The sequence below is a fragment of the Cornus florida genome, unplaced genomic scaffold (assembly GCF_030987335.1).
Source record: "Cornus florida cultivar Cherokee Brave unplaced genomic scaffold, ASM3098733v1 CherokeeBrave_3.0.0_Hap2_Chr05, whole genome shotgun sequence".
Classification (NCBI taxonomy): Eukaryota; Viridiplantae; Streptophyta; class Magnoliopsida; order Cornales; family Cornaceae; genus Cornus; species Cornus florida.
In genome coordinates this window covers 48,767,622-48,839,710 of record NW_026775575.1, presented here as the reverse complement: position 1 = coordinate 48,839,710, position 72,089 = coordinate 48,767,622, and the positions used below count along the sequence as shown (strand labels likewise).

Here is a 72,089-nt window from a genome sequence, read left to right as displayed (position 1 = left end):
AACTCCTACTCCTCGGCTCAAGACTCCTCTTGAGACTTCCCAATCCACTATGGCACCTCCTTACGGGTGGAGAACAAACCTTTACATGAAGCAACACCTTGCTTCACTTTGTTAAGAGACAACCTCTTTTAGTCTTCCTTTGGGTCACACCAACCCTTACAAATTGAAGCTAACTTGCTTCTTCTTTCTTGGGCTACACTAGCCCTTACAAATGAAGATTAGATTTATTGCATACAAATATATCTCTCAAAGATTGATATGCAAATATTAGCTCACAACTTTCAGCTCACTCTAGAGTATATATATGAATAGATTGAAGCTCAATACTCTATAAATGATATGGGATGAGAGAGTATGATATAAATAAAGAACAACAGCTCTTTGGATGCTATATAATATTTCTCAATGGTAGCAACATTAAATCCCGAAGTCCTCAGCTCTAGAGATTTGATGCAGCTAATTCAAAAATATAGCTGTTGTGCACACTGCTCGAATCTGGGCAGGTTTGGTCGACCGAACTGAAATACCATTGTGTTTCGGTCGTTTGAAATGGTTTAAGGTTGGCTTTCATACTTGTTTCGGTAGACCAAAGAATTCTTTCTTCAGTTTCGGTCAACCGAAAGTCCTTCATCCTTTGTGCCAAAACGTTCTGTGAGAATTGGACGAGCTGATTCATTTGGTCCTTTATTTCGGTTGACCGAAATAACTTGCCTATGCATTTCGGTCTGCCGAAATGAAACTGCAGCTCCAAGAATTTTGTTCTAAGTTAACAAATGAAACAGTCTGTGCATAGGACATCTGCACATACCTTATTTCCATTGAAAACTTAAAAACATTTAAGTAAATGTCTTTACAGTATTTATATGTCTAATGTAAATAAGGAAGTATCCTCCATTTGGATTCAATTAAAAATATTAGAAAATTGAAATCCAACTAAATCAAAATGTAGAAATTCAGTTTTAGTACAAATTTGAATTTTTGACAGTTTTGGTAAAAATGAATCCTTATGTAGACCAATGTAGACTTGGTCAAAAATTATGATAAAATTAATTTAAGCTAGTTGAAGTATAAAGAGTTATTACCGGGAAAAATTATTTTGAAATAATCATTATTTCAAAAATCCATTTTTCACACTTAGCCAAAAACACAGTTTTTCATGACGCGCATTCTGGGGTCCTAATGTCCGTTACCAACTTATGGTAATGAAGGCTTCTCATGCCTTAATTGTTGACCAATATGAATTATATGATTGATGAGCATGGTCTTAGCATTTCTAGCACAAATGATGAGTTCTTTCAAAGCTTATGCAAGCTTGAACTAACTCATTCTTTAGGAATGACTTCATGTGCAATTATATATGAATGAAGTGCACAGTCTATTGCTAATGGATATAGGAGCATATGATGATATGATATACATGGTCCTATAGAGATGAGCTTCAAATGGATTCATAAATACTTTGACATTGAATCATAAACACTTACCATCCTATCTACCCTTTTCTTCACGCTTTGTCCATGATCGTGTAGGCTTTTAGGTAGACCTCCTTTCTTCCTTTCTTTGAGTTGCTTTCTTGCTCGTTGTAGTCCAAGCTACCTTTGGATGGACTTTGCATTTGTTTCTTTACAACTTCTTGTCTTCTCTGTATCCATTGCTTTCCTGGATGTGATCTTGAATAATGAAATACTTGGAATGATCTTTATAGCTTTATTGAGGTCATTATATGAATGTTAATAATCTATATAACACTCAATGTAAACATTAGTCCTTAAATATTATTAATGGTTTGTTATCATTGAAACCTCTAGATTGTCCTTGAATGGAGTCCTTTATTAGCATTCAATCTATATTTCGAATGAATAATTGATAGAGTCTTGTCAACCAGGGTGACCCTTTCATTTCATGGAATTGGATAGTGTATTTGACTGTGAGCCTACGCCAGGGAAACTTCATGCATGACACAAGGATCAAGAATAGAAAAAGAATAGCTGGGGCAAGGATTGGTTTGGCGTTAAGGTTGTGATGACGAAGCTGTCTAATACCAATCAAAAGGAAAAGGGATATATGCCTATCATTGTGTATTGCCATTTAGGGCGGGACCGATACCTAAGGCAAGCATGAATTGCCTAAGCCAAGGGCTAAAAGTAGGAATGGAGTAATAAGGAACACCCTTATTTTCTTTCTTTTTCTTGTTAATGAGTGAAGGTCCCGACCCAAATGAATCTACAGCGAGAAGGAGATCACCGAGAACTCTTGGTTGTGAAGAAATTGGTCAGCTAATGAGGGCTTACCTATGTGTTAGTCTCACATCCGTGGAATATGTCTACCCTCATAAAGGATTCCCAATAGGTTGATAGGCTCATCCCTAACATCTTGGTGAGGTATTTTTGCTAAAGAAAACAAAGCTGATTTATCCAAATGAATGGTTTGCCCAGATGCTTTTTCATACTCCTGCAAAATGCTAATAAGAACTTGGACTTCATCCTTATTAGCCCTACAAAAAAAGAAAACGATCATAAAAAAATAGGTGAGACACCCTTGGAACTCTCCTGTGGATTTTGACTTCGGAAATACGTCCAAATTCAATAGTAAAAGACATTGTACAAGACACAACCCCTCGGCATAAAGGAGTTAAAGCAAGCGAAGCGTATCAATATAAGTGAATAAGAGGGCTCTTAACATGATTAGATAGGTAGAAAGAGGATTCAACTTCAACATCTGACTGATCTTTTCTAGCTTTATCTATACTCGCTTCTCCACTTTGACGAAGCCCTTGAGTAGCTTCTTTCTATTGACTTCGAGTACAAGATCTATGCTTTGGTTCATCCTCTTGCTCTCCCTCTCCAACCAGCATTATTGCGATGAGATGGCCTCTACTAAAACATCAAAACCTCATATTGACTCTTCTTTGGGTGATTCCCCACAAGATGTCTTTCCTTTGGTTTGTTACTAAGCCACCCTATCCATAGAAGTAATGTTTTCTTTTAGGTTCTTCGAGAAGAGGCCGTGCGAGTCAAATAACTAATGTGAGTTAGGTTAGCCTTTGGCTTCCTTCACTCAATCAGCGTTTAGAAATAAGTTCATCGACAAAGGAACTTGCTTTCCCGCCTAAGGGATTGGTTAGTCTACTAAATAGCAAGTGAAGATCCGGGCAAGGTAAATGGGATGAAAGGAAAGAGACCGTGAGAACCAGTCTACAAAAGGGCCCTAGACTGACTGCTGTGAGTCTTTTTTTGACATCAGTTTAGTTACAGAAGTGAGAAAAGATTGAAAAGATGCTTGTTCGTTCCCGCCCAAACTCCTACATATGGCCCCCTAATGCTTCCCTTTCCCTTGGGGTTGATCTAAACGAAAAGTGCACAACCACTGGGAAGTCCATGTATTAGAGCAGAGTGTGATCTATCTTTACTTCAATCTGCTATTTTTCTTTCCTTCTTTCAAGCATCCCACGACAAATCCTAACCCAGTCATGTTCCACTTCTCTCTGCAGTCAGTTACTCATCCAATAGTGCATCCGTATCAAAATCAGTAACGAGCTAGCGTGTCGCTTCGCTTCAAGCATTGCTGACTGATCCTACTCTGTTTCCACTTGAGCTACTTTCCCCCAATAAGGGTCTTACAATGGTGAAGTCTTTTCTTTTAGAAAACGGGAAAAGAAAAGCTTGCTAATTTCAGCTTTCTTTTTCAATGGATTTGAAAAATGGATGGATTATACTAATTCATTTAGAAGATCACGTTGCCAATTAGCCGAAGAAAACAGCAGCTAGCTATTGGTTAACTGATGAACAACTACCCGGCAAGGGTTTTAGGACTTCTCTCTTCTATGAATCACTCCATCAAACAGCGAAAAAAAAATGAGGAAGTGGCCTGGCCTTAGTCAATGCCTGAGAGAGAAGACTAAAAATACTCCTACCATTCAAAATGAAAGGGAGACAGAGGCAAACCAGCTAGATCATCCTTATATACGCAATAAGGCAGGTAAGAGCAAATGAGTGAAGGGGTAATCATGAAAGAAGGAAGACCCCTTCAATAAGTCCTTTGGGTCCAGAGTGACAACCACAAACAAATCGCTTTCACACTGAAAACTACGAAGGGCATTGTGGGGTAAGCTAAACTTGCAGTGCAGATGTTTGTTAGCCTTGTTTGTTGTAGTTGTATGAGTGGCTACTCTTTCTTTTGATACAGGTTTTCATGGATCGGTTTATCTTAATCTATTGGAGAATCTTCCTAAATCTTGGTAGAATCTGACTACTGACTAGCTTCCTTACTTGTTCGCATCACTTCTTCCTCAGCTGCTGAGATAGATTAGGAGTTGTTAGCATCCCTTTACGAGGATGTTATGTTGACACCACACGGTTAACTGGACTTCGCAAGATGAGAGAATGATCCACATACGAGATTCTTGAAAGGAGTTCGTAATCATAGCCTAACGCCACCCTTTATCAGTGGTTCAAGTGCTTTCTTGAGCAGAGTCGGGAGGGAAATCCTCTTTCTTTTCTGCAAGTGGGTGACAAGGTTCAAGGATTCCTCTTCGCTTTTGTCTTTGGCCAAAATTCTGACTAATAATCAAGTTAGCAAGATCTCTCTCGCGTAAGTAGTGATTCTATATAGGGTTAAGCTTTATTCATTGAGGGCATGAGCGGATTCACTTCATTTTAGCAGTCAATCTTTGGTTTTGCAGCCTCATTCTCCTTAGTTCGAACCAAAAGAAAAGAATAGGCTAGTGGGGCTTTGCATAAGATACAGTGGCTTGGGAGAAAACAGAAACATTCTGCCTTAGAGCGAGCAAACACTCTTGATTGATTGATGCTGGGATGAGGTAACGACCAAACTATAAGGGACTTCTTCTTCCATATGGCTTTCTTGAAGTAAAAGCCTACTCTTTTTAGGAGGTTGATCCGGGCGCAGAAGTCAGTCTAGCTAAGGTTTCTCAGGCGGGTCTAGGTAAGCACGACGAAAGGAATGATTGAGTAGGATAGACTCATTCTTCCACTTTCCATGGCGACTTCTTAAGGGCCCTTCGGCTTTAGTAGCGACCCTCTTCCCGGCGCTTCGTGTTCATAAGTCCCGCCCCGGCTTTCTCCGTCGAAGTCTCCTTTGCTGCTTCTGGGGTGAATTACTTGTTAGTTGAGTCAATTGATCCGAGAAAGCAAGTCAGGCAGCTAGCGTTATTAATAGAAATGCATGTCGGTACGTGCCTGTTCTCCATCGCTAAGGAATCGGTCTATCTGAGATCACGAACTCCTCCACTTGTTTTTTAGCTTATTTGGATCGCTCCCCTTAGGACAATGAAACATAGTCTCCTAAGCCTGAAACAGGATCTCCACCCACCTCTGAAACTATTACATTTTGCCATGGAGAACAGGCTGATGAACAAGAGGAAGGCACTTACGGGGACCGTACCTATCCTACTTACTGTACGCGATCTGAGGATGATGATTTACTAAGGGACTCAGGCTATGAACCACGTGCACTAAAAGAAAAAGAGCAAAGAACCAATTCATGAAGCCTTTACTCAGTTGGGGTGAATATTTGAAAAGTTTTGATTATTTTAAAACATATCTGTATCTTTTCTAACTTTACTTATTTTAGTAATTAAACAATTAATTACATGCAAATAAACTAAAGCAAAGTAAAAAGTTAGAGATGACACCAGGATTTTTAGCGAGGAAACCCCAGTTGATAAAATAGGTCAATTGTTTGCGTGAAAAAAGCCTCGTGGATTGTGCATTCCAAAGTAAACCGATCCACTATGTTTGAAATAAAGTACACTGAACTTTGACTCTTGCTCACACCCTATCGTTCTACTAAACACTAATTGTTGACAATTCTCCGCCTTTATGATGTCCAGTCCAACAACAACTTGACCTCAAGCTTATGCTTGATATCTATAGAAGAGTAGCAGGTAATTCAGATGACACTCTTGGAATGCTCCAACCCTTTCAAAGTGTGATCGGTTTTACTTATGTTCCTCAATATCTGAATTCGATGTAGAAGCAGATCTGTTTTTCTTTACTCGTTGTAGATGTAATTGTATAATCACGATCAAGATTTGAACACCATAAGTCTAAACTTACTATGTGTTTATGTTTACGTGTTCTAGAAAGTTGACAGATAAATCTCTTGGATTTTCTGCAAAGATAATCTTTCTAAGGCTTTTACAAATAATAAAGTTGTAGTACTAAAGCCATGAATAAACCTAGATGTGTATCAGGGTTTATATAGAGCTTTCAAAGTTCTATTTTTCTGAAAATAAAGGAAATTTCGTGCATAGGACTTTTGGTAAACTTCTAAACCAGCTGGAAAGTCTAAAATTGACCAGGACAAAGTTTCCTTAAAATGAAACAACAGTGGTACCGGTAGGAGGATCTTGGTACCAGTTCCCAAAGGGCAGAATGGAATGCTTCGAATCTCAGCTTGTTAAATTGGTTCCCAAATTTAGGTACCAGTTCCCACTTGACAGAATCCAACTACAAGTTGGATTTTCTATTTTTGGTAACTTTGAAAAATATACCTTATAAGTATTTGTGTCCTAAGTGGGAAACGTCTTCCTAATTTGTTGTTCTTTCCTTTTCGATGATCAATAGTATTTTCTTCTTCTAAACAACCTTCCATATTCTGCAGTCGATATCGATCCTGATATGGTAACTGAAATTACAACTCGACTAGAACTTATTTTGTTACCGAAATTTGCCAATTACAAAAATATATCTCACAAATATCGCTGGAGAAGACGTTGTAAAAGGTCCATTCCAACACAAATATTTTTTCATATTTTCTTACAATGTAGCCTTTACATATAGTCTTTTTCTTGCATTGTACTTCTTTTCCCTTAGAAGTAGTGCTATTAGAATCGAATTATTGTACTTGTATCACTTGTGTAAGAATTTCACTTATGAAATAAGATTGATACTAGTAATTAAGTGTTCTCTCCATTATTATTTTATAAGTTTTTTTGGAATTGATGAACGCTTGTTAAGTTAGTGTTGTTCATTTATTTTGTTTATCAAAAGTCTTTTTAATTGAAACGCTGAAGAACCTGAAAGAAGGGATCATCATTGCCTTCCAACAATCGCCTGATTCCATCTATAATTTTACTTAGGATGTTTTTGTAATTCTAAAATAATAATTATAGCTTTTTACTTGTGGCCCAATGGTATCTCCTCTACCTCCCGAAGTGGATTGTGAGAATTCGAATCTCCAAAGGAGCATAGTGGGTGTGTGAGTGTGGTGTGTGCGAGTTTTTTGCCAATATATATATATAGTAAGGTCAAATTTGACATTTTACAACCCATTTAATCGGTCGATTTTTTATTTTTTTATTTTACTACGTAGTTAAAGAGTTACATATGATTATGTATATTTTTTAATTCAAAATATTGAAATTATACAGAAGAATTCATTCTTATAAAAAGTTATGCATAAACACACTTTAATTTTTTTAAGAAAAGAAATGACATAATTTTTTCAAGGAAAATAAAATTTCTTTGTTACTTTCTCTCAAATTTTATTGTATTAATATAATGAATCCAAACTCTTAAAATATTAAAAACAATTCCATTCTGGCCTCTCCTACTATTTCTCATGTAACAAGACGGAGCCTTGATGAAGCTTTTGTGTGTCAATTGACAAGCCTTTGTGTTAGTCAACACCATGCCTATTTCCTTTTGACTTCCGAGTTTCGGCCATGTTTCGCAATTATAAAATTGAATTTTAGAGTTAAAATCAGTGGAATTGAAAGAAAAAACAATTCAGAAGATTGAACAATTTTTTTTTTTCTTTTCAATTCTATCAATTTCAATTCTATGCCGCTAAACACAGCCTTTTGGCTTTTCAATTCTTTTGCCTTCTTGTTTCACAGTGTATTATATTAGCTTCTTACCAAATAATAATTTTAAAGATATTAAAGTTTGAAGAGTAATTAATTACTAATAATTTTATCCATAACTTCCTTCAACAGTATTAATTTTCCAAATAATAATTAATAATAATAAAATCATATATTATGTAATACCCCGAAATTTTAAAGAATGTATTTAAATTAATTTTGTGTTAGGTTAATTAATTTTATTTATTTGTGCATACTACATTATTATATTAGGTTCATTTAATTGTGCATGTAAATTAATTGTGTATGTTAAAATAGTAAATTTGTTCATGTAAATATGCATATATTATTATCACTAATTTTATTTGTTGGTTATGCTTATATTAATCATTATTAGTTAAGTAAAGTATTATATTTGTGTTATATAGTATTATGATGATATAATGTATTATTTTGTAATAATAATAATTATATTAGTTTAATAATAATAATAATAATAATAATATTAATAATAATATAATAATAATAATTATAAAAGTTTTATTAATAATAATATTAGTAATAATAATATTAGTATTAAATCAAGGTAATGATGAAAAATTAAATACTAGGATAGAATTTCATTTACTATGGTAGAATGGTGAATCAAATATCTTGATTAAAGATAGCATTGTCTTAAAGCCATATAGGTAGGAGTATGAGAAATGGGTGAGAAGTTATTATAAATTAGATATTTGTATTATATATATTATATAAGTTTGCATATATATATTAGTAGTCAACTTACTCTAAAGGCAACTTACTTAAGTTAGAAAGCTTAAACATTCTAGTGAGCTATTTTATAAGAGTGAAAGGAAAAGAGAAAGAGAAAGAAGCTTGGACCGGTGTAGGCGATTTTACCCGACTACGCGCAGACCGGCGGATTTATTTTAAATCCAAAAAGGCAAGTTATTATCTACTTTTCCCCTTTGAATTAATAAATTAATTGTTTAGCTTATTTTTATGCATAGAGCCAAGGTTTGGAGGTTAATAAATTATTAATTTTATTTTATTAAATTAATGGAATTTTAATTATATAGGATGGTATATATTTATTTAATGTCCTATGAAATTAATAATGGCTAAAAATAATTAAATAAGACTTTAGGGATTTTTCTAGAATTTTCTAGATTTTTCTGGGCATTTTCTGCAATTTCCGGCGACCTTCCGGCGAGTTTTCCGGTCGCCGGCAGTGGGGGAGACGACCGGAGTGATCCGGTGCAACGCGGCGCACCATAGGAGGGTGTACGCGCGCATCCTGGCCATTAGTGGAGTCTGATTGATCCGGTGCATCGCGGTCCATGATACCGCGGTACACCCAGATCTGTGGGCGTTGGATGGAGGGAAGATAGGGTGAGATGATCCGGTGTGGCGCGCATGTAGGAAAGATGATGCAGCCAACCAACCGGAGAACGCCACGTCAGCAGGAAGCCATCAACGCGCGCGTGGGACTCTCCAGACGCGCGTGGGAGCGCGTGGCTAATGCCAGACGCGCGTGGAGGCGCGTGGGAGAGTGGGGAAGGTTGGGCTGCGCGTGGGGAGGCTCTGGGAGGCGCGTGAGGGCGTGTGTGGGGTCCCTACAGCTGCTGGAAATTACTAGAATACCCCTAGGGCCTGTTTTGTAAATTCCAGAACCTTAAACTTGGATTTTAGGTACTGTGTTGGTAATTACGGGTTTAACGGGCCACGAAATTATTATTTTAACACCCGTTACTTATTCTTATGACCGATTAATCTTTTCTAAGCATTTATTGGCTCGTTCACAGTACAGATACTAATGTGATTTATTTAACGACATTGTTAAATATAAATAGTGTTACTATCTTATTAAATGGTATCAACCATTACTGATAAATTAAATAAGGCCATGGTTGTAGTCAGATAAATTATCCATGATATCTTATGGGATGTTTATACTGTTAATCGTATATAAACCATGATTATTATGCTGTGTGCATTTCAGGAAATAAATGGACTGTTTATTATGTCGCATTTATATTATATGGATGTGTTGCCATATAGAACCATGTGAGCTGACTAATAAGTTTAGACTCATTTATACCTTATGCATTCGTTGCGATAGACAGATGTGTGGCTGTCGGGGTATGTGGTTTAATATTATTGGCATGTGTTGCCTAATTGACATACTCGGTATATTTATTAATATTATTGGCATGTGTTGCCTAATTGACATACTCGGTATATTTCTTAATATTGTTGGCATGTGTTGCCTAATTTATATGCTCAGTATATTCATCAGTACTTTGCGAGGTGTTATCACTGTGTAGTTCGTTATAGTCTGTGTTGTCAGTACCGTGCACCATGTATAATAGCTGATTTCCCGGGTACGGAAAGGCGACACTTAACCACCTAGTGTGAGTCTAAGTGATCACTGTCTATTCTGGTTGAGGTCATGTTATACATCGGATAGTTCCCATAGGATGTATACAGATATAGTACTCATCCGATTCATAATGATTAATTTATTTGATTCTCTGATTTGGGTCATAGTAGAGAGGACTTGCTCGTGGGGTTGACCCATCATTGTTGTTATTTCAGGATACGGTCAGTATCCGTTTCAAGGCTGAGGTTAGCAGTGTGGGACCATCATCCGAACTCATCTACTCTTACGATCCAGTGCAGGGTAGAAGTTTTATGTAATACTTCAGTTTCAGTTTTTAATTACTTTTGACGTTGAACTCTCAGGGTTATATTTAGGGATCCCTGACGTAGGATTTCCAAGTTGTAATGAAGTACTGTATGAAATAAAGGATGGATGGATGTTGTATTATTTAATGTTCCTTTCCTGTCTAAATTCTTTTATTTCCATCATTTTGTATTCCATGCTTGTATATTGCCAATTGTTTTTGATATCCCTCGTTTTTCGTGTATAAGCCTGATCAACTTATGCGGGGAAAATGTGGGGGTGTTACATATTACTTGGCCTATTTGTGCATTTATGGAGTTCTGCTTTCTAAATATTTACATGTAACCCTTTTGCGATTCATTTTTTTAATGGAAAATGATACATCCTGGGAGGATGTCGATTGATTGTTGTGTGAAGGGTAGGGGATACACCCCATTCACATATCAAATTTAGAAAATATATCATATACGCATGTTGTATACGTTTCCCAATAATTTCCCATACAATCACAATACCTTTCTAATTAATCTTTGATAATACCTTTCCAATTAATCTTTGATAATACCTTTCCAATTACCCTTTGAATTTCTTTAGAGCTAGTAATTGCCAAATTAGTTCACACTAGAATAACATGTGCAGTTACTACGAGAAATTGATTTCACAATATCTACCACATTTTTTTCTTTTTCTTTTTTTTTTTTTTTTTTTTTTTTTTTTTTTTTTTTTTTTTCTTTTCATAAATGGTGTTGTATTGAGCTCAAAAAATCAGCATGAATATAGGAGCACAGAGGCATACCCTCAGAAAAAGAAAGAAAAAAGAAAAAGCAATACTAAACGGTAAGTCCTAATGAAAAAGCCCATTTCCAGTACAAAAACAAAAAATCAAACTCAACTCGAAGTAATAACATCAATAAGAGTAATCTTTTGAACATCACAAACTTCCATTAGGGTAGAGTGAGCCACTGCTTCCTGAGATAAACTATTAGAACCATAGAGCCTATTATTCCTCTCTCTCCAAATAAACTATACCCCTGCAGCAAAAAGACTTTGAAGTGTTTTGGAAATCCGATTATCCATCCAAGTCAACAAATCCCACACTGAAATAAGCTCTTGCAACTATTGCATCTCCCACCCTAAGACACCCCCTAGCCATCTCCAAACCCCCTGTGAAAATGGACAGGAGACAAAGACATGGTCAGTAGTATCAATATTCTGTTGACACAATGTGCACCTTGCTGCTAGAACAACCTTTCTTCTCTGCAAATTTGCCATGGAAGGCAATCGATCAAGTAGAACCAACACTGCTGTGATAGACCATCTAGGACGAGCCTTACCCCAACATACTTTGTGCCAAGAAACTTCAGTAGTAGCTGTTCTAATACCATTCCAAGCTGTTTTGAAAGAGAACCGACCCTCATCCCACAATAGCTTATCCTCCCTTCCATTAATCACTACATTCTGCAGAAACAATCTAACTGGAGTCAAAAACTCACTTTGTAAAGTGTAGGTGTCCTAAACCCCATTCTGAATCAAATAACTAACAGCAGCCTCTCTGTGTAGCTATAGGTTCCGGACAACTCTATGACCAAACATAGCACTAAATAGTTGGCCATGACACCAAGGATCCTTAAATAACATAGTATGACGTCCATCCCCAATCTGGAATTGAACATGTTGTTGCATCACATCTCTCACTGCCACTAAAGATTTCCAAATAGGAGAACTGGTTTGCTTTACTACCACATTCCAATAATTAGAGTGCTGAGTGTACTTGAACTTATACCATGAAATCCACAATCTATCCTTGGTTGTTAAAAAATTCCAAGCTAACACACATTGAGATGCTAATTGAAGATCAGAGAGCTTTCTAATCCCCAACCCCCCTTCGGATTTTGGTTGGGTCACTCTGTCCCAGTTCAATAAATGCAACTTCTTTGTATCTTCTTTATTTCCCCAAAGAAAATCTCTGCACTTCTTTTGAATTTGATTGATGACTGCCACAGGGATATCATATATGCTACACCAGTATTGAAAAATAGGCATAACCACAGCTCTTATTAATTCCAACCTACCTGCTAAAGACAGCAACTTTGTATTCCAGCACATTATCTTATTAACAACTTTGTCTAGCAGCTCCGTACAATGAAATTTCTTTAGCCCAGTTGGACAAAAAGGCAACCCCAGGTATTTAATTGGAAAAGCATCTTCTGTACACTTCAGCACTTGCAGTAGAGCATGTTTCCTTCTCACTGCTCTTGAGAACAGAACTTTACTTTTTTGTTGATTGATTTGTAAACCTGTAATCTCTTCAAGTCGACTGAAAATATCAGCAATAACACCTGCATTATGAACAGAAGCCTCACAGACCTACATTAAATCGTCTGCAAAAAATATGTGAGTTAGAGGTTCGTGAAACTTTTCCACAGATTTCAACACTGTTAATTCCTTCCTCTGCACAGCATCAACAACTAAGGTAGAGAAAAGTTCAGTAATCAAAGTAAACAAGAGAGGAGATAAAGGGCAGCTTTGTCTCAACCCTCTCTCTGGATGGAAGAAGCCAGCAGGTGACCCATTTAACAGAATTGATGTACACACAAATTTTGTAAGTCTGCAATAGAAACAAAATATGGAGCAAAATAGAATTTTATTAATTTATGAATGTGGAGTACAGTCCTTTGTAATATCTTTTACAAAAAAAAGAATGGTCCTCTGATTCGATCTCCTTGTTTTTGGTTGGTTGGATCCAAGGGCTGCACGAGCTTGTTCTTGAATCACTGTGGAATTTGATGAAGAACGGCACGTTGTTGGATGTGCTTGATGTTCTTCGCTTTTGGGTTTCGATTCTGAATTTGTGTCTGAATTCTGAGTCTCTGGATTTCTGAGTCTCTGAACTTCTGAATTCTGAATTTGTAGACTTCTGAATTCTGAATCCTCTCATTTTTCTTCCTCCAGGCCTCTATTTATAGGCTTCTTGGATTAATAGGATGATGACACGTGTCATTACCTGATAAGGATAAAACTATAACTGGGCGGGGCCGGTTATATTGTGATAATTATCCTTAAAGATAATTATTCAAAATATATTTTATTAGGAATAATTATCGTTTCATTTAATTATCTGGGCTGGGCTAATTAAAAAATTTAAGTGCACCAAGCCTGGTAAATTAAATAATTTATTTAAACATTAGGCCTATATTTAATGGGTCCATTCGTTAGAACCAAAGCCCACTAAATTTTAGTGTCTACAAATTGCCCCCACTTCAAGTCCCAATTTTGACAAGACTTGTCTCTTTTTCCAAGTGGGACATGAAGTTTCTTTTTTTTTTTTTTTTTTTTTTTTTTTTTTTTTTTTTTTTTTTATCTTAATTGTACTTTCCTATTTAAATTGAATTGTCCAAATCCCAATACAACTTGGAGGTATCTTGTTGCCTATATATACCCTCAATATTGTAGGGTTTAATATCAATTCAAAAAAAAATCTCTGAAGACTTGTCAGATCACAAATAATTGGTACGTGTGCTTCTTCTTCTTCTTTTTTTTTTTTTTTTTTTTCTCTCACCACGCATCTAGGAGAATTTTTTTTTTTTTTTTTTTTCTCTCTCTCTCTCCACGCATGTAGGAATTTTTTTTTTTTTTTTTTCTCTCTCCATGCATGTAGGAATTTTTTTTTTTTTTTTCTCTCTCCACGAATGTAGGAGATTTTTTTTTTTTTTTTTTTTTTTTTTTTTTTTTTCACTCATGTAGGAAAATTTTATTTTATTTTATTTTTTTCTCCACGCATGTAGGAAATTTTATTTTTATTTTTATTTTTATTTTTCTCTCTCCACGTATGTAGGAGAACAAATTTTTTTTTTTTTTTTTTTTTTTTTTTTTCTAACCCCTTTTTTTTTCTTTGCAGGGCTTGATTGGGTATAACAACTTGATTTGTGTCAACCGTAGCAGAAATTGAGTCTTCCTTCTAGACAACACCGATTTGAGCTTTGTTATCCATCATGGTGGTGTTCAAGTGTTTCGCAAAACAAAAGCTGACTATCTTAGAGAGCGAAAATAGTCAACGAGTCTAAGGAACGACATTAAGTGTATATGACTCACTTTTTGGTTGCAATGCTATTCAAGTGCCTGATTCTAACAATAAACATTGTTCATCTCATTGGATATGCACGGCCACATGCGAACTCACCGACTTTGGTCTTGATCAGATTAATGAAGAATTTATTGTCTCTAAAGCCTTGATACTAAATTCTTCTCTTCATGAGAGAGTTGTTGAAGAAAACCAGTTTTCACTATTGGGTCTTAATGTTCAGGCGAAGGAAATATCATGGAGTATTCCCTATAAACTTCCTGCTGAATTGCTATACACCGAACTATATTGGGAGTGGTTAGAAGATGTCTTGGCACGTTTCCATGACTTTCTATCAAAACAACAACTATATGGTGCTTTATTCGCCTCCCTATTTTCCTATGATCGTCATGAAGATGTATTCAAAGCATTCCTTGAATGTTGGTGCCCAGCCACTAATACACTTCATTGTTCTATTGGCGAGCTATCAATTTCTCTTCGAGATCTATATATGCTAGGTGGTCTCCCTCACCAAGGAACAATTTATGATGAAGTTATTCCTTGTGTAGATGAACTATCAAGAGCTGGCAACAACAAAAATTCTATCCCTTTGAGTTGTCAACACCTATTTTTGGCCTTCCACAGACTTTCCAAGAAGTATAAAGGAGATCAGAATGTGAAGAAATCTGACTGGATTAATTTCTGGTTTAAAGGTGCATCAAGACATGCCAAACCTTCAAAGAAATCAACAAAAAATAAAGTTCACCGCCCTATGAGGACTCAAAATCCATCTGGTGTGATCCCTCTTGTCCGGTCAATGTCCACCAAAGAGAAAGAAGTATTTATCAACCTTGGTGTAGATGAAACATCGAGAGACACCACTTATCTAGCTGCTTTTTTAGCCTGTTGGCTCTGCAAATTTGCCTTACCTGCACACCCTGGCAACATAATTCGTCCTGGGACTTTCAAGGTCGCAAGCATGTTAGCAGATGGCTGCAACATTTGTCTTTCCATCTCGGTTCTGGCCAGTATTTACAGAGGCTTGGACGAGATTGTTTCCTCACCAGATCCTGGAAGTTGCTCTGCGATATTTCCTATTCACTATGTATTCGGATGGTTAAGTGAATATTTCAGAACTAATTTCACCATTCCTAATACCAACTATTGGCCTAGAATGACATTATATGCAGGCGAAGGAGGAGCAAGATACTTTGACCATTTTGAAGCCCAAAATTTATTCAGATCATGTAAAGGAATAAACTTAACTCGAATGGCTAAAAGATCTTCAAAAGAGCGACTTATTGTAAATAATGGCGAGATGAAAAAGGCTGACTTTGACACCCTAATCAATCTTCGATCATGTTATTTGACATTGCGCCAAAATGACCGTCTTATCATTGAGCCGTATAGTCCACACAGATTTAGCCGACAATTTGGGTACCATCAAGATATTCCTGGAAAATTAAAAAATGACTTTCGTACTTGCACCTTAGAGGAATTTTTAAAGCATTGGAACTCATCCGTTCATTATTCTTCTGGTTGTGATGCGTTGCTTCCTTCAACCTTCAGCCACCAAAAATCCTCAGTTACCAGAGCATATGCCAAATGGTGGTCCAGCGTATATATTGATCCATCTACACAGAAAGAAACTACCTCAAAGCAATCTAAACGCACGATTTCCCCACCAGAGAAACCAACTAAAATTAGGAAGGTTTTAATTAAGGGGCTGAAGTCAAATCTCCCATCTAAGCCAATGCCAAAGTTAACCATCAAATCTCATAATGATTGTGACGTTGTTGGAGGATCTAGTAGCCATCACCAAATAGCAGAAGATGTCCCACCACTAATCAATAACCGTCGCCGTTGTCAGTTGTCAATGGAGTTAGATGAGGATGTGAAAGCTTATGATGAGGATCGTAACTGGAAGCATGTCACCGACAAAGTGAGACTTGATTCAGTACAGGAATGTGTTACCACTTCTCTTGATCAATTTTTTACTGGGGTACCTAGCAGTTCACAACCTATACAGGTAACTGTTATTTTTTATATATTTATATATATATATATATATATATATATTTTTTTTTTTTGTACTGCAAATTACCATTATTTATTATTATTTTTTTAATAGATAAAAGACTGCAAGGGATTTCTTGGGGAAGATATCGTCATTGTTGCTAACCCAACATGTAGTGAAGAATCTATTTATGGACCGTCTGCCTTAGAGTTGGCCACTGCGATAGGAAAAGGTACAGAGATTTCACTACAAAGAAGCAGAGTTAGTCAACACTCGGATGTTTTGGGGGTTGCTGAAGTGACTAGTCAACCTATGGAGGTGGTTGAAAATATTAGTAAAGTTCATATAGTTATCCCTTCTTTGATTTTAAGAGAACAGGGTCCACCCTTGCATCGTGTTGCCCCTTCTGAAATGTCAATTTTCAATGCGGAAGAGATCGTTCTTGATGTTCATCGTCGAGCTGCTTTATTCTTTATTGATTTCATAAAGAATATCATATGCGATACTCCTACCGATAAAATACCATCTCGAACACCTAAACTTCAAACACTTTATGAAGGACTCGCAAAACTCCCTGGAGATCATTCAGCTTTGAAGAGGCGAATTGACTCATATACCAATAATGCGGCCAATTATATTGCTACATCTTCTTCATATGCCTGTATGGTGACTTTAGACTCTCAATCCCAACGATTGGCCAGTATTGATGCACAGCTCACCAACGCTAGGTCTATAGAAGATGATGGTGCTAAGCGTATAGAATCACTTCAATCTAGTTTGAGTGAAGCTGAATTTAAAGAAGCTAGATTAGTGAAAGAATTGCAAGAAGCCAGGGAAGAGACTCAAGGGCTTAAAGTCCTTATATCGACAACGGATGCACAGTTATCTCAAAAGAAGGAAGCCATCACCAAACTTTGGGAAGATCGAAAATCAATAGAAGAAGCTAATGTCATCTCGAATCGCGATCTTGAAGTAGTGAAGCAACTGGAAGAGATATTATGGCAAGAACGTGACGAAATTATCGCTATGGAATTTTAGTATTGATCATCATTGTTTTCCAAAAAAAGTTACAACTTTGAATTTTAGCAATAAAACAAATGATTTATTATCTCCATTTTATTTACAAAGATGTTATCATTATTTATTTGTTTCACCGTTCACAGTTTATACTATTGTGGGCCAGGTGTTTATAAAGAATTTTTTTTTTTTTTTGGACGCACTGAACTTAGAATAAAAGTCTAAGCTGCCTACGTACCCTGAAAAGAGGGATCAAGTCATCACGTAGTTCAAATAGAGATAAGGTTTTTATTTTCTTTTTTTTTTGCAATCACAGTTTTAACTCATGTAGGCCAGGAGCATAGTGCAGTTTAAGCTCGTACGATCAGGAGCATTGCCTTCATGGGTAGTAGCGCTTCAGGAATTTGCCATTAATGGGCCCCACTCTTACTCTGTCTTCATCAATAATGAGATATGCGCCGTTAGTATAAACTTCGCGAACAACATACGGTCCATCCCATTTGGATACAAATTTATTTCCCTTGCGATTTATGACAATCGGTCTACGAACAGCTAATACTAAGTCTCGAACTTGAAATGACCGAGGTTAAACTCTCTTATTGAACGCTTTAGAAAGTCGAGCTTGATAACACTCTAGCTGTTGTTGAGCTTCTAATCTCTTTCCATCCAATGCTTCCAGTTCTTGAAGACATAAGATGGCATTTTCTTCACTTGTAAGACTTTTTTGTATGGCTATCCTTAATGAAGGGATTTGTTGTTCCAATGGAAGAACTGTTTCTACGCCATAGACCAAAGAATATGGAGTTGCTTGAGTAGGTGTCCGATGCGTAGTGCGGTATGTCCATAATGCTTCTTCCATTCGCTCATGCCAATCTCGCTTTGTTTGGTTGACTACTTTCTTCAATAGCTTACATAGAGTCTTATTGAATGCTTCTGCGAAACCATTTGCAGGGGCATTGTACATAGAGGATTTACGTTGTTTGAATCCAAATTTCTCACAAAGGTCAGTTACCCAACTGTTTTTAAAATTCGTCCCGTTATCAGTGATGATGTATCGATGGACACCATATCGATAAATAATGTTGGACTTGATGAAGTCAACCACTGTTTCCTTTTTCACATGTTTATAGGGTGCAGCTTCCGCCCATTTTGAAAAATAATCAGTTGCAGCCAAGATATACAAGTGGCCTTTTGAAGACTTTTCTAAAGGACCAACTACATCTAATCCCCATGCATCGAATGGCCATGACGTCACAGTAGGGTGTAATGGTTCCGGTGGTTGGTGTATGAAGTTGGCATAGAATTGACAAGCTTGACACCTTTTTGCATACTCCAAGCAATCTTTGACCATGGTGGGCCAATAATAACCCATTATTTTGACGCGAAAGTGCAGCTTTGGACCAGATTGATAAGTTCCACAAATCCCAGAATGTGCCTCCTTCATTGCATGCGTTGCTTCATCATTTCCAAGGTAGCGAAGGAAAAGGCCCTCATAGGAACGCCTATACAATGTATCGTTGTAATAGATGAAACGAGGTGCTCGCCTTCGTATTTCAGTCTTATGGCGTAGGTCTTCGGGAAGCTTTCCATGTTCCAGATAATCAATGATAGGGATTCTCCAATCTTCTTCCTCTTGTGTCCAACAAGAAACCACATTACTTTCTTCAAATTTATCCTCCAAGCTTGTGGCAAGACCCATCTTTGACATACAGGAACATCAACCAGGTCTTCATCAGTTAACGCCAATGTTGTAGCCAAATTTGCCAAAGCATCAGCTATCCGATTTTCTTTTCTTGGAATGTGCTCTAGTATGACCCTATCAAACCGTTCCAACAAATGAGAAGCGTAACGATGGTATGGTACTAGATCATCTTTCTTAACCTCATACTCTTTAAGAAGTTGGTTGATCACCAACTTAGAGTCTCCATATATTTCGAGGTCCGTGATGTTCATCTCATTCGCCATTTGAAGGCCGATAATCAAGGCTTGATACTCAGCTACATTATTTGAGTAGTTTTCAGCAAGTGCAAAAGAGTATGGAATGACATGTCTCTTTGGAGAAACAAAAACTACACCTGCTCCAGCCCCATCTGATCGTGCTGCCCCATCGAAAAACATCATCCATGGAGGGAGGATGTCCACAAGGAAGACTTCTTCATCAGGAAAATCTTCAAAAATTTCCCAATCGGCTGGAATAGGATGGTCAGCTAAGAAATCAGCTAAGACTTGTCCTTTTACTGCTTTTCGTGGCACATAAATAATTTCAAATTCGTTGAACAAAATTGACCACCTCGCCAATCGTCCGGAAAGGACCGGCTTAGACATGACATATTTGAGAGGATCTACCCTTGCAACAAGATGTATCGTATGAGCCAAGAAATAATGCCTCAATTTCTTAGAAGCGAAGACAAGTGCGAGGCATGTTTTTTCAATTGGAGGATAATTTCGCTCCGTCGGGGTGAGTCTACGACTTAAATAATTCAATGCCTTCTCTTTATGTTCTTCAGAGCAAGTAAGGCACCCAGCGATTCTTCTTGCGCAGCAATGTAAAGTATAAGTGGCTTTCCAGGTACCGGTGCTCCCAATACCGGAGAATTGAGAAGGTACTTTTTGATGCTATCAAAAGCATTTTGGCATGATTGGTCCTAATTAAATGGAACATCTTTTTTTAGGAGTCGGTTAAAAGGCTGACAACGACCCACTAAATTTGAGATGAACCAACGAATGAACGCAAGTTGACCTTGTAAACTTCTAAGTTCAAGTAAATTCTTTGGTGGCGGCATCTTTTGAATGGCCTCAATTTTATTAGGATCAATCTCAATACCACAATGACGTACGACGGATCCCAGGAATTTCCTTGAAGTCACAACAAATGCACATTTAAGGGGATTCATCTTAAGTTGATATTTTCGAAGGCGATTAAAGACAGTACGTAAATCCTGTAAATGATTTCTTCGTTCTTTTGTCTTAACCACTAAGTCAACAACATAACATTCAACAATCTTGTGGAGTATGTCATCGAAGATCCTTTGCATAGCGCGCTGGTATGTTGCTCCCGCATTTTTTAGTCCAAAGGGCATAACTTTGTAACAACATATGCCTTTAGGAGTGCGAAAGGCAGTTAATTCCTCGTCCCTCGGAGTCATTCTTATCTGATTGTACCCAGAGTAACAATCCATAAAAGAGAGAGCTTCATGTCCAGTGGTTGCATCTACAGTGAGCTTAGGGATGGGAAGAGGAAAATCATCTTTTGGGCATGCCTCATTCAAATCACGAAAGTCCACACAGATTCGAATCTGTCCATTTTTCTTCTTCACTGGAACAATGCTCATGTTGGATATTTGACCTCACGGACAAACCCTACTTCAATCAATTTGTTGAGTTCTTCCTCTATCCTTGGAACTAGCTCTGGACGGAAGAAACGTTGAGACTGCTTAATCGGACGTGTCCCACGTTTGACAGCGAAATTGTGCACTGCAATTTTAGGATCAAGACCGGGCATCTCTTTGTATGTCCAAGCAAAGACATCCTTGTACTCAGACAATAATTGAAAGTACTCATTTTCTTCTGAGGGGTTTAGGAATGCACTAACAAAAACTGGTTTGGGTTGATCGTCAGTTCCTAAGTTGATTTCTTTGAGTTGATCAACAGTAGCCTGCCCCCCGTCTTCTAGCGTTGGTGGAGCTTTCTCGATATCATCTGGTTGTTCACAGTCAGGTTCCTCTTCAACAGTGATGTGGTATGAAGTAACACAAGACGATTCGCCAGTGCCTTCTATTCTATCCACTTCTGCTGATTGATTAGTAAATACAATGGTTCGCCTTCGAGCTTTCAATGTAACATCATTGGTGACATCTATCTCTGTCTTACGTTTCATTCTCGAAGGCACTAGGCTCTGAACCTCACTATTATTCACCACGTCGATGTTAGCTTCTTCTGACTTCACAATCTTGCTGTTTTTTATTCGAGAAAATACTGACTTTCGAGATTGAGGTTGTGCAGATTTTCTTCCTTGGTCATTAAAGCTCATTCTGTTAAAAACAGAGTTACGAGGCAAATTGCTGATATGAGAACTTAAAACATTTGATTCTCGGCTTGACAACCTGTTGAATACAGATGTTCGATCGCATGGAGCTCTTATATGGTCAAAGACTGATTTTTGATGCCCAGTCTGCTGATCTTGTTCATCCTCAACTTCTTCAAACCCAATGTATGAGGTGCTTGACTTCTTATCCCTCTTTGTGATTTGAATTCAAAGTGGCTCAGAAGCTACGAAACCGAGACCAGACTTAGGTGAAATGATTTTATGCCCTTGATCTTTCAACTTCTTTTGTGTCTCATTGAGGCCGTGCACCTTCTCACAGGTGACCTCAGCATTAAGTTTTCCAAGGCTTGCAGGATTTGTAAAATCATACCCCAACTTAGCCAAGAGTTGGTATGCTTTAGGATCGAATCCTTCGTCGGTCCTTTGTTTTGGAAGTAATAAATGATCAACCATAGATTGAGAAGGCCGCACGAACCCTTTTAACGGAGACTTGGAAGGCAAAGACTTCTGAATCTTAGGGAGAGGAAGAGTTAACTCTCCTTTAAGCTTTTGCATATCTTCTTTTTCCTTGGTTTGTGACATCTTTAATTTAAATTCCTTAGTTTCAATTATCTCGATAACAGGTGCCTGCCCTTCTTGTCGCTGAGATTTGGGAACATACTTTAAAATAGGTTTCGTTCGATGTGCTTTATCGAGACCCCTCGCGTTTTAGTTACCTTTACAATGTCTGTCATTGAAACGTCTAGTGGATCACTTAATGCTTCTTTTGCTTTTGTAGATTGAATCTCTTATGTAGACGGAAGGCTTGGGATGGGCTCTTCCGAAGGTGTATCATGATCGATATAGAACTTGGCATCGGCAAAATGAGATTCTGCCTCTGTAAATGGCTTATGATCCGCCACAACCGTTTGTACGCTATTTTTGTAGAATTTGAAGCACTGATGAAGAGTCGATGGAATGACGCCATTACTATGTATCCAAGGCCTTCCCAACAACAAATTGTAGGACGTTTTTGCGTCAATCACATGGAATAAGGTTTTTGCTTGGAGCTCGCCAATAGTTAGCTTTGCCCGAATCATGCCGATAGCTCTCTGTCCTCCCTGGTTAAAACCTTGAATAATAAGACGGCTACGCGATAACTCGTCAATTGTGATGCCAAGATTTTTCATCATAAATTTTGGCATTAGATTCACCGCCGAGCCACCATCAACAAGAATACGAGTAACTCTTCGTTCTTTTATGTAACCGGAGACGAAGAGAGGACAATTGTGCGGCTTCGAACCCAACTGAAGATCCTCGTCCGTGAAAATAATTGGTGCACAACATGACTCAAACGTACCTCTGACCACTTCATCGTCATCAGATTTTTCAATGATGGCTGTATTATGGTTCTCTACAGTCTGGACTTCATCTTGATCCTTGTTCTTCTCCTCATTAAGGCTTGTTTTCTTAGTTGAAACCATGTAAGTTGTTACAACTTCGTCATTTAGGTATCCTTTTGGAAAGAACTCTTGCAAAGTAATAGGCTTCTGACTCTTTTTGCTTATAGAGGTGTGTTTAGTTGACTATGTCTTCTTGACCCATTTTCTGTTATGGCCAGACTGTTTATGGTGATATTGGAGTTTCTTCTTCCTTTGCCCTTTGTCAGAATAATAAGTCTGAAAAATATCAGCTTGTTGCTTCCGTGGCTTCTTTCTTGTCACCAGAGTCCATCCTTCTTCATCATCCTGAGGAAAAACCCTTCCAAATGTTGAAATGTCACGTACACTCCCTTGGCCAATATAGATTGGGATTGGTTCCAATGAACCAAACTGGATAGTTGTGCAAGATACCTCCGAAGTTAAAGGTTGAGAACAAGCACTCCCCATAACAGAAGTTGTCAAAGTAGCAGTAGTATGATTCGAAGTTACAACTTCATCTGTATCTAACAAGATTTTTCCTTATTTTGCCAGATTCATCACCACCTCCTTGAAGATAAAACACTTCTCAATTGGATGACTGATAAAGCGATGATATTTGCAGTATTTTGGATCGTTGATACGTCCCATCTCTGGAGTACGTTTGCATTTAGGGAGTTCTATAACTTTACTTTCAAGTAAACACACTACAAGAAATTACGTTTTTAGTGACGGCCAAATCTGTCCCTAAAAACCCTAAGACCGTCCCTAATAATCAAATCTGACCGTCCCTAATAGTTGTGTCACAAATGATTTTTAGGGACGGTAAAAATTTTCCGTCCCTAATAAAATCGACCTTTAGGGACGGACTTACTGTCCCAAAAAGGCCCGTCCCACTTTCATTTATTAGGGATGGACTTACTGTCCCTAATAAGACTGTCCCCCTTTGATTTATTAGGGACGGTATTTACTGTCCCTAATAGTTGATATATTAGGGACCGTTTTTTGCCCGTCCCTAATACATACTTTATTAGGCACAATTTGTACTGTCCCTAATAAGATTTTTTATTATTATTAAATTAAATTTGTGACAGTAATAAACTGTCCCTAATAGTTCATTATTATTATTATTATTATTATTATTATTTTTTCCTGTTTAGCTCTATGGGATTTGTCTTCTAAAAATACTATTAAACCACATCCACCTTATATATCAAAACATGGAAACTAAAAAGTATATTCATCCACAATATCATTTTAGAAAGAAAAAAATAAATTACCACCATAATATGATACCAACAAACAAGCTCTTAATCTCATGATGAAACTACAAATTCTCTAGTTTTGTAAAGAAGAGCTAAAAGTATCTAGTAGCTGCTTTAACATCAAATGGTTCCAAACATCCTCAAAAATTAAAACATCATTTTAAACTAAATGCAATCATGAAAATGCAGGGAAAATAATACACTACCAAAATAGTTAGAAATCAGCTAGCTAGCCATCAAAAAGCTCCAAAATATATCTACCAAAATAATTATCTTTATAGTTCATTCAGGTGACTGTTGTGGTGCTGCTGGTGCGTGGTGCCGAAATTTCCACCATGTTAGCGGCTGCTGATACCAGCTTGGTGGGGCATGCTGCTGTTGGTGGAATCGTGGTGGCAGTTGTTGGTTCTGTTGTTGCTGCTGAAGGAGTTGCTATTGCTGCTCAAGGAGGTGCTGAAATGTATCCAACTTCTCCTTCAAATTTGTAACTTTCTCCCTAAGTTGTGCATTATCTTCTTCAACATTTTTTACCCTTTTTCTAGAAGCATCTTCAAAAGATAAGGATGCACGTTGATGACTTGGAGCTACAAAACCATTTCCGAACCCACGACGATATCCCTTTCTGATACCTAATTGGTTTTTCACTATCTCAACATCATTTATGACAGGACTGGTACCATCAGAATTGTGAAAAACTTGTGAAAACTTCTGTTTCATTTCATCCTGAAATTAAGATGAATGTAGTGTTAAACATCAGTAGCTCAATAAAAAAATAACTATAAACTAAGTTAAGATGAATTGTTTTTCGATGTATGTATATAGAGAATAGGAATGAGTGGGAGATTCGTTCTTCACTTCCATTTTTGGAAGAAAAAGAGCTAGCTAAAGCTCTTTCAGTGAAAGCCAAAAAAGGATCTTACTTATATATAGGACATCAAATTTATATTTTCTATTCCATTTAGAATTCTCAGTCCAGAGACATCAATATCACGATCTAATACAAACTTTAACAAGCATGTGTGAAGATCACAAAAAGGATCAAACAATGTCCATATACTTTGTGATGCATAATTATATGTTTAACATAAAAAAATATAATTGTCATATCAATTAACCAAATTTTATGGTCTAAAAAAATAAATGCAGTATATGTTAAGCTTGTAACAAAATCGATCCCAAAATAAAAATTAACTTGCAAAATAGTAGCACAAAACATAAACTAGTTTCTAACCCATCATAATAAAAAAGAAAAATAAAAAACTTTTTGAATTAGTTATTTAAAATTGCAATTTTAATTTTAAATTGAGATTAACAAATAAAAAAGAACAAAACCACAATAGAGCAAAAACATAACTAAAGAATATTACACAAGGAACTTAAACAACATACATAAAACATTAAGAGTGACCAGATTCAGTAGCAAACTTTTGAACATCATTTATATATTAAAAAACATTAAGTTGGGTTCAAGTTGGCCCACCTGAATTTCAAGTGCGTTTATCCTGATGTAATGCAGCATGGCAATGTAGGCAAACAAAAATAGGAAGGATTTTATCATAATTGAATTTAAAATATGATTTCAAATATTTGGAATGTGTGAAATTTTAAAAGAACTTAGACGGAATTTAAAATTCCTTTTTACAAATCCCATTTAATTCCCAATTCCTTTCCCAACTCTAATTTCAAATCCCATAAGTATTTGGTTCGAAACAAGGCGCAAAGAAATAATTAAAGGTTCCTTGTCAAGTAAGCCCTAACCCTAACACTGATTCTTATTCCAATTATATTAGAATCAATCTCATACAATGCCCTTTTTTTTTTTCTTTTTTTTTTCTTTTTTTTATCAGATGCCAGTAAAACTCTACAAGATTTTGAAGTTATTCTATGCACTTTATTGGTTCAGTTTACAATAAATCTGAGCCTACGCCTCATATTTATCTTTAACCCTATGCACTTTTTGTATTTGGGATCAGCATTGGAAGCCTTTTACTCAGAAAATCAAATGAAATGAACTCGAATCCATGCAATGAGTGATAGGTTATTTTACGCTAATCAACTTGTCCCAATATATATATTAAAAAAAGAAATTTATTTATTTTTAAGTTGTGTGACAGAGACTGTAGAATAGACAACTGGGGTCAGGTTTTATTCCTTGTACTATATTGAGGCAGCATCATGGTATTCACATTTATGTGTATTTCTTTCTTATATAGCGTTGATTAGTGTGGCCTTTGTTGTGTGTATTATTGAAAGTGATTTGGCTTCAATCACATAATCTCCAGAAATTTGGATGAATTTAGGTTAGGGAAGTTATTCCCATCTTGATCATGTGATGGACATTGACAGTTGATGAGCCCACTTTTGACTTCAATGTATGTTCCCACCTAAAATATTTGTTACCATTAAGTGTAAGGAGAGTTTCTGTTTCACACCCCAGAGTAAACAAGCTCAATATTTTATCTCAATAATATTTTTAAATCATTTTATTAAAGGATGGATGATCATGAAATTACTAACTCAGATAGATAGCAGAAAGGTAAATCAACTAAAACTGGATGATACGAAAAGGTAAGTTCGTATCATAGAGCGTGATAGGAAATTCAAATTTTCAGCAGCAAACAAATTAAACCTATCGATCACTGGACAAAAAAAAAAAGGAAACAAAATTTTAAGTACCATGTTAATTAATTGGAAAAAATAGCATTCCCATTACTATGTTAAAAAAGTAAATTACCACAACTTGTTAAACCAATGGGCTTGGACATTGTTTTTAGATCTCTAATAAGTCATTAAAATTGGTTCTTTTTTTTTAAGTGAGAAAAATTAACATTCTCACCTTGGTGGTGTGCTTCAATGTTATAATATGGGCCTCTTTTCTCAGATCTAGAACTCAAATACGTAGTTAAATATGAAAGTCATTTCAAATTGGTCAATTTTTTTGGAAGCAGGCCTGGCCTCATAGTCGTGTGGATCCCACAAAATTTATATTATAGATAGAAAATGATTGTTAAAGTCAACTGGAATAACACCTTATAGATGTTATCTAAAATCCATATATATAAATATTATCTAAAATCCTTATAGATGTTATCTAAAATCCTTATAATCTATTTCCGAAAAATTAAAATCCTTATAATTTGAATACTCAAATCGATCAAGGATGTCACTAATAACATTCTAATAATCCAATTCTGGGATCCTAAAGTTTAATTGAACAGTTGATTTAATTTGGATCAAGGGTCCCAAATCCATATCCACGCACAAACCACCAACAAACACAGCTCCTGCTTTTAGTTGACACATTATTATATATACACTTCTAAGCATGGTATCTAGTATATCTAATCTAATCTAATCTGTAATCTGGTAACTATGTTGATCAAAGCTACAAATTTCTAATTCACCAACAAACTCAATAAATATCAATTATTTATTTATTGTGCTTGCCTACAAAAACTGAAAACCATATACCCAGAAATCCATATATATAAAAATGCGCTCATTCAATTCTCAAAAACAAAACCGACTAAGGTGCTATTTAGTAAAGCTGAAAATTAAGCACTGAAAAATTTTAATTACTGAATTTAAAGCACTGAATGCATGAGTTGATACATGATATTCTGCTCTCATCCACACCCAATTAATTATGAGAACCTAAACTGATTTTGTGAACGGAATTATTCTCGTGCTGGTGCATCAGGGTAGGGTTATAGCTATAAAATGTAGAGCACCTAATGGAATGTAATCATTGGTCTCTCCCATCCCATAATGAGTACAAGATCACCAACATCACCTATGTGTGCAAAAATTAAGCCTCTTTTTATATATACTGTTATAGAGCAGCACCTATGTGTGCAAATATTGAGCCTCTTTTTATATATTGAGCTGCATTGAGTGTGAGGCTTGAGAGCTGAAAATATGAGTCACTTTCAGAGAGATTAATTGAAGTTTTAAGCTAATTTAATCTCTAAAATCACTATGAGAGTGCACTAATCCACTGAAGAATTTCTGAACTTGTGAAGTAGAATTTTCTGATGCATTTATGTTGATGTTGAGGCTGGATTGAAGGGTCAAAATTGGTTGTAGAGGTTTCGGGTGCTGTGTGATGGTTGAAGCAAGCTTGGTACATTTATTTACATCTACAGAACTTAGGTATATACCTAATTTTGCACAGAAAAACAATATGAGTACTCATATATCAGTTTCAGCCTTTCTGGTGCATAGCCTCTAATGGACTGTTTTATGTTGATTACTTCTTGTATGTGTTGAGTTTATGCTTTGAACAAGTATATTTAATCATTATAGAACTCTGTTGACAAAGACCAAGACTGAAAATTGAGTGCTTCAATGCTATTAGGTCATAGAGCAGGGCGCTATTGAGAAGAACAGAAGAGGTGAAGAACTGAAGATCGAGCTTTGTGAGTTGTGACGATGGAATAGCCTAATTTCTTGTAGTGATAACCAGCTCATGCACACATATTTGACACATTTAAAAAAGTCACAAACGAATAAAATGTGTCATGAACAGCGTTTTCAGAATTGTTTCATCCATCAATCCCCAGCCTCCAGTGAATTATATTTTCAAAAATTGTATAATGAAATTTAATTTTCATTCCACTCCCTTTGTGGAGAAAGAATTTTCATTTATCTAACAAATTTTGGTAAATGAGAGAACAAAGTGATGAGGTTGTCTCTAGATAAATTAAACAAAACACATGCAGGGCCAATTACTGGTAAAGAAAAATGGTCCTTTAAAAAAAATATCTGCAAAACAAAATATATGTACTTGATGCATAGGCTCTCTGTTTTTTTGGTAGGGAAAGGAGAAGTGGTAAAATATCATTAAAAGGCGCCAAAACAAGGGTACGACCCATATAAACAAGAGGTACACAAGAAGGAAAATAAAAAAATATGCATAATCACGATAGATACATGACGGAGAGCATTAGAACTAAATATCTAGGTAATATAAACTTATAGAGCATTAAAATCCAGAAATTGATAAATAAACAAATAAAATAAAGCATAATAAGAGCATTAAAATCCAGAAATTGATAAGTAAACAAATAAAATAAAACATAATAAGAGCATTAGAACTAATTATCTAGGTAATATAAACTTATAGAGCATAAAAATCTAGAAATTGATAAATAAACAAATAAAATAAAACATACTAAGAGGGGTAAGAAATATATCATACCTAAAATTCTGATCAAACTCAATCTTGGGTGAACAGCTAGTGGATATGACCTGCAATAAGTATATAATGGCACCAATTATCAGTTCTGAACAAGATCTTGTGCAGGAGAAATTCTATGTTTTGGAAGCGAACTAATACAACCTTCAAATGGGACCCTGGCTAAATTGTTAGCATCAGAACTTCACTAACAAGTCAACTACAAGGCTTATTCTGGTTTATGAAGGGTCGCTTTCTAGAGCATTCATAAAATTTCCTTCCTTTCATTAACAAAGGGATTGTAAGGGCCTATTTGATTTATTTTTTAAGTCACTTCTCTTAAATTTTTTCCTAATAAAAATAAAAAACTATACAATCACTTTAGTATTTTCGATTGCGACCAGAAACTGAACGACAGGGTATAGAGAATATCGTTCGGATGTAATAGCAATGCTGGTATTTTTAAAACTTGACTTCTTGAACAGTTCTCAAGATTTGCCTAAGGTTATGGCTTTAAAATGGAAAAGAAAATAGGATTTATGTAACCAAACCTAAATAGTTGAAATAGACTTTGTTGAGTCGAGTATGATTATTCTACACCAAATCATCCAAACACCAAAATAACAATAAATAAAAATGAAGCACTAAATAGTTGTTGTGAAAAAAAAGAAAAAAAAAATATCAATTCTGATCAAACTCATTCTTGAAATCTGTACGAAACAGTGATGAAACCATAAAATTATGTGTCTGAGGTGGAGGAGACCTTGAATAACAATAAGATATAAAAAAGATTCATATAACCATAATAGGGGGCTATATTAAAAATTCTTTTCGGACATAAATGAAATATATGGCAAGACGCCATCACTCTGCTGTGTTTTGGTTGATACTTGCAATTAGCAAACTTGTCCATGGACCACCAGCATTCTAGGCTACTCTATTTGTATATAATTCCCTATTTTCTGGACATAGTGGGAAGGAACACAAATATTTTGCTGAGCCAGCATACCAAATAAAATTTAAGATAAGTTTCACTCATCAATGAAGAACATTGCATAACCCATTAAGTGCATACAAACGGTATGGATATGTAAAAATAATTACAAAACAAAGGTAAAAAAGGATAAAATAAGTATACTTTTAAATTTTGGTATCAGGTAATGTAACAAAAATCTAATGGAATCAGAAATATCAGCCAAAGTATGCTTCAAATCAGTTACTATAGCCATGAAGTTTTTTAATCAATGGCAAATCAATCAAACTTAAGCAATTAATGATGTATTAGATAGATTATGAATAAATTTTAATCAATTTAAACATTTGGTTATAACTGTAAGAGGCTACCTGTCTGATTCATAAATTAGAATTTGGGTTTATTAAAGAGAGAAGAGTGATGTAGATAAAAGTTATTGCACTTGGGTAACACAAAAAAGTCCCTAATAAAGGTCTCAACAACTCCCTATTGAGATTCTTCTTGGGTTTTGGGGGATCATAGAACACAAAGGTGAGAACTATAGATGTGAAACAGGTTCAGGGGTAGTAATGGCAAGGATTAGTCAATTTTGGGTCAGATCATAATTGGAATGAGTTGAACTTAGCATGAGAAGCTAATATTGTCAACTCAAGACTCATCTAGCCATCAGGTTTGTTGAGTTCTGAATAGATTCAAGTTTATACAGAAATATACTTAGTTAAAAATGGTTTTATTATTATCATTATTATTATTAACAGTGATCAAATATCCTTGAAGAAAAGAACTTTACCAAATGAGAAGCATCGAAAGAGAAGACTGAAACTTACTTTGAGATAGTCCTATAGCTGCGGACTTCAACTTTCCAAAATCAATGGGGGTGTACTTATCACAGCGCATATCATTCGCAGTCGAGGCTAAAACTGAGTTTTCTGAATTGGGCAACATCCATCTGCATGTTAAATGTGTTAATTGATCAAAAGCAATGTAACAAACAACTACTGAGGGAAAAGTTCAGTTTCCAATGAATTCTTCCATACAGTATCACTTGTTTGTCAACAAATTTTATTTTTTAATCTAAAAGCAGTTTCAATAAGTCCAGAATTTACATGACAAGTTGATTTTAGGAAAAACACATTTTCAAATTTCAATCGCAAGTATGTTTCTTCATTGAAATAAATAAATATATATATGAAAGCCAAAATCCTAATTTTCACATGTGAGCCAAAATCAGCACTGAAACCAACATTTCTAATCCAAAAATATAAGTACATCTTCCAATAACCTCAAATTCCACAGGCAAGTTAGCTGTTTCTACATTATTTAATTGAATAAAACTAGGAAATTCTAAGAACCCTAAGTCTGATTAAACTAACCAAACTTGTAATCCCAAATAATCCAATATATCAGATAATACAAAAATATTGCAAGACTATGCATGCAAATATCCAAAGACTTGAATTCCACGATTTGTTTCTTTGAACCGTATGATAAATATAAACAGAATATTATGCAATATACTTGAATTATAAGCCATGTACTTGAATTATACCCCATATATTTAAACCCAAAATGTCAACTTTCACTCTCAATTCACACATTTTCTGAGCAACCAAGCAGATTGCTCAGAATTACCAAGCCAAACAATTTCTACTCGAACTTGGTTTTTTGCACATTTTATCGGTTATCAACAAAATTTCTCACTTCAACAGAGCTAAATACCAACCTGAATTATGCCCAGAACATAAAAACCCAAAATCTGAATTTTATTTTCCTACCATTTCTGAGCAACCAAACAAAAGAGAATATATAATAGGAAGCAAAAGAAAGAAGAGAAAGGACCTCTTTGGGCCAAAGGTGACCTGCGGAAGAGAAATGTAACCCCGAAGGGGGTTCAAGGCATCGCTCGACACAGAAGAGAGACCATTTCTCTTTGCACATCTAACACTTTACCACTAAAAACTGTATCCCAAAAGAAGCCTACTCCCCCATTAAAATCTATCAACAGAAACACAACAGCTCCATAGAATAATCAGAAATGACAACCCTAAATCTGATAAACAACAGAATTTTTTTTTTTTTTTTTTTTTAAATTCCAAAATTCAGGAGGAATAATAATCAACAGATTGTTAAAAAAAGGCAATACCTGGGACGAAGGTGCAAAGATAGAGCCAAAAATCCCAGAAGATGAAGAAGCAGATGAGTCCTTTGAACCAAAAATATAGAAAGCTCAAACAACCTGTATGATTTCCCACAGCGATTCAGACTCAGACGACAAGCCTTTTCCAGATTTGTAGTTTACCCCCTTTTGCAATTTCGAAACCCTAGAAAAAACTAGGGTAAGGATCATGAAAAATGGCAAACAGGAAAAGTACAAATGAACTTTTTCTTGGCTCTACCGAGATTAGGAGGTTGGCTTGGCTGGAAACGAAAGAAACCCCAAAGGTTGCTACTAGGTCGTAGAGCAGGGCGACGTTGAGAGAAGAACAGAAGAGGTGAAGAACTAAAGAGCTTTATGAGTTGTGATGGTGGAAGAGATTTACAAATGATACAAACTTTTTTAGATCAAAAACGACGTAGTGTGATTGGCTTCCCTATGTTGTAAAATAAAATAAGTTTATATTATTTCATTTTTGCGCCAAACAAAAGAAAAATGAAGCGATGAAGTGCTAAAGTTTGGCGCTTTGTTTTTTTGGGGGGATATTGGGGACGGCCCTCAATAACCGTACCAAAAATAACCCTTTTAGGGACAGTTTTTAAGAATTCGGTGACATGTCAAGTTGCCTGTCCCTAAAAGCCTAGTATTAAGGACGGTAAAATTTGTCCGTCCCTAATAATAAAATCTTTAGGGACGGGTTTTAGTCTGTCACTAAAAGACTGTCCCTAATAGCTTAATTTCTTGTAGTGACATTCCAAGATGCCAGGAACATTGGAATCGGGGAAGGGGTATTTTTTCTTCTCTAACTCCTTTAGCGTAGGACGCTGTCTCTCCCTCTCTTGAAACTGGTGAGGCTTTTTATCATCCTTCTTGTCATCTTTAACAGATATCTTGATTGGGGTGGTTGAGATAGCCATTGAATCTTTAGCCGCATTTTTTTATGACTTGTCGCCCTTCTTTCAGTCCTTCTTATCTTTGCGTGGTTCTATAGTCACGGGACTTTTGCCGTCATGGGATTTCATACTGATCTCCATGTCATGGGCACGCGTAGCCAATTCCTCAAATGTGCGAGGTTTTATGCCTTGTAGAATGTAGAGCATGCCCCAATGCATTCCCTGCATACACATCTCCACAGCAGATACTTCTGACAAACGGTCCTTGCAGTCAAGACTGAGGGCTCTCCACCGATTAATGTAGTCGATTACAGGCTCATCCTTCCATTGCTTCGTGTTAGTCAATTCTATCATACTAACAGTACGACGAGTGCTATAGAACCTGTTCAAGAATTCTCGTTCCATCTGGTCCCAACTATTAATTGATTCTGACTTTAGGTCAGTGTACCACTTGAACGCGTTTCCTTTAAGGGACCGGACAAACTGTTTGACTAGTAAGTCCCCCTCTGTTCCGGCATTGTTACAAGTTTCGACAAAATGGGCAATGTGTTGCTTGGGGTTACCTTTTTCGTCAAATTGCTGAATCTTCGGAGGTTGGTATCCTACATGCATTCTCATACTGTCAATTCTCCTTGTATAGGGCTTTGAGTACATGAGAGTGCTCTGTGAGACACCACCATATTGAGCTTGGATTGTATTCGTTATCATATCTTGCAATTGTTTGACAGATAATGAAGAGACTGAAGAAGAGGTATGATTCGTTTGACCAGTCACCTGTTCTATCCCCGGCGTCTGGTTTTGACTGGTCGCTTGTTCTGTCACCGGCGTCTGTTTGGGATTCTCCCTCTGAGTACCTTGTACTGTAGAATTAGGATTCTCCATTAGTATTGCTGTGGATGATGTAGGTTTCCCAGACGGTGGTGGTGTGAAAGTTGCACGATTCCCGGATGGCATTGGTGTTTCACTGAAGGTCTGAACTTTCAATTTATTCATTAGTGTAGCGATTTGCAAGTCATTTTCTTCAATAGTCTTTGTGAGGTTCTCAATGGAATGAGCCATAGTTGCTAGTTGTTCTTTCATCGTAGCAGCTCCAGTCATCATAGCAGCAACCACATCTGAGTATGATAGGCCTTGAGAATCCACGTTCCTTGAAGTGATTGATTGCTCCGAAGTCTGACGTGGTGACTCTGGGGGTGAACCGACACTAGAGTGAACATCATAGATAGAACGAAGTGAATCTAGTGGTGGAGCCTCCTCTGGAACAATGTCAAGGTTTTTGACATGTTGAGTTTTCACGTTCGCCGGTGTTGCAGGATTAGTTTTCACCATATCTTGCTGAAGTTTGAATGACGCCATCGCCTGGGACTTGCTACGTGTCACAGGGCCCGTCAAGGTACTTCCATCGCTTAATTTGGTCTTCGTGCCACTTTTCATGGTGGCTTTAGTGTCGACCTTTGCAATAGCGATGTTCTTTTAGGCTTTCTTGTCTGTCTGAATCTTAGGGGGAGCCATAGAATCTGGTAGAAAAGAAACTTGATGGTAGGAGAAAGAGATGAGAGGCAAAGGTGGTCCCACCGGGCGTGCCACAAATTTGTACACACAAATTTTATAAGTCTGCAATAGAAACAAAATATGGAGCAAAATAGAATTTTATTAATTTATGAATGTGGAGTACAGTCCTTTGTAATATCTTTTACAAAAAAAAGAATGGTCCTCTGATTCGATCTCCTTGTTTTTGGTTGGTTGGATCCAAGGGCTGCACGAGCTTGTTCTTGAATCACTGTGGAATTTGATGAAGAACGGCACGTTGTTGGATGTGCTTGATGTTCTTCGCTTTTGGGTTTCGATTCTGAATTCGTGTCTGAATTTTGAGTCTCTGGATTTCTGAGTCTCTGAACTTCTGAATTCTGAATTTGTGTCTGAATTTGTAGACTTCTGAATTCTGAATCCTCTCCTTTTTCTTCCTCCAGGCCTCTATTTATAGGCTTCTTGGATTAATAGGATGATGACACGTGTCATCTCCTGATAAGGATAAAACTATAACTGGGCCGGGCCGGTTATATTGTGATAATTATCCTTAAAGATAATTATTCAAAATATATTTTATTAGGAATAATTATCGTTTCATTTAATTATCTGGGCTGGGCTAATTAAATAATTTAAGTGGACCAAGCCTGGTAAATTAAATAATTTATTTAAACATTAGGCCTATATTTAATGGGTCCATTCATTAAAACCAAAGCCCACTAAATTTTAGTGTCTACAATTGAATACCTGGACGACTGAAAAATGGTAGTAATCAAATCAATCCAACTGTCTCTGAAACCAAATTTCTTTAAAGCTGTCATCAAACCTTCCCAAGAAACAGAATCATAGGCTTTCTTGATATCTATTTTTAAGGCCATAGCTGGATGTCTAACCTTGTTAAAGTCCTTTACCAATTCGTGTGCCATAATTATTGCTTCCTGAATTCTTCTTCCTTTCACAAAAGTATTTTGTTCCAATCCAACCAAATTTGGAAGAACCAGAGCTAATCCATTTGCCATGATTTTAGTGATAATCTTATAAACCAGATTGCATAGAGCAATTGGTCTAAAGTCCGCCAGCTTTGCAGCACTTCCCACTTTTGGAATCAAAGTAATAAAAGAGCAACTAATCCCTATTGGCATATTTTTGGAGATAAAAAAGTGTTGAACTGCAGCTACTACTTCCTTATCGATCACAGACCAAAAAGTTTGATAGAATCTTGCAGGAAATCCATCCGGCCCTGGTGCCTTATTAGGGTTGAAATTCATCACCACTCCCTTGATTTCTTCATAGGTAACTGGCCCTTCTAAAATATCATTCTCTATATCATCCAGAGTATGTCTAGGCGCAAAGTTACACACCACCTCAGAGGGACTTTTTGAGAAAAGTTTATGATAATACTCCACAGACCATCCACTAATAGAAGTAAGCAGTGCATTTATCATGATCCCTCAACCAGAGCAATCTGGATTTTTGAGCCATCATTATCTCTTGATCAGCCATTGCAGACTCATAATCTTCTCTAATAGTTTGCTCTTCATCAAGCAATGCGTCAGTGGGATTCTGTAACAGACTCTCTTGAACTGATTCCAATTTCAATGTAGTCTGAATTATCTTCTCTCCCACATCTCCAAACACATTCTTATTCCATTGTTTGACAGCCGTTTTCACATTCCTGAGTTTAAGCAGTAATCTATGCATTGGAGAACCTGCTACTTCAATATCCCAAGCCTGTTGCACCAGAGGAAGAACCTCCCTTTTATCACACCAGACTTTAAGCATCTTAAATGGCTTTAGACCTAAAGCAAAATCCTTAGTAACCTGAACCATCACCCCATAATGATATGACGTTTTAGACATTGTGTAGGAAAACTTGGTTCCAGGATATTTATCCAACCACACGTCATTTAGAAAAACTCTGTCCAATTTAACATGGATTCGCCTTCTAAGTCTTCAACGATTACACCAAGACCACTCCCCATTTGTGGGAGGTAATTCCAACAAGCTTGCCTGTTGGAGACACAAATTGAACTCATCCAACATCCTCTGAGGCACTTTGTTACCCCCTTTCTTGTCCCCATGAAAACGAATAGCATTCCAATCCCCCAATGTAATCCAAGGACCATGAGCATAATCAGAGATATACTTCCACAAATCCAATCTATTGTTGTTCTAATTTGCAGCATACACAGGTGTACAATAGAATTCTTCCCCTGTTGGATTAACAATTACTTTAAGCAGCATGCATTGATCCTTACTATCCACAACAGAAACACTAAACACAGTTGGGTTCCACCCAATCCAAATACGACCCCCTAAATGAGCATCATAGTTATTAACCCAACACCAATTATTCCTAATTTTATTGGAAATAAACTGAAAATGAAGAAGCTTCACTCTAGTTTCTAATAAACAGACAAACTGAGAGGCATTATTTTGTATCCAACCTTTTACCTCCTTTTGTCTTCTAAGCTTATTTAAGCCTCTTACATTCCATGCTCCTATCATTGAGAAGATGACGAAGGCTGAGGCTTCAGCCCCAACTGGCTTCTAGTTCTTACAGGTGTTGTTGCAATAGCCACCTTCTTTGATTTCTTATTTGGGTCCCCTTGACCAACAGATTTAGACATCCTTTGAGGTTGGCTATCATCATTCCTAGTTTCCCCAGCAACCCCAAAACCAACTGTGGAAACTTGCACGGAATCATCCATAGGAGTAATCACTGGTTCCATGGTATCTACCCCTTTTTTCAGAGATGAGTGAACCACCCCAGTCATTGAGAGGCTCTCCACAACACATTCTTCTTTCTTATCTATAATGCCTTCAGCATTCTTGGAGTGCACTACCATTGTATCCTCAATAATACATGTCGGCTGTAAATTATTATCCACATCATCTACAACATGGATAGTATCCTCAAGCTCATCTAATGCAGCAAAATCATTTGAAACCGGGACTGATTCATGAGAATCTAAAATCAGAATAAGAATTATATAGAATAAGAGAAGGAAATTGAAACTCCTAACAATAATTAGTTTGGCCAACTCTGATAGTACATTCCATGTCCCTTTAAATTTCACATGTTTCTCCATAGTAAACCTTGAAAATTAGGCAAAATTTTGGCTTGTCTAACTTGCAGGAGGTATTTTCTTACAGTTTTAGACATGGCAAATAAACCTAGCATGGGTCGCCAAAAGATCAAAATGGCAAAAATAGAGATAAAAAATCATTTGCAAGTCACCTCCTCGAAACGTCGATCGGGGCTTTTCAGGAAGGCGAGTGAGCTTTGCAGTCTTTGTGGTGTAGAGGCTGCAATTAATTATAGTTCTCTCTCCTGCAGGGAAGGTCTTCTCTTTCGGACACCCGAATGTCGAGTCTATGGGGGATCGTTTCCTCACTCGAGACTCTCCACCGAACTCCAGAACTCTCCATCTCCTTTAGGCTCATCGCGATGCCAGCATTCGTGGACTCAATTCACACCTCACTCGACTTCTAAATGAGTTAGAAGCTGAGAGAAAAACTGGTGAAGCCCTTGATCGGATGAGGAAAGCTAGGCAAAACCGATGCTGGTGGGAAGCCCCTATTGACAAGTTCGGATTGATAGAGCTTGAACAACTTAGGGACTCCATGGAAGAGCTTAAGAAGAATGTTACAAGTCAAACTAACAAGTTGTTAGTCAAGGTTTTAACCAAAAAAAAAAAAAAAAAATAAGTTGTTAGTCGAGGCCAGAAAAGGTTTGAGCCATATTGGTTCAAGTAGTACTACTCAAGTGCAAGTGCCGTATTGTCAAAGTGGTTGGGTTGTTTCCTGCGTTTGGAGTCTGTGTTCGACCCTTACACCCTCCCCTCCCGTCTAGTAACTAATCATTAACCCCTAACATTCTTGCTCTGAAAAGAAAAGAAAAATACTACTACTCTTAGGTACTCAGGATGTTTTGGATATGGTGGTCATGGATTTTTCTGAAGTTGTACTGTCCATAATTGGTGGCAGTTTCAAGCTAGTACCTCACTAGAATTTGCTGTCAATTTAATTTTCTATTTTTTAGTTATGGGTGTACATTAATGGTGATGGATTCTCACCTATCTAATGTTCATTGATGCAATAATGAACATGGTATTTATTGTTTTATTCTCAGTAACAATTAAGGTTTGCTTACATTATTTTTGGACGTCTTACCAAGGATGCGCAACCAATCACCATCTGATATGAATCGATGATCATGATGATATGATTAATATTTTGGATTCTAAATGTGTGATCATTAATTCAACATGAACTTATAAAATCTGTGATATGGATGCCCAGAGGCGTATTTATGCATGTAACTAATTACTTACATAACATCATAAGGTTAAGTTTTTTGTCGAATAATATCATAAGGTTGAGTTCATATGTAAAACATCAATGGTGTATTAATTAAAATCCATATGGTATGTAATAAATCAAAAAATATTGTTGTAAAAAAAAAAAAAATTAGAAATATAAATTGCGCGACATTAAGGGTTCTTTGGGCAACATATATTGGTGTAATAAATCCATATACGATTGTTTAGCTACAATAATAAAAACAAGAGAAAATAATTTATTTTTTACTATATATTTGGGTCTTTCCTAAAAACATTCGCATTATTGTGCAAAGCGCTACAACATGTGTTTTTGCAACTTCTTTATCCTTTTCACCAATTTGTCAGCAAAAACAAAAAAACAAAAAAGAAGATTGCCAAAAGAAGCTTTAAGTATACAATATTTCAGTAATAAATTTAAAGAATAAGAGAACAAATGGAGAGAAAAGAAGGTTGCACATATGTCATACATGAGTGCAGGAAGGAGAAAGAAAAAATTAAAAAAAAAAAGAAAAAGGAACACAAAGAAAATGAAAATATAGAGTACAAATGAAAAGGAAAAAAAAAAATCATAGATTAATTTTTTGGAAAAAAAAAAAAAAAAAAAAAATTAAGGCAGTGCATTCCTGGAATTTTATAAGTTATATATGTGATGAACAAAGAGGGGGAAGGGGTGAATTGGTTCTTCCACTCTCTTTTAGGGTTTTAAACACTCTTCTAACCTAAGATAACCATCACAACTTTTAAGGAGAGCTCACAGAGATATCACTATGGTTTTGAAACCCTAATCCGTCGCAAAATTAGATTTTTACAAGGAAAACCCCTCTCAATTGAGAGCAAAAATCTTAGTTATTGGGTACGCACCCAATGCAAAATCCACTTTGTAATGCAAGTTAATACACATTCAGCTGTCTCACACTCTGCACACACCCTAACTCACAGTGTGCACACAACACTCCCTCTATCCTAAGCGACCTTGCTTGAACCAAATAAGCTCTTGCTGCTCATCAAATACATAATAAAATATGTATAACAACTAAAGCTATTACACAAGATTGGAGTGAATATATAGCTCAAAGTATAGCTCAATACAAATACTTCACAAGTTTCTGCACAATCTGTGATCTGAAGGGTAAAATTGGAATGCAGCTTCAATACAGACTTGAGCTTGGTTTCCATAACCTTAGATCAAAAATATACACTTGCTCAAATGATAAACACAATGAGAATAGCAAGGTATAACAAAAACAGTACTCAAATAGGTTCTGCAGAAAACTGTCAAGGTATAAAAGGCAAAATCCAGAAATGACCATTTCATTTTTGAAAACTCAACTTGAATAGGCTCAAATATATATATATATATATATATATATATATATATATATATATAAACCCCCACCTTGCTCAACTGTTGTTCATGGAGTTCATAGCAAGATATCAACATATATATATTACTTAGATCAGAAGCATAAACCAGAAAATAAAAACATATTTGAGGTATGAGATATAAAAATCTACTGCAGTGGGAATATGAGAGTAAACATGGTTTCTGCAGTTGTGTATTGACCACACAAATATGTCTCAACCTTCAAGAACCCATGTGATGCCTCACACCAGTACTAAGCCTCTGCACCAGCTTCTTATACCAGAAATTCAACAGACAAAAACCTTAATGTTCTTCATTTTCAATTGTGTACACTCAATATATATAATTTTGAGGTGAATTTCAGCTCTCTCAATTAATCAAACACTCAATAATTATCATGTTCTTGACTGTCTCGAGAGTTATACACAATGCATTTTCATTAGGGCTCTCGACTTTCACAAAAGAGACACAGAGTTGCTATAGCTATAACAATGTATATATAGTACTAATACATTGAGATGAAATCTTGTTTTAATGAGGAAAGAAATGTGGCACATTCCACTAATCATTGGTGAGGGTATATTATGATATTCCCTATGTGAAAGGACCACAATGTGCTTGCACAACTCACTATTTTTGTCTACTACGTACCATGCACACACACATTTTGCATTTCATATGCACCCACACCAGCCTTGGAGAGAAGAATTGTAAACTTGGTGAAATGAAATATGGTTCATCAGCTTTCTCTCACAAGAACCACACCACACCTGTCAGTCATGTGCACAATATACACAGAAGGACCAAAATGTCCATGTGAAGGACACTTGTCTCAGAAAACTGTAATGCAGTCAGGATACTAACAAATTGAATTTCTGAGCTCAGTGAAGCAATATAGCATCCAAAAGACTAAAATGCCCGAGAGTGAATGAGATCATTTTTTTTTTTAAAAATGATACATTCTCTGAATTTGGAGGATACCGACTGAATATTGTGGGCATACACCCTATTCACATATTCCCTAATCGACATCCTTCAAATTTAAAAAATGTATCATTACTCAAGTTTTGTACTTTTTCCCAATAATTTCCCATACAATCACTATACGTACCTTTCTAATTAATCTTGGACAATACCTTTCCAATTAACCTTTGAATCTCTTTAAAGCTAGCAGTTGCCAAATTAGTTCACACTAGAATAACATGTGCAGTTACTGAAAATGACATTGACATTCAAGTACGTCAACAGCCAACTAAGAAATTGTTTTCAAAATATATACTGCATTAAGATCGAGGATAAGATTTTTCAACTCCCAAATCAGGGATTAATGAAATTGAAACTCCTAACAACAATTAGTTTGGCCACTCTGATGGTAAATTCCAAACCCGTTTAAATTGCATATGTTTCTCCATACGAAACCTTGAAAAGTAAACAAAATTCCAAGCCCCTATAAATTGCATTTGTTTCTCCTCTATGTTTCTCCATGCTAAACCTTGAAAATAAAGCAAAATTTTGGCTTGTCTAACTTGCAGGAGGAATTTTCTTACAGTTTAGACATGGCAAAGAAGCCTAGCAGGAAAGGTCTTCTCTTTTGGACACCTAATGTTGAGGCCATGCTGGATCGTTTCATCACTCAAAACTCTCCACCGAACTCCAAAACTCTCCATCTCATTGAGGCTCATCGCGATGCCAGCATTCGTGGACTCAATTCACACCTCACTCGACTTCTAAATGAGTTAGAAGCTAAGAGAAAAATCGGTGAAGCATTTGATCGGATGAGGAAAGCTAGCCAAAGCCGGTGCTGGTGGGAAGCCCCAATTGACAAGCTCGGATTGCTAGAGCTTGAACAGCTTAGGAACTCCATGGAGGAGCTTAAGAAGAATGTTACAAATCAAACTAACTAGTTGTTAGTCGAGGCCAAAAATGGTTCGTCTTTTTTTTGCAAAGAATAGTAATGGATTCGTTGTTCCGTTTGAGAAAAAACCTAATGATTTGAGCCAAATTGGTTCAAGTAGTACTTTTCAAGTGCAAGTAATGTGTTGTCTGAGTGATTGGGTTGTTCCGTGTGTCTGGAGCAGCCCATGTTCAACCCTTTACTCTCCTCCTCCCCTCTAATAACTAATCATTGACCCCTAACATTCTTGCCATGAAAAAAAACAAAAAAACTACACTCAAGTACTCAGAGAGTTTTGGATATGGTGGTCATGGATTTTTCTGAAGTTGTTTTGTCCATAATTGGTGGCAGTTTCAAGCTAATACCCACTAGACTCTGTTGTCAATTTAATTTTCTATTTTTCAGTTATGAGTGTACATGAATGTTCATGGATTTTCACCTATCTAATGTTCATTGATGCAATAATGAACATGGTATTTATTGTTTTATTTTCAGTTATAATTAAGATTGCTTACATTATTTTGGGATGTCTTACCAAGGTATGCACAACCAATTACCATTTGATATTAATTGATGATCACGATGATATGATTCATATTTTGGATTCTAAATGTATGATGTAATTTAACCAGCTACAACATGAACTTTTAGAATGCCGAGGGGCCTATGTATGCATGCATGTAATTAATTATATGAGTTCTTTAAAGCACGTGTATCCGCCTCATAACACATGCATCATTCAAGTATGTTAGGAGTGTTGTTCGAAAGTAAGACTTCAGAGACTTACCTCTTAGATCCCTATCAATGCCTCTATACCTCTATGGCCATGTAACTAATTACTTACATAATAGCATAAGGTTGAGTTCACATGTGTGAAATATTAGCCTATAGCTATTAGACATAATTAAAAAAAGTAAAAATAATTTTTTGGTGCGATAAAGACAAGTCCAGATTATAATTAATGGCGTATTAATTAAAATTCACAAAGAAAATAATTTTTGTAAAAAAAAAAAAAAAATAGAAATAAAAATTGAGGACATTAAAGGTCCTTTTGATGACATATATATTGGTGTTTTTTTATATTTTTTTAAAAATTTCTTATTATGATTGTTTAGCTACAATAACAAAAACAAGAGAAATATTTTATTTTTTACTAAATATTTGGGTCTTTTCTAAAAACATTTGCATCATTGTGCAAAGCGTTAAAACATATGTTTTTGTAACTTCCTTATCTTTTTCACCAATTTGTCAACAAAAATAAAAAATAAAAAAAACAAAAAACGTTTCCCAAAAGAAGCTCTACGTGTAAAATATTGTAGTAATAAATTTAAAGAATAAGAGAACAATTGGAGAGAAAAGAAGGTTGCTCCATATGTCATACATGAGTGCAGGGAGGAGGAAAAAAATAAAAAAGAAAATAGGAAAACAAAGAAAATGACAATAAAGAGTAGGAATGAAAAGGACAAAAAAACATAGAGTAATTTTTAGAAAATAAAAATTATAAGCAGGCTGGTGCATTTGTAGAATTTTATAAGTTATATATGATATATGTAAAAACGGTTAGTGAGGCTAGCAAGGGCCCTGGGCACATGCCTGCTCCGCTGTTGACCATGAAATTTTTTTACATGGTTTGGGATTATATGGTCCCAGTCAATCCCAAAATAATACGTGTCATGTTTTGATTGGCCGGGATAATCTAGTCCCAGACCATGTAATAATTTCTGTTGGTACCACTATCATCACTGCCATTAACCAACTTTTAATTTGAATCTCTAATGGCTAACGGTATGTTTGGTAAAATGGATAAGAAAATAAAAAATAATATTAGTTATGAAAGAAAAGAAAATAAAGGAAATGAAATGATAGTTTTATTCTCCTATCATGTTTGGTTGATTAATGAAGAAAAATAAAAGAAATGATAATAAATATATTTGGAAAAAGAAATGAAATGAAACTATTTTAATAAATTTAGGTTAAGTAATTGTTGACCATGACACTCGCTGCCAACTAAACATGCAGCGAGTGTCATGGTATTTCAAAGAGTTAAAAAAAAAAATAAAAATAAAATTATATGCTTATATTTGATTAATTATTTTAAGTTTGTTAGGGACGGTTACTCTTACTTTGGGAAGCTTCATCATTGGAATGTGCCCATTTTTTTTTTATCTGCAGCAACTTGGTAATTGGTGTCTTTCAAACTTTAGTGCTAATTCATACGGAATAAGATATATAGAAGACTAATCTCTACCACTTTATGGTTCATTTGGAATTAAAGGAATCAAAGACTCCGACATGATTTAGTTAGGACAGCAGAGGTGGTGGCCCGACTGATTTGGGGGAGAAACCATGGACATTTCTCGACTCAAGTTTTTAACTCTTCTATATAATCATTTTGGGATAGCTTTTGCTTCACAAAGAAGCCGGAGTGAACTAGAATGTGCATGAGGCGATTGTACACACAAATTTTGTAAGTCTGTAAATAGAAACAAAATTTGGAGCAAATATAATATTATTAATTTGGAAAATTTGAGTACAATCCTTTGTAATATCTTTTACAAGAAGAATGGTCCTCTGATTCGATCTCCTTTTTGTTGTTGATTGGATCCAAGAGCTGCACTAGCTTGTTCTTGAATCACCGAAGAATTTGATGAAGAATGGCACGTCGTTGGATGTGCTTGTTGTTGATCACTGTAGGATTTGATGAAGAATGACACGTCCTTAGATGTACTTGTTATTGATCACCGTGGGATTTGATGAAGAATGGCACGTCGTTGGATGTGCTTGATGTTATTCTGAATTTGTGTCTCTGACTTCTGAATCTCTGGATTTCTGAGTCTCTGGATTTCTGGACTTCTGAATTATGAATCTGTCTCCCTTCAATTTTTGTCCCCTGCTTCTTCCTCCAGGCCTTTATTCACTACAAGAAAAACAGTTTTTTACCACGCCCTTTCTACCACGGTTTTAAAATAACCGTGGTAGAAAATTTATATTTTACCACGGTTATTTCAAAACCGTGGTAGAAAGTTTATTCTACCATGGTTATTTTAAAACCGTGGTAGTAATTATATTTTTTACCACGGTTATAAAAGCACCCTGGTAGAAAGTTAATTTATTTCACCACGGTTTTCCATTAACCGTGGTAGAAAGTGAGGTTATTTCACTAAATTTTAGCGGGATAAGGTCGCGCCCTTTGTGCTGCTTTTTCTACCACGGTTAATGGAAAACCGTGGTAGTAATTCAATCTACCACGGTGGAGCACCGTGGTAGAAATTGAATATAGAAGGCGGGTTTTATTCCCGCTAGTTTCTTAAAGAAAAAATTAATCTTTTTTTTTTATATATACATAAATATATATAGCCTCGCACGTACACAGACCACATAGTTTAGGGCAAATCATTTCAGCTTCTCCTCACTTCGATCAGCATCCCAAATCACCTCATCTTCCCCTCACTTCGATCAGCATCCCAAATCGCCTCCATCTCTATTCTCGTTCTCCTCACTCCCAAATCGCCTCCATCACTATTCTCGTTCTCCTCACTTCAGCATCCCAAATCGCCTCCATCGCTATTCTCGTTCTCCTCACTTCAGCATCCCAAATCGCCTCATCTCTATTCTCGTTCTCCTCACTTCAGCATCCCAAATCGCCTCCATCTCTATTCTCATTCTCTGCTCTGAAGTTACCCTCTCTCTGTCTATGGAAGTGTAAACTACAAAATCTACAAGAATCAGAACCCATATCGACATATCATATATTATTGTTTAAAATCAAAACCCATATCCTTCAGTTTCCAAATCCCGCTGTTCCAGTTCGATTGGGTTCGCCTTTCGCAAGCTTCAGGCTCTATCCCGGTGTCTCTCAACTCTCAAGCTATCTCTCTGCAGCTACGAACTTGTATGTATGGGTTTTGTTTTATTATTTTTTTTCTAAATCAATTAATAAGGTCTGTAATTCTTGTTTTGCAAACTAAATCCTATTTTGTGAAATAGGATCTCCCTTTGCAGGATTTGAAAGACTAATTGGTAAATTTGGGTTGAATTTGAGTCTTAAACAAGCTGAAGGCCCTGGTAAGTTATTCTTCAATTATTCAATATAAATTTTTTTAGGGCAAATCATTAATTTCAGCCTCCCCAATCGCCTCTATTCTCGTTCTTGACTCTGATTTTAGGGAATGTGGTTTGGAATTTGGGGTTTTATTGGTTTTATTAGCTAATCTTTAAGGTTTTTATTGGTGGTTTAGTGAATCTCTGCTCTTTCTTCAGTTGTACAATAAATCTAAAGAGAGGGTTTGGTTTTTGTCATTCTAGTTTACAATGCATCTCTTAGTTCTGGGCCAATCACCTATCTCTGTCTTTTTGTTTAGCAAATGTATCCCGACATTGTTATTGTCCTTAATTTGTTGAGATGAACCTTTTCCCACATAATTACTTTCCAAAGCTTCTATCCTTCTTTTCAAATGACAGAGAAATGAACATGTTCTTATCTTCATATTTAGTCATTAAGGATTTTCTTCCCCTTAAGAGAACTACCATAAGTCATATGCATAAAAGACAAACAGGCTAAGACCAGTCAAATTTCTAGAGACACCATTAATAGTTGACAGGTAAATGATATCTATTACATTTCAGAAGCAACTGGAATTGGAAACATAATTAGAATAACCATAATAAACATTGATGGCAGAAAGAGATGAAACATAAACATTAAGCACCTGTTTCCAAATAGCAGAGTTCCAATTCGTCATATTCACGTAATGAATCTTCATGAAGATGAGCCATCTCAAACATGAAAGCCAAGCTTTACTATAAATAGAGAAAAAAACACTAGATAACTTGGAATATTCTAGAAAGAAAATACTCTGAATAAGAATGTTATGTAATTATGAACACATGGCTGAGAGGACACGAGTTAATGTTAGTTAGCCGGCCACCACCTATGTTCAATGGGAGGCATATTCTTTCTTTTCTGTTGAAAACTTCTCCAGATGTGCTATATAATTCAACTAAGTTTACATGAGCAGGGATCATGAAAATCCACAATACGAATTTCCGAAAAAAAAAAAAAAAATCCACAATACTGAAGTAAGATTTCTCCTTACAGCCAAGCACCCGTACATAACAATCTCTTAGTCACTATAAAGATAGTTTTACCACTGCAACTACCTTTAGAATGAAAAAGTTGCAAAAGTTCCAAATGAGCATGAAGCGCTGTTCACTGAGCTTGCGAATCTCATCCTCATAAAACTGAATACGCCTGTCAAGTGTGTTCCTGATGCATTCCACTATTTTGGATTCCAAGTCATCCCAGAAATTTGCTTCGGGTCCATGTATATCAAATTTGCAGCACCTGAGTGAATATATATATATATATATATATATAAATATAAATAAATAAATAAATAAAATTTAGACCATCAGGGAGAACAAGGGGCTTTTGTAAGTACTCCTTTTATATTTCCCTTCAGTTTATTAAAATCTTTTAAAATCACCCTTGACCTTAACCTTATGAAATCATGTTAGTCAAAATATGATGCTTTTTGTACCAATCGTAGGCCAAAATGTTTTAGATGACTCAAACACAACACTGTTGAGATTCAGATCCAGGCCAAAGAGCCATTTCAATTTGAAAGGAATCTAGACAGAACGAGGGAACTAGCAGAAATGCAATGAAATAGAAAGGGGTAATTACACCGGAAAGGAAAAGAAGAATAAGATAAAGATGATTATGATGATGATGATGATGATTGAAAGGACAATAACCATGAAGTGATGAAAATCAAGTTTTTGAAAATTGATTACCTTTTAAAATAATCCTTTACGTAACTTAGTGACACTTACAATTTCCTATTTTTCTCTTACAAAATTTAAATGATGACACTCAGATCTTAATGAAGATAGCTATTCTGAATTTCATAGGGGAAAAAGAAAAAGATAATTATTCTGAAAGGAAGAGTATCTAGTGGATATATGATACGTGAACTAGATTATTCGAAAATTAAACTCAATCTATAATTAAGAAAAACAAAAGAAGCCATATAATTGGCAGTAGTAGGCTTACATTTCCCTCTTCTTTGAACTGAAATCAACTTCAAGTTTTGCATATACTTTTTTGGCCAGCTTGGGGGCCTGATCATTGTGGGGTTGAGCTTTAGACACAAATACAATATACCATTCCCGTTCATCATAACCAGATGTAGCAACCTACCTCAATAACCAAACCTCTCGCATCCACCCTACATAAAGAAACAATTTCGGCAGGATGAAATTACTTCTTGATCTGCAAAATAGTATATAATATGCATAAACTCTTTGCAGCTCAACATGCAAAAGGTTTCTTGAAATACTATCTAACTTGAAAGGAGGACACAACTAAATCTTTATCTAAGCAATTATCAGTTGGTGGCCCCAATGCCAGTTACAGAGAGTCTAAAACAGTATCGCACAACCTGTCAAAGTTTAGCTATGTTGATCACTTAAAAATGTATGGATATAGAAGTATTAAGTATCACGAGTGTTAATACACCACAATGAGACTTAGATGAAATTATAAAAATGTTTTATTTTTATTTATTTATTTATTGTTTTGTTTTCCTGATGTCCGTAGACCATGTGACCTCTATCATGGCATCCTTTTGGTTATCTACCACGAGAGAATAAATTATGGAAATATGAATATGTATGATGTATTTAGTATTTTTTTATAGTACATTAATTCTGTGTGCATTCTTATATTCTTTGAGAGTTTAAGCGTGTAATATCAACCTCATTTCTTTTTTCTCTTTTTCTTTATTAAAATTTTGATCAGTAAAATTGGCCTTATTGTCAATTCTGGATAGTCTATGATTATGTCACGACACTAGCAACAAGTTGTTTCTAACAAGCACAATTTGCAATAACTTGTAATTTTCTTATATTAAACTTCTTTTCTTTTCTTTTCTTCGTCTTCTTTTTATCCATCTATATGTGTAGCCTGAGTGAACATGGAGAATATATGAATGAGAATGATAATCTTTTGGTGAATGAAGAACATAGGAATGAAGAAAATCTTAATGAACATGTAGATTTAATGAATGAAGATAGGAATGAGAATCAAAATGAAGAAAATGTGAATGAACTTGAAGATTTGATAAATGAAGAATATCTGAATGAGAATGATAATCTTCTTTTTACATTAATGATCCAAGAAATTGGAAAAATATTGATCAAGAAATGAGAGGTTTATTAATTATGCTAATGTCACATTAATTATGCTAACGCTAATGTCAACTAATATGGTGCTACTCAGGATAATCAATGGATAAATGCTGGATGCACCTTAATGACAGGTTATCATAACTTTAAATAACCTTACTCATAGACATTGTTGTTGTCATTTTTGTGATGATAAAAAATATTTTTATTAATTTTCAACTGTAGAGCTTCAGATGAGTATAAAGCTGGAGCACAACGTTTTGTTAATTGGGCTAAACTTAATGCGGTGAATCGAGAAAGCATTTTATGCCCTTGTATCCGTTGTAAAAATTCAATATATCAACGCTTCGATAAGGTGTATGAGCACATTGTGATAAAAGGAATGAATTCTAAGTACACTGTATGGGTCTTACATGGAGAGAATCAGAGTGCAACTTTAGAAAATGATGGTGATGATGGTGTGGAAATACCTGAGATGTATGAGATGTTTAGAGATGCATATAATTTTGATGGTGAAGACAATGCTCATACAGAGCCCACCAGTGGAAATAGAGAGGATGAGTTCAAACAGGCGTTGGAATACGCTGAAACTCCATTATATCCTCGTTGCTCGACTCTTTTTTAATTCTTTTTTTTTCAGCCTCGCTAGCCTTTTGCTTCCTTGTGCAAAATCCTGAATTTTAATTCCTAAAAAGATTCCAAACTTTTTCTCACTCTACAAATTTTCTTTATGTTTCTTATTAATTTTCTATTAATAACCAAATTGGCAATTAAAAGTTTTGTGCCACCTAAACAACAAATTATAATTCCAGACTTCTAGCTCAATTTCAATTGCAACATAATCAAAATCAGAATTTCAATTCCACCATCCAATTCCACGAATTTCGATCAAAAGACAGTTTAAGTTCTTTTTGGAATCTATTGCCGAGGATAGATTCATATATTGTAACAGTAGAACTATTTATTGAAATTGTAATCAGTATTCCAATTTTTTTTTTTTTTCAATGACTTATTTAAATTAAAAATTTTCAATTTTTATTTACAGAAGCTGAGGAAACAACAACAAGAGTTGCAGGCTAAAAATAAAACCCCGCACACAATGAGTCGATCAGGATATAGTGGGACTGAAGACAAGTTGGTAATGTCAAAACTTTTTAATGCTTTGTTTCATTATTGTTTAACTTGGTAAAATGCTTAAAACTATGCTAAAGAGAGATGGTAATTACATTTATGTTCTAATGTAGGAAAAGATATCAAAATCACCCGATGCAATTTCAAGAGTCGACGTGCGGATTGCAGGGCATACTAGAAAGGATGAAACATATATAAATAAAACGGTGGAGGAGACCGTGGTAAGATATATTTCCCTTCGAGTTTAAGTAGCTAATTATTTTTATATGCATTTTATACTTTACAAATATTATTTTTTCAGAAAAAAATGCAAGAGTATAGCAAGACAACTTAGAGTTCAGGATATAGTGATGATGCACTCACCGCTGTAATAGGTCCTGAACATGGAGGAAGAGTAAGAGGGCTTGGGTTTGGGGTAACAATGACATCACTGAATCTCCGGAATGATGGTGCTTCTCAAAAAATATGAGAGGACTATTAATGAATTGAAACAACAATATCAAGAAATGAATGAGAAATTCCAAAGACAAGAGGAAAGGCAAGATCAAATGATGCAACTAATTCAATCTTTGGTAATAAATTTCTATAAATTTGATACGATATGTCTCTAATTATAACACTAATTATGAGAAGTATTATTTACTCTTTTTTTTTTTTTCCATTATTGTGCTATGGATAGAGTGCTAACAACCAATCCTCTCCCATTGCTTCACATCAACTCTCACCTTCTGAAGATTTGTTCGACAAGTCTTGTGTGCTATTGCATTTTCATAGGACAAAATCAGTTGTCGCAAAGGGTATGATTGATTCAGTGGATCCAGATTCTCTCATAGGTTCTGCTCCACTTTGTTCTGACTGCTGGAGAGTGTGGATCACTGATCTCATAGATTCAAGTGTGCCTTTATATAGGCCTGAAATTCGTGGCTTTGACTTGAAAGACGCATTTGTTACAGGATTTTCAATTGCATAGCCTATCAAGTACATCAAAATTTGTAAGTGATGCATTTCTTTTATGATTACACATTTTTAATGCTTTTTATACTCATGCTCAAGGGGGTCACGTACCTTTAAGTGACCAATTTTGCGGTGTATAGGGGGTCACGTGCCTTTAAGTGACCAATTTTGCGGTGTATTGGGGGTTACGTGCCTTAAGTGACCATTTTTTTTAATTAGTGTCTATCAAAATCAACACTTTAGTAGTTTAGTGGGTTTGAATATTTAATAAAGCCTAGAATCCCACTATTTTGTGTCTCACCATTTAGATTTTTTTGTTTCAAAGCCTGTCCGAATTGACTTTTTCAATGTCTTAATTTTGATAGTAACAATAAAGCTTACCTACTTATTCATAATTCTTTCTCACTTTCAAATTTATACATCAACACAATTTCCAACTAATTTTTAATTTATCATCTAAAGGAGACCTTATGTCCATCAATTGATTAAGTCCCAAAATGCATGATTTAAAGTTGATTGCATATAAGTCAAAAAGTTTTTTTCAACCCTACACCTCAATGTCTAAGTGTGTGTGTGTGTGTGTGTATATATATATATATATATATATATATATATATATATATATATATATATCCTTCATGCCTCACTTTCAAATTTATGCCTCAAAATAGTTTATATATATAAATATTATTATTATTTTTTAATCTCATTTTATAATATTTCTCATGTAAATGAGACCTTATGTCAATTGATTAAGTGCCAAAATGATATTCATTTGAAATTGAATGCTTTTTTTACATGTATAACGTAGTCAACTTTGATACTGCACTTACTGGCTTTGCTTTCTCGTTGATCTCTGTTGTGTTTCCTCTCATGTCAAGAAACTGTTTAGTATCCTACTTTTTTCTGTAAAAGAAGGGCTAGTGACATGATTAGAGGATGAAAATTATTACATGCCCTAAAGTAAATACATAGGCGGCAGATTCAATTTGTTTATTGCAACAAGCTGGTAAATGATCACCATTAAGATCATGTTATTGTCTCTCTTAAGCAAATAAACAAAGTGATTATTACAATTAGTTTGTAATTGTTAATTAAAGGCTAGGTTGAAACTACTAGAAAATTGATGGGATAAGCCTACCAGTCCTTGCTGCATCAACTACGTGGATGGATTTTTTGCATCTAACACCTTTTAGTAAACTGAAGTGTTTTCTTTTGAACTTCAGACTACTGTATTATACCAAGAGGGTTTTAGATGCTTTTCGGCAATTCCCTTCCTGAGGTGTCATTTTCATTGTATTTGATCAACTGCTTTCCCAATTTCCTTTTGGGAATTCATTCTATCATCTTCTCTTGTGATTTTGAATGCTTTATCAAATAATGTACGAGTCCAATTTCATACTAAACTTTCATAATTTGGACTTGATTCAAAAGTACTTGTACATGTTAATACTTGCTTTGGGATTATTTCCATGATACACTGAACTTGCTTTGTTTGAGTTAAGACCATAGGACTTGATTCAAAAGTACTTGTACATGTTAATACTTGCTTTGGGATTATTTCCATGATACACTGAACTTGCTTTGTTTGAGTTAAGACCATATTAATACTTGTTTTGCTTGAGTTAAGACGAAGAGTCTTTCAAAGTACCTTTATAATGCTTTACATTAATTCTCTTACTTCAACTATCTTTGTAGGTCAAAGTTAGGATTACGGGTTGCAGTTACCTTTTTTGTTGCCGCTATATTTTTTGGATGGTTGATGAAGAAGAAGAAGTTGCAAGAAGATATGAAGAATTTTTGTTTTATTTTGGTTAAGTAAATATGTAAGGTGTGGATCATGTACATGGTTAATTTTTATATTTGTATATGGTTAATTTTTGTATAAAACAATGATTTGGAATTGGTTATATATATATATGAATTGTAAATTATTTTGGTTATAATGTTATTTTTTATTTATTTAGGGTTCTGTAACGTTAGTAGTAGTTAAAAAAATAATAATAATAAAAAATAATAATAATAAAAGAGCCTTCACAAGGGCTAAAGTATTATTTTAAAAAAAAAAAATTATATAATACTTTCTACCACGGTTATGCACCGTGGTAAAAAATCTATTTTTCTTCTGCGAATAGACTTTTTACCACAGTGAAGAACCGTGGTAGAAAAAATACTTTCTACCACGATGTAAAAACCGTGGTAGAAAGTCAACATTTTACCACGGTTTTGCACCGTGGTAGAATGTCTATTTTCTACCACGGTGCAAAACCGTGGTAAAAAGTCGAACTTTCTAGTATGGTGCAAAACCGTGGTAGAATGTAGACTTTCAACCACAGTGCAAAACCGTGGTAGAAGGCCAACTTTCTACCACGGTGTAAAACCGTGGTAGAAAGTCGATACTTTCTACCACGGCTGTTTCTACCATGGTTCAAAACCGTGGTAGAAAGGCTTTTCCACCGTGGTAAAAAGTCATTTTTTCTTGTAGTGATTTATAGGCTTCTTGGATTAATAGGATGATGACACATGTCATCTCTTGATAAGGATAAAATCATAACTGGGCCGGGCTGGTTATATTATGATAATTATTCTTAAATATAATTATCCCAAATATATTTTATTAGGAATAATTATCTTTTTTATTTAATCATCTAGGCTGGGCTAATGAATAAATTAAGTGGACCAAGTTTGGGCCATTAAATAATTTAATTAAAAATTAAGTCCATATTTCATGGGTCCATTTGTCAAAACCAAAGCCCACTAAAATTTTAGTGTCTACAAATTGCCCCTACTAAGTTTGACAAGACTTGTTTCCTTTTTTTATTTTATTTTATTTTATTTTTTTTCACTTTCCTATCCAACTTTGGATTGTAAGCTTTCCTTTTTTGCTTTTCTATCCAACTTTGGATTGGAATTTGACTTTCCTATTTGAACTGAGTTATCCAAATCCCAATACAATTAGAAGGTATCTTGTTGCCTATATATACCCTCAATATTGTAGGGTTTGACATCAATTCCAATAATCTCTGAAGACTTGTCAGATCGCAACTTTTGAAGACTGTGTTGGATTGCGGCCTCTGCTTGAACACAAATAATTTATATGCTTTTTTTTCCTTTATTCTTCTTCTTCTTCTTCTTCTTTTTTTTTTTTTTTTTTTTCATGACGTTGTTTTTCACAATTTTTTTTTTTAGTCCCTCTGGGACCCATTGTTCCTTCAGAACGTATTTAGTCCGTAATGACCCATTGTTCTTTCGGAACGCATCTAGTCCGAAAGGACCCATTGTTCATTCGGAACGCAATTAATCCGTAAGGGCCTATTGTTCATTCGGAACACAGCTAGTCCGTAAGGGTCCATTGTTGCTTTGGAACGCATCTAGTCCGTAAGGATCCATTGTTCCTTCAGAATGCAATCTATAGTTTTTTTTTTTCTTTTTTCTTTTTTCAGGGGGTGCTAGTCAACCATGGTGTTTTTCAAGAGTTTCAAGCCCCGTACTATTACCATTTTGGAGCGAGAGAACGACACCATAGAGAAAGGAACTACTTTGGATGTCAGAACTTCTCTTGTTGGCCGCTTTGTACTAAAACCGCTTCATTCTGATCCTCCGTAGCATCAATTGCCAGAGTGGTCCCACATATATTCCTGTGAGCTCTCCAACCTTGGCTACAATCAGAATAATGAGATAAGCTCGATTTCAAATGTTCTGATTTTACGTTCTGCACTTCACTAACCAATAAAGGCGCTAGAACATTTTTCACTTTTGGGTCATAGGATGCGTGCTAAAGGAACTAAATGGGGGCAATTCCTTCAAGATTCCTGATTTATCCTATACTGATGGATATTGGGAATGGTTAGAGGACGTCATGGGTCGCCATACTAAATTCCTTAAAGAAAAAAGACTATATGGTGGAATATTTGCTTCGTTATTCACATATGATCGCCCTGGGCTGTTCTTAAAACTTTCCTTGAATCTTGGTGCTCTTCTACCAACACCTTCCACTGTTCAATAGGTGAATTGTCAATTTCTCTTCGTGACTTGTATGTGATAGGAGGTCTTCCTTTTTCTGGCAAACAATACGAAGAAGTTATCCCTTTTGTGAAAGAGTTATCATATTCAGATAAAGACGATAAGCCTTTCCTTCCTCCTTACTGTCGGTACTTATTTTCTACCTTCCACCATCTTTGCAAACAGCACACAACGGAGCAGACTATGAAGATTTCTGATTGGGTAAAGTTTTGGTTTAAAGGCCAAATAAAGTACGAAAAACCTAAAAGAAAAGCGTCAAAGAACAAAACCCAACGCCCCAAATAGAATCATAAGCATCCTTCTGGAGTGATCCCCACTATTCATACTTAGACTTTGTGTAACGACCCGAATCCGAGGGTCCGAATCGCTAACCAGGTCCTTACTTGAATCCGAGGTCAATTAAAAATGTTACCGTCCTTTCCTATATCAATACATAATATACGTGTCATCCCAGTTTATAAATAATAAAAATAATAAATACAATGAGACCATAACTACAAAATATGTCAAACAGTCTACTAACCCATCAAAACCTGTGGAGGAACGTCGTCCGCCACTTCCTTCCCGTAACCTGAAAAATGTTAAAATGATGGGGTGAGCTAAAAGCTCAGTAGGAAGTGTCTAAGACACACCTCTTATGACCCCGTGAATTCACATAAAGAATAGAAAGCAAGAGAATAGGATCATATCTCGGGAGTAAAGTAAAACCACTGTATCATCAACAAACATACATATCTCAACCAATTACCAAATGTACCACGTATGCCAATAATGTGCCATGCCATGCAATGTCACTCCCCGTTTATGAAACCATACCGTTTCAACTTCCAAACCGTTAGTGTAATCCGACCTAAGGCACCTCTAAGGCGTCACGAAAGGGGGATTGGCTAACCATCCACACTACAAGGCACCTCCAAGGCATCGCATCCGGCCTGATTAGCTCAACCACACTAGGGTCTCTTCCTAGTCCTCTCTCTAGACCACACTAACACCACGGACCATTAGGCACCTCCTAGGCGTCCGGGTTTTCACAAACACTTTTCAAAAACTTTTCCCCAAAACAATTTCATTGGTTTTAAAAAAATATACTTTTCCCCTTTCTCTTTCCCAATGGATGCATAAATGCTTTATGATTCGAAATGCCAAATTCAACAACTATATTTCATACATTTTACCCATATCATAATCACAACTTGTAAAAGAATATTTTAAATATTTATTTCTACGATCATGACATCAAATTTCCATGGCAATTGAAATACATAAAGTAAACAACTTGTCAGTTCTAAGCATGCTTCTTTACTACAAGGATGTAACTAAATTTACAAACTCATTTATCATATAGCATACATCCACCACTTTACATATAATTTACCACAATCACATAGTCAAAATAATTGAAATTAAACATGCTTATACTCAATTTAAGAAGGGAAATTTACATAGAATCTAAGAAATTGTGAATTAGAGCACCCCTACCTCAAAACTAACCAAAATATATCCCCGGCTGGAAAAGTCAACGCCGGTCAACGCGGTCAATGCCGGTCAACAAAAGTCAACACTGGTCAATGGCGGCGGAACGGAAAACTATTCGGTGGGGACATAGCCGTCGACGAGGTGATTCTATTGTTCCAAAGGGTGAGCTCCGGAATCTGACTTCAAGTGGCTCAAAACCTCATTCGAAGCCTCAGATTGGAAAATTTCAAAAATTCGTAAAATAATCACCACTCCTCAGAAAATTAAATCATTTGACTATGTGATAGAGAACGATGAGAGTAACATTTTTTTGTCAAGGAGCCATGATCGGAAACCCGACTGTTTGGTTGAAAAATGAAGGAGAATATTTGAAACTCAAGAAAAGAAAAAAAGAAAACAAAAACAGAGGGAGAGCGTTTGACGAGAGAGAAAAAGAATGAGAACTTCATTCTGCCAAAATGGCCTAAAGACAATTAATAAGAATGGTAAGGTGGGTCCCACCATTTTTCTTTTCTTTTCTTTTTTTCTTTTCCTTCCATTTTACACCACACACACATATATATACATACACCTATTAAATTACAACCATATAGAACACATTAAATAAAATGATTATGATGCAAATGGACCCAATTAAAATTCCCGTATGCAACAGTCCCGGTAGCGGGTCCCACATGGAACCATCCGGCCTGAAAAATAGAAAAATGCCAAAATGGTTACCCTTGCATGTCAAAGAGTCCTGAACTCAATGAAATGCTCCAACAACTCTCAAACATAACCGGCACATTCCACAGTGCCCGATGTGTAAAACGATAAAAGACGAAAATGCCCTTGAAACAACAAAAATTCCAGAAAAATAGAAAATGATGAAAATTAGAAATATTACAATCTACCCTCCTTAAAAAGATTTCGTCCTCAAAATCTACCATCCTTAAAGAATGAGCCCTACGGCCACACACCTTCTCGAGAAGCACCTCACTAGATCACAATGCTATGATCTAGCCAATCATATTGCCTTTGACACCAGACGTCAATAGGCAATCACACATAACTACTATAAAACTCCAATGCTCATCACCCTTCGAAGGCACTCATCACTCAAAACATTGCAACACAAACCAACTGGTACGTTCTACACTATACATGACTCAAAACGGACATCAGTCTACTCTACACAGTCACGAAATGCTCTAAAGCCCAAGAAAAGAACAATCATTAGACCACCGAAAAAGACAACATCAAACCTCAACTCATCCTCTAAAGAACACGTAAAATCCCAGACAAGGAACCCTATCCATCACACAATCAAGCTCAAACTAAATCTACACATCTCTGTTAAACCAACACTCGCCATCTATCACACAGCTACACCATCACATACTAGTACAAGTGACCACCAACCGCACCATACAGCAATCATCATACTAAACAACTTCAAAAAGACAAAATAATAGATTTCCCAACGACTACATAATCATGAGTCACCAGAACAATAAAATGTACTATCCTGAATCCTGGACACAAATCCTCAATACGAGATTCTCAATAATCGATGATTGTACCACAAACCCGTTATCGGACACTTAGCACACCTCGTTACCCGAGACTAACCACTTGAAACCACACTGTCACGCCGACATAACGCGCAATACCGTGCCTTTATTATCCTTGACAAATCAAAACAATAATTGACCTTTGACCCGACATCATGCTAAAAAGGGACTGATTCAGGAGAAATGGTTGGCCAGGCCATTCTCATCATCAATCCGGTCTTAACACAGATGTTGTCCTTGTCCTCAGGTCTAAACCTCAAACACACAATCTACAAAACAACCAAGAGATCCACTCACTATCCACCCATCGTTCCACATAACCTCAACAACTATACAGTCATACACATACTTTGAGAAACTCAATCATGCCTTAATCACACAATCATAACAAGTTAAAAGCAATACGACACCAAATACCACAATCATCAATCAGCATACAAGCTCTTTTATCTTTTCATAACATCCATTCCAGGTAGACAACTCCATAACATCATTCAATTTAATTCTTACCTTGTCAAAACATACCATACAACTATCCCATGCCTGAGATCTCGAAACCAAAGTTAATTTTTTCCATTATTCCTCATTGGAATCCCATATTCACTTTCTAGTTGCATAGCACTTAAACAATACCAACACTTGTCCTCGAGACACTGTTCAAATCAAGTATCAATAAAAACACCCAAGTACTTGACTCACATCACGTCACCTAATCATCCTAAAACTTACCATTCAGGACACACCCCTAGCTATCACTGACAGAACTAGGCACCGGAAACACAATCCCTATTCGGCAACTTGTGCCGTTAAACCACTCTTAAAACAAGCACCACTAAGAACCAATAACTTATTCCCCTCTGTGGGAGTGAGTCGATTAAACCAACCAAACCTTACCGATGAACTCAAACAGCGCAACAAACCACATATAGGTCCATCCATCCATGGACACGCATAACTCCTAAAGGGAGAACAAGACTTACAACAAACGACCCCCTTATCAGGACTAGAACAAACGAAAAGGGTAACGAGCCCTACTCTCACAAAAAACTAATGACTTGTACCTAAATGCACCTGACATCCTGTCACACACTGCTCACTAATCGTCCAACCGTGGACACCCAATCTCACCTGAGATGAACTGAACTCCTTACACACAAGGATACCCGTACGGAACTACGAACTTAATTCTAGGCGACCTTTCCACTAACGGATCATCATACACTATCGACACAGAAACCTCACATACTACCCCACAACGCCCATGCTAACCAAAACCAATCAGATCCCTACCACTCATTCGTCGAATACTAAGATACAACTCACGACACAACCATCAAATAAGAGCATCAATGCTCACAACATACCAACACTAGAAATGATCACAACTCATTGGACACCGCATCCCGTCACTCCCAAATGATAACCCATATGCCATAAAATGACATTTGCCACCCATTCCATTTCTACCTTCCTAGATGATACTACCTCGATCACCGTGCACACCAGACCCGTGACCTCAGTCACAACAACCTACTGACTCATCAAAAGAAAAAGGTGCCTATCTAGCAACACCGTCCTCACTGGCTCTAAAGATTAAGCAGTCCACAATCGCCTCGATAGGTGCATAACCCCATCACCTACCTGATAACACACAACAAATAACTCACAATCTCTAATCCATCACCGGATCATACCTGAAACCGTCTATTCATCAGCACTAAACATCACATTATAACACCTTTATTGCCACTCAACCCAAACAGCGGTTCAAACTTATCATCCCACCAGACCATCAAACCATCACCAAGCAATTCTTCCTCAAATATCCTTAAGATAACACAATCATAACAAGAAAATGAGCATTACTCTCAATACTCTCCATGGCAACCACTACTTACTACTAGAAAAGAACCTCTATACGGCAATGCTATGCTGACACATCTCCAAGGAAAAATGAGCACAAAAACCAGAATGCTCAATACCCAACTATCTCCTTAAAACCATCTACAATGTAATCAATCATAATACTTAATCGGATACCCCGACCATTCTTCCCAAAACACCCTACATACTCAGTCAAAGAAGCCTTACACCCTAGCGTCAACACCATCACTCTCATTCTTTACCATTCCTCAAATCACCCTTGACCCCGACAAAAATCAAATGAGGCTACCAGCTAAACCTACGAGGTCACCCTCGTCCCAAACATTCTAATCGTCAGTCTATCTCTTTAAATTCCTTAAATAGCAAGCACTACCTCCTCCTACCCCAGACGCAACATGAAATTCAACTCCAGTCCACAACTTTCAAATTTTAAAACACAATCCATTTAGTAACACAATGCCTACCATCAATCACTTCATCCACAACAACCAAACATACCAATGACCATATACTACCTACCTTATCGTGCAATCCCATACTATACAACTAAAACTGATCACTATACCTCACCTCAAGACCCTCTCGATAACCATGACAACCTACAACCCTGCTCATTAACTAAGCAATGCAATCAACTCATCGAGAGTCGATTACCCACAACACACTCCCGTAGCTATTAAAATAGGAATCACTCCTTGATAAATCAGTCTCTAAAACAGATTCTCACAACCTACGAACTAAATCACATCAAACGGTCGGTCACTTGGTACTGGCATGACTCCAGTAAATGCCTACATCACCCTAGACTCATAGAGTCCAACAAGTCCTCTTAACCACCATAACCAACACGGTTCCTTAGACCATACCAGAATACTCGAAATACACATCTACGACCCCTAAACCACACTCGTGACTCTAACAACCGCTATCACACCTAACATGACCTATTCATAAAGAACCTCTACACTAAATTGTGACCTAAGTCATAAACACTAACCTCCTAAGGTCATACTGAAACTCTCACTTCCACGGTCACCAGAACCTATTCACCAATGCATGAAACTCACACATAATAAAGGCATCATGCCATGAAATATGAACCCGCTCTAAAGTCGTGCTCTAAGCACTGCACAAAATGTAACTTAAAAGATTAGGTTGACACCACGCCAAATAGCTCAATTCACAAGCTAGAAGCCTACGCCATTAGTTCGACAAGAACCGGCACCCAAACAACCCTGGAGTAACCGAACCCCTCGTCTACTCAAGTCAAAACTTACACAACCATCCATGCTCAACCGCACACTCCTATATATGTATACATATATGTATAATAAGCATATCCCATACCATGATACAATCATACCCCATTATTTAAATTTATTTATTTATTTTAAAATACTATTGTAATATTTCTATTTTTCATCATTTTCTATTTTTTTGGAATTTTTGTTGTTTCAAGGGCATTTTTGTCTTTTATCGTTTTGCGTATCGGGCACTGCAGAGTGTGCCGGTTGTGTTTGAGAGTTGTTGGAGCATTTCATTGAGTCCAGGACTCTTTGATATGCAAGGGTAACCATTTTGGCATTTTTCTATTTTTCGGGCCGGATGGTTCCGTGTGGGACCCACTACCAGGACTATTGCATACGGAAATTTTAATTGGGCCCATTTGTATCATAATCATTTTATTTAATGTGTTCTATATGGTTGTAATTTAATAGGTGTATGCATATATATGTGTGTGTAGCGTAAAATGGAAGCAAAAGAAAAAGAGAAAAGAAAAGAAAAATGGTGGGACCCACCTTACCATTCTTTTTAATTGTCTTTAGGCCATTTTGGCATAATAAAGTTCTCATTCTTTTTCTCTCTCGTCAAATGCTCTCCCTTTGTTTTTGTTTTCTTTTTTTTTCTTTTCTTGAGCTTCAAATATTCTCCTTCATTTTTCAGCCAAATCGTCAGGTTTCCGGTTATGGCTCCTCAACAGAATATGTTCCTCTTGTCATTCTCTATCACATAGTCATAGGATTTAATTTTCTAAGGAGTGGTGATTATTTTAGGAATTTTTGAAATTTTCCGATCTAAGGCTTCAGATGAGGTTTTGAGCCACTTGAAGTCGGATTCCAAAGCTCACCCTTTGGAACAATAGAATCACCTCGTCAACGGCTACGTCCCCACTGAACAGTTTTTCGTTCCGTCGCCGTTGACCGACGTTGACTTTTGTTGACCGGCATTGACCGCGTTTACCGGCGTTGACTTTTCCGGCCAGGGATATATTTTGGCTACTTTTGAGGTAGGGGTGCTCTAATTCATAATTTCTTAGGTTCTATGTGAATTTTCCTTCTTAAATTGAGTATAAGCATGTTTAATTTCAATTATTTTGACTATGTGATTGTGGTAAATTATATGTAAAGTGGTGGATGTATGCTATGTGATAAATGAGTTTTTAAATTTAGTTACATCCTTGTAGTAAAGAAGCATGCTTAGAAATGACAAGTTGTTTACTTTATGTATTTCAATTACCATGGAAATTTGATGTCATGATCGTAGAAATAAATATTTAAAATATTCTTATATAAGTTGTGATTATGATATGGGTAAAATGTATGAAATATAGTTGTTGAATTTGACATTTTGAATCATAAAGCATTTATGCATCCATTGGAAACGAAAACGGGGAAAAGTATATTTTTTTAAAACCAATGAAATTGTTTTGGGGAAAAGTTTTTGAAAAGTGTTTGTGAAAACCCAGACGCCTAAGAGGCGCCTTTTGGTCCGTGGTGTTAATGCGGTCTAGAGAGGGGACTAGGGAGAGACCCTAGTGTGGTTGAGCTAATCAGGCCGAATGCGACGCCTTGGAGGTGCCTTGTGGTCGTGGATGGTTAGCTAATCCCCTTTTTGTGATGCCTTGGAGGTGCCTTGGGTCGGATTACACTAACGGTTTGGAAGTTGAAACGGTATGGTTTCGGAAATGGGAAGTGACATTGTATGGCATGGCACATCATTGGCCTACGTGGTGCATTTGGTAATTGGTTGAGATATGTATGTGTGTTGATGATACAGTGGTTTTACTTGACTCCTGAGATATGATCCCATTTTCTTTCTTTCTATTCTCTATGTGAATTCACGGGGTCATAAGAGGTGTGTCTTAGACACTTCTTACTGAGCGTTTAGCTCACCCCATCATTTTCACATTTTTCAGGTTGCGGGAAGGAAATGGTGGATGACGTTCCTCCACAGGTTTTGATGGGTTAGTAGACTGTTTGACATATTTTGTAGTTATGATCTCATTTTATTTATTATTTTTATTATTTATAAACTAAGATGACACGTATATTATGTATTGATATAGGAAAGGATGGTAACGTTTTTAGTTGACCTCGGGTTCGAGTAAGGACCCGGTTAGCGATTCGGACCCTTGGGTTCAGGTCATTACAAATTTAGTATCAGAGCAATGGTTCGAAAACCATTAGGACGATGGGTAGAGGCCTACCTAGGGTTGTGTGGGAGGTCGTTTGCATTATTTATGTGACCATTTGCTAAGTGTTCACATGCTTATGTGTTTAACTGCTAAAATGTGTGTTATATGGCCATGACAATGAAATGTATAAATAATTAAAAACATATTAATTATGATATGATGACAAGTGTGATTTAGGTGGTAATGGCAAGTGGTAGGCACGGTCTGTGCAGTTTTATTTTAAATGATAATGTGGCAAGTAGTGAGCATGGTAGGTGCAAGCATGTCTCGTATGGTATTGTGATGGTTATTAGGCATGATTATGCAAGTATATTTTTAAAAAAAATGAAAGAGGGGTGTTTTTTCAAATAAATAAATAAAATAATAATAAATATTACACTTTGTAAGTGGATGAAGTATTCACCGGCCTTGGAATAGAACAGGGGAAGAAAAGGAAAACTTATTTAGCTGCCTTCCAGCCCTGAAAATATGATTCGCCTTGGAGTTTTCAAAGTTACCAGCATGATTACGGATGGTGACGGGTTTTGTCTTTCTGTTTCAGTTCTGGCCAACATTTAAAAGGGCTTGAACGATATTGTTGCTTCCTTTACCCCATGGAATTCAGTAGTGCCATTTCTTATTCACTATGTGTATGGATGGCTAACCGAATATTTCAACACGCACTTTATTTCTCTAGAGCACAATTATATTCCTCAAATGATATAGTTTAAAGGGGAAGGGTCAACGAAGCACTTCGATGAATCAGAAGCCCAAAATTTGTTCAGATTTTATGAAGGTGTCAAATTATCTCATTTGTCTAGAACATTCGAACCAGAGCGACTATTTGTAGATGATAGCTAGCAAAATTTCTCAATCTTTGAATATTTTGCCTCCCTTCGGTCGAGTTATTTGACATTGTGCTAAGGTAACCATTTCATCATTCAGCCTTATAGTCAGCATAGGTTTAGCAGACAATTTCACTTTCCTCAAGATGTCCCAGGGAAGTTGAAGAGAGACATTCATACTGGTAAATTAAAAGAGGTTATGAAACTATGGAGATTATCCACCTGTTTCCATATTGGGTGTAAGGTATTGCTTCCTTCGAGCTCCAATCTTCAGAAATTCGGGGTTACGAAAGCATAGGCTGAATGGTGGGCCAAAGTCTATGTTGATCCATTTACATGGGAAGAAACTATCTTAAAGCAACCTAAACGCACGATTTCCCCATAAGAGAAACCAACTAAAATCAAGAAGGTTTTAATTAAGGGGTTGAAGTCAAGCCTCCCATTTAAGCCATTGCCAAAGGCAACCATCAAATCTCATAATAATTGTGATGTTGTTGAAGAGTCTAGTAGTCATCACCAGATAGTAGAAGATGTCCCACCACTAATCAATAACTGATGAGCACTGAAAAGTGCGCATTTAAACCCGTTAAGCTTAAGCATTCTAGTACCTTTATCTATCTTACTTTGCCGTTTTAGACTTATTACGTGTTATTTATATTTTCAGGCACTAATCCCAAAATTGAGCTAACTCAACCAAATAAGAGCTTAATTGAAGCAATCCTGAGATAAACCAAAGGAGGGAGCAAAGTGGAGAAAGAAAGGAGCAAAAAGGAATCAAAGTTGTGCAGCTGAAAAGTTCGGTCAATCCAATTTAGAGTTCGATCGATCGAACATCTATGATCGATCACAGTACTTCTCGATAGATCTAACCTTGGCCTTTGTTGAAATTCCAAGTTCGATCGATCCAACATTACCTTCGATCGATCAAACCCTATTTTGTCCTATTCAAATTATTGATCTTATCCACAGCTGTACGCCTACCAACCACTTTTGTCCTTTTCCCCATAAATATCTTCGAAATATCTCAGCCTTGTCCTTATCCGGAGGAGTCAGACCACTTCGATCGATCCAAGATGCAGTTCGATCGATCGAACCCATCTTCGATCGATCCAAGTTAAGGTTCGATCGATCGAACTTCCTCCAGCGAGAAAAGTTAAAGTCCAGCTCATTTATTCCGTCTTTCATCCAATCATTGGAGAATATGCCTTGCACGACCACAGCTCATCATAGGGTGTATTTGACCTACCTATATAAGGAATATGATACACTTTTTGGAGAGGGCTCTAGAGTCTCTTGTCACACATTGAAAATCATCTTGGAGGCTATTCTTAAAGAGGAAGAAGGGAGGAAGCTAGAGCAACCATTGTAGGAGATCTTCACCAACAAGGAGCAGCCATGGAGTTAGCCCTTGAGGGTTGGATCATCACTACCATGAGTGGCTAGACATCTTTTTGGGGCTAGAGTTAGCCCCAAGCATGCTTTCTATACTCTAATCTTGTGTATTATTGAGGGATTAGTGTTGTATGATACATCTTGATATTCATGTATATATAAATCTTGATTATTTCATGGTTTGTATGGTTTAATGCTTCCAATTGACTATTCTATTCTACCCATATGTCTATGTATGCTAGAGTAGGATATTCATGTGCTTATCTCTAGATTTAGTGTTTTTGATGCATGTCTATGTGTATTGATGCTATAGATCTAGAGATTATCAAGATGATATGCTTAATGAATGCTATTTTGGTTCATTTGATGATTTATGCCTATTCTTGATGGTTTGTGCCTCTCCCCTAGTCTAGATAGCTTTATTTTCATGCTAGTAGTGTAGATTTAGTGTAATGGTAGTATAATCTTAGATGGGAGGACAATCTACTCTTGATGTTTGATGTTCCATGCTTGTGAGTCCAAATGGCATATTCCTCTAATATTGTGTTGCATGAGGATTGTGAGCTTAATGAAGGATTAATGACTTATTTTGATCTATTGTGCTATCCTCATGTTGTCTAGACAATATATGCTCTATTATTCAGATATATTGTGCTCTTCACATGATGTTTAGACAATACTTGCTTGATTTGTCATCCTTGCCAATTGAATCAACCTAATGCACACACACCCTTATCATATTGCAACACATCCATTACCCTCAATTGATCACTTGTTAGTAGTATAGAAAAGTATTGCTTGGTGGTGATCTCTACACCCCAAGACCTTTCTCTCTCTTTTTTACCTCATATTATTTTATTTAGTTGAATTCAATTTAGCTTAATCAACCAACCAACCAATTGTGTGATCACTCGACCTACTAACCATAATTACCATAGTTTCACAATTCGATACACCATCAAATCCCTTGGGACGATCCCTACTTGCCCTATCTATATTTTATATAGAGAAAGGTAGTAGTGGCTTTCTATAAATGTAAAACTTGGCCACCTCCTAAATTCACACACAACTTTCAAGCTTGACTTGGTATCGCGACCCTTGTAAAAGAGGACCGGTCAGTTTTTGGCGCTGTTGCCGGGGATTTTAAATTGGCAACGTCGAATTGTGAAATTCAATTAGGATTAGTACTCTTTTGATCGTGTCTTTACTTTCTTTTTATTTTCCGTTTTTGATTACTTATTAAGTTTGTTCTTCATTAACAAGGTGCATTGAGCAAGGAGTTAGCAAAGAACTTCAAAGCTAAGGAGCAAAGCAAGCAAAAAGAAAAAAAGAAAAAAATGATAAAAATGAAGAGTTTTTGCTAAGCTAAGCTTTTAAATTTGGAGTTGAAGTGCTAAAGGACTATTGTGAGACCTTCTTACTCAATCTCCTTAGTTAAATCGGGGGCCCACGTGGAGGCATTTATTTGACATACATTGCATTTGAAAATTGTGGTGTTGCATTGTGTATGCATGGTCGTCGTTTATTGAGACCTACTCTTGTCCCTCTTGATTTGCATTTAGAATCCACTATTAGGAATCCAAGGGGAAGAGGAAGTTCACATAGAACCAATCTACTAATGGACGTTCTTAATGATGATCATGTTGAAGACCTTGGTCACATAGACCAACAAGGCATCCTTCACCCTAATGTGTAAAATGATAATATGTAAGTTCCATTAGGCATGCCTAGGCCATACATTCATCAACCTCCTCAACAACAAGGCCAAATTCCAATGGGAATTCCAAGGCCATTGTATGCACCACAACCCCCCATCATTAATCAAGCTCAATATAACCGAGGTGTCCATGTTGCACCTCAAGTTGCTAATCCACCACTCGCATTGAGAGATCACTATGTGCCTAATGAGTATAATGCACCCATATGCATTCAATTGCCACCATTTAGAGCACACCATTATGAGATTAAAGCACAAACTATCCAAATGCTACCTAACTTTCATGGACTTCCTAGTGAAGAACCTTACAAGCATTTGGATGAGTTTCTTGAAGTTTGTTCTACCGTTCGATACACGGACATGCCGGAAGAAGTTTTAAGGCTGAAACTTTTTCCATTCACCCTTAAAGATAAGGCGAAGTATTGGTTTAACAACCTTAGGCCTTTTTCTATAACTTCTTGGGCAGAAATGCAACAAGAATTTTTGAAAAAGTACTATCCGGTTTCGAAGACCAATGCTATGAGAACCGCTATTAGGGAATTCACACATGGGGAGGGAGAAACTTTCCATGAGGCATGGGAACGCTTCAATGAATTGCTTAGGAAGTGTCCTCACCATGACATGCCTAAATGGCAATTGGTCCAATTCTTCTTTGAAAGCTTATCGGACAATTATAAAGGCATGGTTGATGCTTCAATGGAAGGTTCTTATATAGACCGGCAAGAGGAAGACGTGTGGCGTCTTTATGAGAGCATGAGTGAAAACTCTTTGCATAGAACATTGTCATCTAGGAATGGTAGAAATTCTCAAGGTAGGAAGAGTGTTGGCTTGCATCAAGTTGACCACTCAAATGATATAACCGCCGAGATGAAGTCTTTATCTCAAAAGTTTGATCAATTGATCAATCAAAACTTGGCGAATCAAGTGTCTTCCTTTCCTAACCATTCTCCTAGAGCTCAAAATAAATCATGTATGACTTGTTCTAGTGTTCTTCATTCTACTTCTAATTGTCCTCATGGACAAATTCAAAATGAACCCATTGAGCAAGTTAATGCAACATTTGTGAACCAAGGGAACAATCTTTATGGTAACCATTACAATCCCGGTTGGAGGAATCATCCTAATTTTTCTTGGAAAAACCAAGGGAAGGGCTCGAACTCTTCCCAAGGCGGTTTTCAAGAGAAATACATTCCACCTCCACTTCAAAACCAAGGATCCTAAGGTTCAAGACCATATAACTCACAAGGAAATCAATTTGCTAGTTCTCCTTTTCCTAACCAATCATATTCTCAAGGAAATTCTAGAGGTTCCGCTTTTGAGGAAAAGGTTTTAAATGCTTTGGGCACTCTAGAAGCAAATACTAAATTGTTGCATTCTCATTCTCAATCAATTGCCAAGCTAGAAACCCAAGTAGGGCAAATAGCTGAAACACTTAATGCTAGAGAGAAGGGAAAGATGCATATGAATGCCCCAATCAAATAACAATGTGCTGTAGAAACCAAATCCTCATTGGAAGGGCATAATGTTGAGCATGTCAATGCGGTAACAACCTTGAGAAGTGGTAGGGTAGTAGACAATCAAGTTAGAATGCCTAATGAAGAGAGTGAACCGGTACAACCTCAAGTTGTCACCCGTCCCGTTCCACACACTATTCCTCCTTCGTTGCATGTGTATGATCTTGAGAATGAGAAGCCCTCAAATTGTGAGTTGAAAGATGATTTCCAAAGAGATTCATTGAAAACAGTGTTGAAAAATGTGTTTGAGAAAAGTTATTTGAAAAATGTTATTCATGATTCTTCTTTGAAAAGTGATTTGAAATTCAATGAATCGAACAAGTCCAATGCTGAAAATTCTTTGAAAGAAAATGCTGAAAGAGTTTTTAAAAAAGCTCCATTTCCGGATGCCTTGAAAGGGTCCATTTCAAAAGAAAGGCAAAAGACCAAGAACAATGAGATAATGGATATGTTTAGGCAAGTCACAGTTAATCTTCCACTTTTGGATGCAATTAAGCAAATTCCGGCTTATGCCAAATTCTTGAAGGACTTATGCACCCAAAAGCGGAAGAACAAGAGCCAAACATCAAAAAAGGTTGTCTTAACCGAACAAGTGAGTTCCATTCTACAACACAACACTTTGCCAAAGTTTAAGGACCCCGGTGCACCTACAACATCTTGTGTCATTGGTGAACATGTCATCAACCGGGCACTTCTTGACTTAGGGGCTAGTGTTAACCTTCTTCCCTATTCGGTTTATGTCAAATTGGGCCTAAGTGAATTGAAACCGACGTCGGTGGTTTTACAACTTGTCGACCGATCCATTAAGAAACCTAGGGGGATAATTAAGGATGTGTTGATTAAGATTGATAAGTTCTTCTTCCCGGTTGACTTTGTCGTCGTTGACACGGAACCGGTGCCAATCCAAAGAACCAAATTCCGGTTATCCTTGGCCGTCCTTTCTTGGCAACCTTAAATGCCAACATAAATTGTAGGACGGGGATAATGAAGATTTCTTTTGGGTACATGAGAGTGAAGTTGAACATCTTTAACCCCACACCCAATCCATTTGACAAATATGAGGAAGAGGTTAATGTGGTAGAGGAATATTATGATCTTGCTTGTGAAAGGAATGAGCTTTTGTGCATGAATAATGTTTCAAAGCCTTCATCTTCATCTTCAGGATTGCATGCAAGAAAAGTGATTTCGAACTCTTGTTGTGAAAGGGCGTGGAAGCCCAATGAAAGTTTTGACAAAGAACTCAAGACGTCTTTTGAGTTTACCCCAACAAGTTCTTCTAAGAACCATTTGTTGGGAGTGACTCGAAACATCTCTCATCCCAAAAAGGAGGGGATGCATTGCAAGATCTTTGATCCGGGTTAAAAGAACCCTAGGTCTTGCTAGAGACGTTAAAGACTAGCACCGAAATTCGTAGGATGTCAAAACCCTATTCCTCCCTCATTTCTATCTTGCATTTTGATCCTTGCGAAGTCTAGATACTATTTTTGTGGTTCATATACATTGGAAGGAACTGAGTAAGGGATTACATGAGCATTCAAGTCATTTTGAGCATTTAGGCATAATTTCGATCGATCCAAGTTTTGGTTCGATCGATCGAACTTTGGTTCGATCGATCCAACTATGGACTCGATCGATCCAGCTCTTATTTTGCACCCAACACTTAGAAAATTTTTTGACCTGCATCCAAATTCCAAAATGCATGCTCTCGGGATCTCCAAATTTTCAAAAGTTCGATCGATCGTAAACTATTTCGATCGATCGAACCATCTTTCGATCGATCCAACATGTGGTTCGATCGATCATGAGTCCCAACACTTAGAAAAATTTTGGACCTGCATCCAAATTCCAAAATGCATGCTCTCGGGACTTTTCAAAATTTTTCATGTTCGATCGATCGAATTCCAAGTTCGATCGATCCAAGGTTCCAACACGTGTCAACTCTTGAACCCTTAAACTTGTACATTCTTTATCCTCTTCGATCGATCAAAATCTTTCTTCGATCGATCAAAATTTGCATCTCATTAATTTAATTTCCTTTGATTTTTCAAAATTCATTCAAAAAAAAAATCCAAAATTTCAAAAAAAATGCCATTAAGAGTGGAGACCTAAGTTCGATCAATCGAACTCCATCTTCGATCGATCGAACTCTGCATATCGTGTTTTTAAAAAATAACCGAGTTGGATCGATCACTTTGGATCGATCCAACTTTAAAAGGAAACCGAACCCTAGTCTCCCTCTTCTCTCAATCTCATCCTAGTCCGGCAAAAAATCCAATTCCCAATCATCTTCCCTATCTCCGGCGAGCAAATTCCGGC

The 72,089-nt window shown here is 36.4% G+C and overlaps 1 protein-coding gene, 1 long non-coding RNA gene, 1 other non-coding gene and 1 pseudogene across 5 annotated transcripts; 2 read left to right on the top strand and 2 right to left on the bottom strand.

Annotated features, from left to right (window-relative positions):
* Positions 1–24,340: 24,340 nt before the first annotated feature.
* On the bottom strand, positions 24,341–33,012 carry LOC132306415 (uncharacterized). Of its 3 annotated transcripts, none has more exons than XR_009481976.1 (5): positions 32,608–33,012; positions 32,304–32,459; positions 31,292–31,413; positions 29,516–29,565; positions 24,341–25,038 (listed from the first exon to the last, which is right to left on the bottom strand). It is a non-coding gene; the product is annotated as an uncharacterized LOC132306415 (long non-coding RNA). The 3 variants fall into 3 exon arrangements; XR_009481977.1 differs by lacking the exon at positions 32,304–32,459 and having other exon boundaries at positions 32,608–32,785; positions 32,861–33,003; XR_009481975.1 differs by lacking the exon at positions 32,304–32,459 and having other exon boundaries at positions 32,608–33,001.
* Positions 33,013–38,203: 5,191 nt separating this feature from the next.
* Positions 38,204–38,884, top strand: LOC132310141 (agamous-like MADS-box protein AGL62; annotated as a pseudogene).
* A 3,420-nt stretch (positions 38,885–42,304) lies between these two features.
* On the top strand, positions 42,305–42,652 carry LOC132309252 (agamous-like MADS-box protein AGL62). The gene has a single exon (XM_059807574.1). The coding sequence runs from the start codon at positions 42,305–42,307 to the stop codon at positions 42,650–42,652; it is 348 nt and encodes a 115-aa protein (XP_059663557.1).
* A 26,121-nt stretch (positions 42,653–68,773) lies between these two features.
* LOC132310770 (small nucleolar RNA R71) lies at positions 68,774–68,882 on the bottom strand. The gene has a single exon (XR_009482700.1). It is a non-coding gene; the product is annotated as a small nucleolar RNA R71 (small nucleolar RNA).
* Positions 68,883–72,089: the final 3,207 nt, after the last annotated feature.

Excerpts from the sequence above, each read along its gene's own strand:
- LOC132309252 (XM_059807574.1), top strand. The coding sequence starts at position 42,305 with ATGGCAAAGAAGCCTAGCAGGAAAGGTCTTCTCTTTTGGACACCTAAT.